The sequence below is a fragment of the Psittacula echo genome (genome assembly GCF_963264785.1).
Source record: "Psittacula echo genome assembly, chromosome: 5".
Classification (NCBI taxonomy): Eukaryota; Metazoa; Chordata; class Aves; order Psittaciformes; family Psittacidae; genus Psittacula; species Psittacula echo.
In genome coordinates, this window is record NC_137739.1 from 78,224,743 (window position 1) to 78,280,820 (window position 56,078).

General features: G+C 46.9%; 1 protein-coding gene across 3 annotated transcripts; it reads right to left on the minus strand.

The window, feature by feature from the left end:
• Nucleotides 1–4,913: 4,913 nt before the first annotated feature.
• FERMT2 (FERM domain containing kindlin 2) lies at nt 4,914–55,745 on the minus strand (the record flags this gene model as incomplete). 3 transcript variants are annotated; one of them, XM_080619819.1, is made up of 17 exons in its annotated part: nt 4,914–5,648; nt 6,085–6,254; nt 7,462–7,603; nt 7,819–7,943; nt 8,458–8,478; nt 10,649–10,870; nt 11,238–11,344; nt 12,574–12,698; nt 15,298–15,347; nt 17,468–17,602; nt 19,208–19,315; nt 19,642–19,744; nt 19,892–20,117; nt 20,578–20,610; nt 24,253–24,387; nt 36,659–36,892; nt 55,589–55,745. In XM_080619819.1, 17 exons carry the CDS (start codon nt 55,743–55,745, stop codon nt 5,630–5,632), a joined length of 2,112 nt encoding a protein of 703 aa, XP_080475945.1. In that variant the 3' UTR covers nt 4,914–5,629. The 3 variants fall into 3 exon arrangements, with proteins under 3 accessions (XP_080475945.1, XP_080475946.1, XP_080475947.1); XM_080619820.1 differs by lacking the exon at nt 8,458–8,478; XM_080619821.1 differs by lacking the exon at nt 8,458–8,478 and having other exon boundaries at nt 4,914–6,254.
• Between the last annotated feature and the right edge of the window lie 333 nt (nt 55,746–56,078).

Consider the following 56,078-nt stretch of genomic DNA (forward strand, 5'->3'; position numbering starts at 1 on the left):
CCACGGGGCTTCACTTTCTCTGGACACTGCTGCAATTCCCTTGTGGCCCCTTATGCTTGTCCCCAAGCCAAGCCAGTGCCTCCCTCTGGGACATTTTCCTGGGCAAGGGACAAAGGGGAGCAACTCCCAGCCGGGATTGCTGGCGAGTCAAATTTCTAACCCCAATCCTCTCCCATTTCCTTTACACCCCCTTTCCCAGGCAGGAAATCAAAGCCCAGCTTGCTCATTAGAGGCTGACCAGCTGCTGACCAAAAGCCAAAAACAAAAATCCCCAACCCCCAGAGCAAATGCTTTATTTGATCAAAATGCTGCTTTCTCAGAGCAGGGGGAGTGGGAGTCCTGCAGCCAGAGGCTTCCCACCAGCCAGAGAGCTGCGGCCTCACCGGGAGCTCATAGCACAGGGGAGCTCCGTTTTCAGGGCTTTGTCTTACTATGGATCAAAGGGAAAACTCTGAATTGTCTCAGTATCTGACAGGTTCTTGCATATTTGAGTCACTGTGAAATATGGGGTTGGCGTCTGGGCTCTAGGAAATATTTTGATGCTCCTGTGTCAAGGTAAAAAAAGACCCCCCTGAAGTGCAAACGCTGCAGCCTCTGACACGGATCAGATGGAATGCTGATCAAACCGACGTGAGCTGGTTCCCTGGCAGCTTTTCAGGGTGATTTTGGCATTTTGAGGTTTTAAATTCTTCTTAATCTGGTGTTTCCCATCCTCTCCTTCCCCAGTGCATTCTCACCCATTGGCATGGCTGTTTTCAGTGAGGAAGGTCTGGGTTTCCATCCCAGGGGCATTCAGGCCTGGGGCCTTGATAACACCCTGGGAAAAGTCCCCCTTTGCATTCTGCAGTTATGAAAACCAGACGGGAGGGCTTAAGAGAAACCAAAGAAGCAGTTTCTGGGGGGAGACTCGAGCCTGAAATATGTCGAACAGCTGGAGGGATGCAGGGGATTTCAAAAGGAAGGCTGGGATGCCAATCGAAATGGGAACAGGCGTGAGGCTGGGCTGCCTGGTCTGCATTGCACTGGTGCTGACGGGAAAAGAAGCATGCGGGGAGGAACTTTTAAAATCTATAACATCCAGCAGATATTTATAGATCTTTTATCTCTTTAGTGCCTTGGTGCCACAAATAAAAGCATACAGTGCTTTTATGATACTTAAAGCAAACAAACAAAACCCCCACTGGTTTCCAGAAAGGTTTTGAGCCATGTGAGCATGGTCACTGATCAGTCTGAATTTAATTAGACTGATAAAACTGCTCCTGCCATCTGAGTTGGTGCTGTTGCTGAGGGCTTTGCCTCTTCACCATCCTTTCCTGCATCAAGATGAGGGTTAATACACCCGGGAAGGGAGGGTTTCTTGGCAGCTGGACTGAAACAGGCATCTTACATCTGCATGTGGTTTTGTCTCTGGGTTGGATCCTGGCTGGCAGTGGCGACGCCTGGTCTGGGGTTTCCTGCATCCCTGGTCAATGCCAGGTAAATCCCTTGTGGCCCTGAGTGCCCCCAGGGGTGCCCAGAGCCCCTCTCATGCAGCACACAAGGCAGGTCAGGATGAAAGGTGCTGCTCATCTCAACCCTTCTGATGCTCAACAAAGTGGGGGGCTTGGAGGGGCTGGACGAGGCAGGGGAAGGCAGTTGAATTCATTTGCGATGCGAGCACCAGGAATTTGAGAGCCCCTTCCCAACCCAAAGGCTGGAAAGTCCCCAGTGTGCTTCCTGCAGGGCTAAGATGCTGAAATGACTCATGCAGTTTGGATGATTAATAAATAATTGATTAATTTGATGACCTTTCTTTAGCCCTTGCCTACCGGAGGAAGCCCCACTGTCCAAGGTGGACATCCCTTGATGGGAGAACGGGGCTGGAGCTTTTGGAAATAAATCCCATGCTCCCACATGTCCCGGTTGTAGGCAATAACCCGGCTACTTTCGTAGTGGTTGGGGGTCATTTTGTATTATTGCCCCCCCAAACCAGCAGCTTCCCCAAATATCCTTTGATTCACAGCAGCAGGATGTGCCCCTGAACCCAGGCCATGCGGCTCTCGCCCCCTCCCTTGCTGCAGGTGACAGCCTTGTTTTAGAGATACTTCATTTTTGCTTTGTTTTTAAATTTTCCACGGGTCTGTGAATCTCTCGCAGTACAAACCTCTGCTGTTCCTGCTCTAAAGCCGCTATGTGACTTGTCCATCTGCGTGGTATTGAATTACTTGGGGCTTAAAAAGCTGTATGAATCCCAGACGACACCATGGCCAGTACCTTGCTCAGACAGGCGTGCGAAGCCCCATGGTGCACTAAGTGAAGTGGTCTTTCACCCTGGCAGCCGGTTTGCATCAGAACCTTGCAGTGAAGTGATTTATTCTTTCCGTTTCCCCCCATCAAGGTCCTCAAGGAGGGTCATCAAGGGAGGAGCATCCATCCCACAGCCCTGCCTGCTGATACAGGGCTGGAGTAATCCCATATTTAGGCACCTCCGATGCTTGTTTGGGTTAAAATGAGGTTTAAGCAGTGCTGTGGGCTCTGAACATCTATCCCCATAATGTGCTTATCGAGATAGTTTGAGATAATTGTTTTTCCCCAGGGCAGCCACCAGATTGTGGATGTTAGATGGTTACTGCTCTTCTTCACCCCAAGGGGCTGTGGACACCCACAGGCTGGTTTCTCTTTGGTTTTGTTTTTAATTTGGTTTGCTTTGTTTACCTAAAAGGGTCACCCATAGCCAGATTTTATTGCATCAGCAGAATAAACCTCTGCATCCCCCTTCAGTGCTGGTGCTGCAGGAGCTGGGATTTGCATTGCCAAGACCTCCTCATCCTCCGTTGTTTGCTTTAATGCCCAAACACCCTCAAACCCACACAGCCTCTGACACCTCTCCCCAGCACATCACTGGAAACCCTCTGCACCCACCATGTCCTGGATTCCCTTTGACTCAGCATCATCCCAGCAGTGATGTCCGATGAGACGGGAGGAGCAGCAGAGCAAACAGCTCCGTTTCTCCTTGTCCTGCTGCCGGCTGGCTGTCGCTGCCGCCTGTCCCTGGGGTAGACCATCCATCCTTTCCCATAGGCTCCACTCTCACCGCCTCCCTCCCCAAGCCATCTTGCAGTGTGCTCTTGTGCTCCCTCCTCACTCCTGTGTCCAGCCTCAGTGTGTAGCAGTTCCCGTTGAGCTGCATTTTATCTCTCCAGATAAACCAGTCTTTTTTATATCCCCCTGCACTCTCCTCTCTAACAGCTTGTTTCCATTTGTATCTTTTAATCCTAGCAGAAAGGAAAGACATCCTGGAAACCCTGGCAGCCTCCTTTGGATCACCTCGAAGTTCCTGGTGACCCTCTCACTGCTTCCCAGCCTCCTGCAAGCGGCTGTGCTGCTCCCTGCTTCCTACCCAGCTTCTCCCGGCTCCAATCCTTGGGGTTGAAAGCAGCCTCTGCCTTCCCATGCCCCTTCCCCGACCTCCTCTACTTTTCTGCTTAGCGTTTCCTGTCTTATCACCTCCCCCAGCTGCAAAATCGGGCCCCAATTCAGTGTAGTGGAGCCTTGTGGATGTGGCCGGGGATGGATGGACTGGGGGCAGGATGCACCTTCTCCTCCTACCTTTCCTTTCCCTGTTACACCTCCCCACCCCACGTAACCTCAGGCTGTGGAAAAGGAGGTAAATATTTTTCAGCAAGCCATCCCCGTCACACGCTCATCTCCGGTGCTGTTCCAGGCCAGGCACGTTCTTACTGCTGTGCCTCACCCGCATCCAGCCAAAATCCCAGCGCCGTCTGCCAGAAGCGTGCACGCCGCTGCTCCGTTCGCGTGCTTCCTGGGGCTGCCCGGGCTTGTTCGGCAGTGGGGAGCTGCCAGCACCCAAAAGAACAGGCGTGAGGCGGGGTTGGGAGCATCCCCGGCACATCCCAAGCACACCTCTGCCCTGGCAGCGCTCCCATTTGCAGCGTGACTGTGGAACGGGAGGAATCGCCCGGCCCCATCAGGCCGCCCCTTTCCCTTGCTTTTGTGGAGCAAGGGTGCAGCCTGTCCAAGAGCACATAGTGCAAAAACCAGGATCACTGCACGAATGCATCAGTGATGTGGAAACGCACAATTTCCTCTGAGCACCCACCTGCAAGGGAGCAAATTCAGCTTGTGCCTGGGGAAGGTGCTGCGGGTGTTGCTGTTGCTTGCTCTTCTCTGTCCCGCTCAGACATGCAGGTGAGCAGCCATCCTCACCTGCCCCCTTTCCCATCCCTCCTCACCTCCTTCCAGCCCTGCTATGGCTCTGCCATGTTGGGATGGGAGAACCTGAAGCTGGGAGCTGAACCAGATATGGCCAAGCAGTGTTCCTGGCCCCTCCCTCAGGGTGTTTTTGGGCACGGAGCTCTCTTGGTGGTGAATCCTTCACTGACTTCTCTGCCTGGGCAGCACCCTATTCCTGCACAACAGCACTGTATTTGCTGGGCAGCTAGCTGGTCAAGAGCCCTCACTGGTGCATTGTGGCTGCAGGATCTCCCACCGTAGTGCTCCCCTGTGCAGCAAACCCAGTTTCATTTCACTGCCAAATGAAGGGCTGAAATACAGTCAGTTTAAGGCTGACTTGCACATCTATTTTCCTTTTTGCCATTGTAACTGAGCCCAGTGCTCCACCAGCAGTCTTCAAACTAAGTGATGGCAGGATACTGACTCCATGTGTCCTAGCAGCATCCTTCCCTGCATCCCTGGGCTGCTTTGCCACTGCCTGCCTGGGCAGGGAACAGGGCTTTGGCCACACCTGGCCCATCCCTGTGTTTTGCTTTGCTTTTTGGTACCAGGATAAGGTGTTGGGAGGAAGTGTAGGGATGGCAGAGGGTGGTTGGATCACACAGGACATGCTTACAGCCCTGCCGTAGCGCAGTTGAAGCACAAAAACCAGGAGCAGCAGCTGAATATTAAATAAAAGATTTTACTTTTATTTAAAATAAAATGCATTTGTATATAGTCCTGAAACCACAGACTACAGGAACACAACACTGGTTATTCCTCGGCATTAAGTGGGGCAGCAGATCCCTCTCCATTAGTGTTAATATGGTGCTGGCTTAACGAACAGGGAGGTCCTGGCCCCAAGTATGGGTTATTGAGGGTGTTGTGGCACAGCTCTTAAATCCCATTTAACTTAGATAAAAAATTACTGGACTGAAACTGTGGGATTTTGGTTTTTGTTTCCTTTTGTTTCTTGGTTACTCCCCGTACCCCTTACAGACATACTAGAGTTAATGCTGATACTCCAGATCTATGCAATATTCTAGCTGGCTTGTGAGACTAGTTAAAAAAACTGTACAATTTTATAAAATTTGTGTTTTTTACATTAGTTACACAAAACCTATACTTCATAGACCTTTACTTCATATGTAATGAAAAAGTTTGCATATCATAGGCAGAACAGTGACTATGCTGGTGAATACTAAAAGTGTCATAATACAATATGGTGTAAAAATAAAATAAAATTAAAAAAATAAGACAATATAAATGATTATCAAAAGGCAAGTTAACAAATAAAACCAAGCTATAACAGATTAACAGAAGGTCATCTTCGAGTCCACACGCAACTGTCTTCGAAGTCATGTCAGGCACCCGCAGCAGTCCTGGTGCATGTAGTGTGAAAGGAGAGATGGCAGTTCTACTTATGGGTAGGACGACTTCCAAACAGGTCAAATGTACAGAATAAAAAACATGAAGAAAAAGAAAACACTCATGCATTAAACATGATAAATAGACTTCATATAGGTTAAGCCCTGGATGGCTTTACAAGAAGATGGCTTAGAGTTCTTGTAGAAAATTGGCTATTTTAAGTCAGTCAAATCTTATCCTGATCTGCCCATCGGATTCTGTATCTCAAGGCCAGCAGCACGATCTCCCTGGCCCAGATACGGTCTTGTTACAGCAAATTTAACAGAAGTGCTCATTAGTGCACACAGATTAACTGGTCTGGTAATGCAAAAATTGTCATGATAAAAAAAAAGATACATTTCAAGCTTACTTTATTAAGCAGCATATTTCAAAGAACAGCTTTTTAAAGTTAAATATTAATATGGCCATGGGTTTTCCTCTTGGTGTACAGTACATGGGACTCACACCCAACCACTGGTCAGTTTGTAGAACATCTCTTCATCTAAGCTCTCGTTCTGATCTTTCGCTCGTGTCGACAAGAAGATGTAGCCGCCGATGAACTCGTGCACCACTTTGCAATCCACCTCCGTGCAAATGAAGGACACCCGAACGTCGTCTGCAAACTCCACTGTCACCTAGAAAGCAAACCCACAGCATCAGGCTCACCCAAAGGGCTGGCACTGCCACACGCTCTTCCCTCTGTCTCATTCTCCTTTTTCTATTAACCCAGATGCCTTTTCCATTGCCTAAGCAAAATTCAGTGACAAAAATGATGATTTGGACTTGATCCTTATGGCTCCTTTCCAATTTGAGATATTCTATGATTCTAATTTATTTATCGTTTTATTTACTTACTTAAATTCTCGTTAGTTACACCTTTCATTCTCCCGTGACTCTCAGGTAATTACCCAGCATGTCTGCATCTCTCATCGGTATCTTTCCACTTTTTCCTGTGAGTTTTGGTTTTGTAAGTGGAAATTTGGCTGTAGAAATGCTCTATGGGGGCTGGGGGAGCTCATTTCACAGTGACTGAATAGACTGCCTGTTTATTGATGCCCATTACTTTTTTGTCCCCCCATCAGTGACAGCTCTACGGGAGGGAAGGGAATTCCCAGCAGAGTATCAGAGATGAATAACTGGGCTATTCGGGCTTGCAACAGGGTCAAAACAAAGACTCTGAGGCAGAGGAGAAGCTGAATAATTTCTCCAGCAACTCTTATTGACCGCGAACTGCAGGGGAAAAGCCCTCACATATCCCTGGCAAATCTGATGAGATGTTCCACTGAAAAGGAGCAGAAAAAGTTTGCTCATCCAAATTTAACAGTTGGGTAAAAGCCCATCTTGGAGCCTAGTGAAGTCTCTACTGTTGCTTTTCATTACTTACCTGGAAGTTTGAGCTGTACTGCAAATAAAAGGAATTTTAGTGCATATAAAGCCGGTCCATTTATCTTACTGCCTGAGCATCAGTTCTGGTTTGATTTTATTTTGCTGCCTTTGAGTGGGTGTTCAGAGACCAGAGAAAATGGTTACACAGGAAGCATGTAACTGTGTTAAAGACAGGTTCAGGGTTTGCTGTTCTTTTGTTTAAGGGTCATATTCAACTCCACCAGCAGTTAGGACAAGCTTTGCTACATCTCTATGGAGGTAGAAGAGGAGGGAGGAGAAACTGTACCACCTCAGTGCAGCTGGACAGGACATGCTTTAGAAAACAGCACTGTGAAAACCTGACTTTTTAGAAGCTGACTTATGAAGTTGAATTAACATCCCCCCAACTCCGAGAGCAGCGCCCGTCTCACATCACAGGAGCAGGGGAAGCGCCTGAGGTGTAAAACACCAACTCACCATTTTAATCTCCCAGTTCACGTTCCACTGCTTCATGTTGCTGAACCGCCAGGTTTTGACGGCATCGCCTGTGCTCGCGTCCATCCGTATCAGCCGGTTGTAGGCGATGCCGATCAGCTCCTCCTTCTTGCCCCCCTGGAACCTGTGACACAGCGAGGGGTTAATAAATGCATGCCTGCAATACACAGCTATGCGTGTTAAACTCGGCAGCTGAGTTAACGTATAAAATTGGGTTTATGAGTCAATGCAATTACTGCTGTTTAAATTCAGTTCCACTTCAACTTCCACAGCTAAGGATGTGCTGCATATCTAACCTGCTCCATGCTCATGAAACCCCTACTGTTCTGCCCCACCAACCTTGCAATAAAATGTGTGATGCCGAACTCCGGCAGCGACTGCCAGGCTTGAATAAACCGCATCTTCGCCTCGATGAGGCTCATCTGGGCGACGTTCTGATGGGCTTCCAGGATGCGTGCCGTGATCTGCAGGCGGCGAGACACACCAGCTTTAGGCAAGGGGGTCATTAGTGGCATCTCGACTGTCATGCGAATGGGTAACAACTCGGGAGGTGTATGGGTGCCAGTGCGGTTATGAACACACATAATCGATAATTTCTACCCTGAGGTCTTATTTCAGCTATGACTGCTCAAACCCTGCGACCACAGCTGATAACATGGAGCTGCTTTTGCTTCGTATCTCCAGACATATAAAAGCAAATATAGATCTGAGCTGTCTGGAGGCAAAGAGCTGCTCAGGCTCAGTTAGTTTAAGATGCAGGATGTGAGCAAACGGCTGGGCAAATTTCTGGTGTAGGGTTTCCAGTTTCACAGCATGAATCTTTGGGGACCATTATAAAAACCAAACAGGGCCCACGCTTCTCGGGGAGGGTGTAGGTTTTGCTAGTCTTTTCCCTGCTGCTCTCCAAACCAAAGGGGCTCTAGACTGTTTTAAGCTTTATCTTAAATTTATCTTAATTTTATTGTTGCTGTCACTTACCAAGTCTCTTACATAGCCTGGCTGAAGATGGCAAGGCGAAATAAAAAAAAAGGAGGCAGAAAGAAAAAAAAAAAGCAATCAGAAATAATGGCAACAAAGCAAAGAAAAAGTGTAAATTAACTGCAAACCAAAGTTCAAGCAAAAAAAACACATGCACAATTTCTTAGGTGGAAAAGCAGCCAAAGTGAACACAAGGACGGAGAGAGGATAACGCTCGCCGCTCGTGCTGGCCCTGCCTGAACACTGGTGTGGTCCTGGCTGGCCAGCACCGTGTAGAGATGGTTTTGGTCATCCTAAGATGGTTTTGGTCCTGCTGGTGAATGAAGGGGAGAGTGAAGCTGCCAGCTCAGAGGAGAATTAGTGTCCTCACGCTCCTCCTCGTGCCTCTGCACAAACTCAAGCCCACTTTCCATGGGTCATTAACTCAATAGCTCCTTTTATGTGAGATATGCAGAGAAATGATGGGGATACTGCTTGGGGTAGCAGGCGGCTGGAGGAGAGTATCAGCCAGGCTTCCTGGGGATGCATCTGCTCTTGTAAGTCAGCAGCACACTGCTCTGACACTGAACCCCAGGAAGGCACCTGAGAGCTGTGAATACACTTAGTTTGTGTTGGTTTGGGTTTTTCTGTATTTAGGATTTGGTGCTCTCCAAACCCAACCTGCCAACCCTAGGCTCCTGCAAGGGCATGTGGAGATAAACACCACCCCAGCGGGTCTGGGGCTGGTGTGGGACCAAGAGCCTCTATAAATCCTCCAGCAAGGCCCACTGCCAATTCCCATTTCAGCACTATTTGTGGGCTGCACGACCTCTTCCTCCTCCTTCTCCTTTCTCGTGTTTGGGCGCTGAGAGACCCTCGTGGCCGAATTCCATGCATTCCTGCAGCCTCCATCCCTCTGTCCCTCCCAGCTGAGTGCTGCCCACAAACATCCTCTGCTGCTGCAAGCTCTGCCTCCGGCCATAAAGGAAAAGCCTAAATCTGACGTTTAGCCCATGTCTATAAGGGGACCTGGTGTTTGCATTGCAGCTGCCAGCCCAGCGTGGTGCAGGGAGAGGGCTCATGCCCATCCCCATGGTTTGATGGAGGTTATTTTTCTAATGAGGATACCTGCACAGTAAGCAAGTTCTGCAAGCTAGTATTTTTCCAGGTGCCTCCATTTTACTGAGTTCAAGCCTAGAAGGCATTATATCCATTAAAATAGTATATTTATGCAGCCTCTCCTCTATCCAAGTGGATATAAAGGCTTATTCAGAAGAATAATAAGGGCTATATAAAATATAACCCCACTGCCAGGAAATCATCATGCTTTGCCAGTAAAAAGTTACATTTTTCCTGCTTCTCTGACTTGCAGCCTTCTTCTGGGTTTGGAGAAATCGTATCTAGCTACAGCCAGCCTGAAGCACGCAGGCTACGAAGCTACAGCTGAATGATTATGTCACCGAAAGGCCCACAGAGCAATGACTTAATTATTTTTGCTGCTGTTCTGACACATAATGTCTTTCAGAAAGTTATGCATTTATTTCCAGCCCAGAACAGTTCAGCCCTGTCATGCATAGACCGAATGTAGCGTGGAGTTCAAGCACAAGTCACAGCAACTCAAAATGAAGCAATGTTTCAAGGACTGGCATTTGGAAGTAGTGGAAAAGCGAAGACAGAAATATGCAAACTGCATTACAGCCAAGTCTGGATAAAGCACTGCACACAACTGCAACTCTGCTGATCCTGAGGATTTCTGCACGGACTCTGTGCAAGGGAAGGGGTTTTAATCCCAGCACCGGGACTGATTTCATCTCATCGCTGCTACATCTGTGAGGGGAGAGATGGGGGCAGCTGACCCATGCTTTGCTGCACTGTTGCTCAGTAGCAGCAGGGGCAAAAACCATTCCCAAAATGTATTCAAAGTAAATGCAAATGAATTTTCAATGTGTTTAAAATAAACAGTTCCCTGCTGCCAAAGCTGTGTGCGTGCAACATCACATAATGTACGGCAGAATTAAGGTTGTGGGTGTCATCCCCAGGTGCTGGATCGAAACCACGCATTTCAGTCGGCATCTCATTTTAGTAACCACGTGCATCCGATTAAATGACACATCCAAAACACGCAGTGTTAAACATCAGGTACCGCCAAAATGGGTGCAAGGTCAGCTCAGTCCACACCAACACCACGCCGACAGAGCAGGTGAGCACGTACCTGCTTGTTCTTGTACTTTTTCAGGTAGCGAGGAGAAACCAGACACTCGGGATTGATGTCGGTGTTGATCTGTTCTGGGATCAGCTGCGGGTCTGGGTTCAAATGCTGCATTTTCAGGAAGGAGAGGATGTTCTGCACTTCCATACCATAGGAGCTGTCAGCCATTGTCTTGCCCTTGGAGGCCAGGCGGCAGGCAGCCATCCAGCTGGCATACTGTGTCTCCTGCCCCAAGAAACAGAGACCCATGCCCATCAGAGTGGTGGGGGTACCATCTGCCACCCCCAGTTAAACTCCAGGGAGCCTTTATTTCCCTTCCAGCCCAGGAGACTGCAGCACACACAGAAGACAGGCAGAAACCCAGCCAATGTGTAGACTATAACCATGGGACAAAGCTAGCGAAGAGCAGGGACTGATTTTCTACTCCAAATTCACATGTGTATCCATGTGCAACACCGAACACTGAGCTCAGACACATGTGACTGCATTTGCTCTCTTTCTTTTCTATTAGCACCAGCTACACGGCCCATCTGAGCATGAGCTGATGGTGGGCAAAGGGCAAACAAACAGCCAGTCCAAGTGATAAACTTACATTATCGCAGCGAAGCCAGATTTCATTCATTCCCTCCGCCACCGGAATCAGAAGTTTGATGTTAAACTTCTGACCAGAGATGTTCACATCAGGGGTGACTTCACATCCTACAATGAGGGAGCCAGGGTTTAACAGGGGTGTCAAGAACCATGCTTTAAAAAAAGGGGAAAAAAACCCCTAAACACAAAGGAAGAAAAGGAAAACCAAAGCTCTCCAACTAAAGCGTCTCCTATGACACCTCAGCACTGCAAAAGTTGTGCACCACATCTCCCATGTGATGAACACTCTACATAGCAGGGACAGAAAAACTTGTCCAATGTCTCTTTTTCCAAGTGACCAGAAAAAAGGGTGCAAAAACCAAGACCTGATCTAAAAGCAAGGGAGCCAAAGCTAACGCACACTTGCAGAATTCACCTTGTAGATCCTGCCTGGCCTCGTGAATGGACCCGATGGCTGGCAAACAGCCCACATCCCTGAAATTTTTACGGACGGGTGGGATAAGGTGGCAGGATGGGTGGGGACTCTCACCCCAAATCCCCTATACATCATTTCAGACGGGCGCATCGCTGCTATAGTCACTAGCGAGGTGTGAGCATCCCACTTTTGGTGTCTGTAGAGAACAACAAGTGGTTGTACAAACAGTGGGGGGTGATGAACTGACCCAGCCAAGTTAGCCCGGGCGCTGCTTCAACTCTGCCTCCAAGATCTTCTAAAAGTGCCATCACAGCAGATATGTCAAAAGCTCCCAAAAAGGTCCTGCAGGCCGGGCTTCACCTTGACTGCAGCCTGAGGTTGCCTGGCTTCACATGTCCTGCCTCCACAGGGAACAAAATGAGCTCTCTGCAGTTCGGTGGCTGCCGGAGCAGGAATGTTTCACTTGACATAAGAAAAGCCAACAGCCATAGGAATTTAAAAACTCATGTGCAAAGCTTGCAGGGAGTGATTGAGCAAGGCTGCTCACAGCCAGCACCAGGGAGAGGAGGAAGAAAAGTTAAAGGCAGCAGAGGAAGAGAATGGTCTGTTCTCTCCAGCTCAGGGTTATTCTCTGCTTAGGAGTTAGGCCAATTCCTCTGGATAGCCATGACAAAAAGGAGAACAGTAAGTGGTATCTCCATGCTCCTAGGGAGCTAGTGGGCTGGGGTCACAAGTACCATGTACTCACTTTCTGGAATCTAAACATATGCCATGCTATCAAACCCAGCCACCCTCATTCCTTTAAACGTATTTACCCAACCCTAGGATGGCATCCCAAGAAGATAAACCAGTAGTAAAAGAAGATGCAAGAGGACCAGTCTATTAGTACAATAAAATACAACAGCATTTACGCTTCTCTTACCTCTCAGGTTCATCTGGTGTGCTGGAGTCCCATTGGATTCCTCTTTGCTTTTATAGCAGGAGATAGAAGTATCTTTGAAGGTGCACCAATATGGCTTGTAGCCTTTCAACGTCAGCTTCTTGGGCCTGCCAGACAAGTTGAGGGACATTAAATTTAGTTTAAGCTCCTAAACCAAGCTGCTGCACCACGAAACTCATTTCACCCTTGAAAACCTGGTGTCAGCAGTCTGGGACAGTCCCTGTCTGTGAGCTCAGTCACCACTCACCATCCCTTCACTACAACGGTGGGTTAAGAAATTGAGCTACAGCTGCAAGTTTGGATTCTTCAATCCCATGGAGGTCCCACTAATTTGGGGCAAGGTCAGGGGAGCTGGAAAACTGTATTACAAAAACAGACCTGTCTACAAACTGCTGTGAATTATGCCTCTTCACCCACCACATTAAACTGGAACCACTTTGCTCAAGCTCTGAAAGCAAGCGGTACTTCTAACAGATCTGTCACTCTGACAGTACTGAGAGTACAAGGTACATGCATGAGTACACTTGTTGTTTTCTTTTTAAATACTCCACTTTACATCAGAAAAGGTTCAGTTCTTTTTTATGGAAAACACGGATTTTGCTTGACTCCGCAGAAGAACAGGCAAGAAGCCTGCAGCAAAGTGACCACCTGGCATGGTGGTACCCTGAGCCTGCTCATCCCACCATGAGGCCAGGACCTTTCCAGAGCTGCGAGTTTCTCTATTTCTTAACCCCAGTTAATTTCTAAACCTTACTCACAGGCTGTGTTCCCAGCATCTCGCTGCAGTGCACTTCTCACATCTCCATCCCAGGAACAGCTGCTGAACCCTCATCTATAAGCATCAAATGTGTGATGGCCCCAACTGCTTGTCCTTGAGGGCTTGTGATGGCCCACTGCATTTTCATTTCCAAGCAAAACCATGCTGGAGGCTGCTCAGGGTGTGTGAGTCAGAAGGAAATTGGGATGGTGTGGGAGAAACACTGTCTGAATGAGCCTCGCTGCTCCCACACCACTAATGGACATCTGAACTTGAAGCATCTGCTGTCTCCTTCTGCCTTTGCTAGTTTTCCTTCTCCTAAAGCCTTGGCACACAAAGCCCTGCCCTATACAAACTTTACAACTGCAATTTCCTTTGAAAGCTGCCTCCCACTACAGAATTCACCAACCTTGAGCCAAGCCATCCTACACGTGCAGGTTTTTCCATCCTTCGCTCTCATTCTTCGCTAAAGATGCTTTAATACACCCTTTGGCTAGGACGGGCAGTAACACAGATGGCAGGGGAGAAAGAAACATCCCAAAACTGCAGCAACACTAGGCATTTATAGGGACATACATGTAGAAATTCTATGTAAGGCATACTAGGGACATATACTGCAGCTCCTCTCCAGCTGAAGTGTGACGAGAGGCATGTCCAAAGCTGGGCCATCTCCTAATGTCACGTCATTTGTGTTGGGTTTCTGGCACTAAAATACCACCTGGCCAACAGTTTTTGGAGCAAATGGCAATTCTATGCCTCCCTCCCATGGCAGGACAGCCTCAAATCCCAAACCCAGGACCTGGGGCTTGCATCAGGTGAGGAACCAACAGCTTCTTGCTGCTTCATGTCCTGTCTCACCAACTGGCACTGCAATTTGCAATTAGCTCCCCGAGTCGTGCCTCATTTTATTGCAAACAAGCACATCGAAGGAAATGGCAAGGGGTTTTTTGTTTGTTTGTTCAAGGCGGGGGAAAAGCCACTCAGATGCAGGGCAGAGGCTGCAGCCCTGACACTTTGCCCCAGTTAAGACAGTCCATAAGCCCTGATGAACATGGAGACCTTATTAATTCACCTTCAGAGAGGGAGAAAGAGCTTTTCAGAACAGAAGTGCCAAGTTCTGGCTCCAGAACCAATCAATTAATAAATTAAAGGCTTCTTCCAGAACTGTTTTGCTGGCTACAGCTTTTCTTCTATATCCTATAGCTATGCTGTGAAATCTCATCCTTATTTCCAGTTTCCAGAACGTTCACTGTAACACTTGCCGCAGCAGGCAATAAATTGCAAGAGACGCTTGTGGCTGCCAAAATGTTACTCCAAGTCCAGACATTCCCGGTTTCCACGTACCACCGTCAGAGTCAAAGCAAAATATAAACACCTCGAACTAGACCCTGAGTGAGCTGGAAGAGGAGCAGAGCAGAGTCAGCTTAACCTGCTCCTCTTGGCAAGGAGAGGGCAGACAGAACCAGACCTCAGCTCTTTATAATTCATCCAGCCTCTTGCAAACCAGGAGGAGGAGTAAGGTTTCTATGTTCCACTCCTAATTTTAGGATGGCTTGATTATCCCCTGGGCATTGAGTGTGTGACAGAAATATCCCAGCATGCACTCCTGGCTATGGGATGCAGCAAGCTTTCCTTGTGGCAACAGTGGGAAAACACCCCTTGTTTTGTATTTAAGAACTGATCAAGTTCAGTATCGAGTATTTCAATAGTGTGAAATAGTGACTGTGCTACAGGATAAAGTAAAATGTTTTAACAGTAAGAGAGCAGATACTGAGCTGTGGTATTACACAGCAATTGTCTGGTGGCTTTTCACAGGAGAATAACGTAGTGGTGTGCGGCAAGATCTTAAGGGCAGGAGATAAATTTAAAAAAGGATATTAGGCAATAGGACCATTAATTATTCACAGACATTACCAGTTTCACAAGCACCTCTTCCCATCAGCACTTACTTGAAGACTTTAATGTAGTCGGCGAGCTCGGGGATGGAAGTGATGTCACCCTGGAAAGAAAAGATTATCCCATTCACCCTCATGCCAGAGTGGGGCTGGGGTGCTGGGTGTGGGAGAGAAGGGATGCTGTGCAGGGGAGGAAGCCAGGGGCAGCTTCACTGGACAACATCAGGGCTCAGGGGTCATGAAAATGCTCCTGAGAAAGCCTCATCCACTTCACAAGAGAAGCAAGCAGAGAAAAATCCACGGCACAGAAGTGCTGTCTGCAAATCAGAGGACAAGGTTTTGTCTTCCTTTGAGGAACTCCTGCTGCCGCTGGAGCCAATTCCCACCCGCGAGGTCACTGGCGGTCACACCGGCTCATGTTCACATAGGGGTTTTTCTCTTCCCTTATTTATTTCCTTATGCTCCAAGCAAAAGGAAAAGATGCTGCTCTGCATCCCCATGGAGGACTAGGGAAGGGTTTTCTGACAGTCTAGAAAGGTTTTCTCCTCCCAGCTTTTTAAATATTGAATTGGTGTTATTTATATTTAAATATGTTACTTAAATATGTTATTTATGATATGTTTCTGTTATATTTAAATATGGATTATATGCATGAGAAAAATATACAGGGTGGCACTTGCAATTCCCACAAGCTCAAACTAAAGGGTTCTCGAAGGACAGAGAAATCAAAGACTGCTTCAGCAGCTCCCAGTAGCAAGCCAGTTTACTTTCCGTCTGCAGTGAGCAATGCTGTTTATAGATACCACAGGGAAAAAAATGCAGAATCTAAACAAACAATCCAGTAATTGCCCATTATCCGTATTCAATTACTCGAATGCATCTGGAAATGGCTACTGCTAGCAACCCCTACGGAAAGGGATGGAGGGTTTTGATGAATCATTGTCATCTTCCCTCCTCTCTGGCAGGGACTGTTCCTAAGCACTGTGCTTCAAATCTGGTTTTGCAAAGAAATTATAAAGGATCTCTTGGCGATACAATCTTGGCATTATTTCTGTCACACCAAAGGAGCGCTGCTGTCCCTGTGGCGATTGGTTAATACTGTAAACCTCTGCTGTTATTAATGCTTGTAAAGCAGGCTAAGTATGGATGTTAACTTCAAAAAGATCCTTCATGAACACTTAAAGAAATTATATGAAGTGTAAGACTGGAAAATTTCAGGGATTTTAGGGTTTGAAAGGACTTAAAATTAAACTCAGAGATGACATAAATGCGCAAAATGCCTGGAAAAGCTGTCCTGTGCCAAGTCTAACTGGACTCAGTCCTTTCTCTGCAGTTTAGTTCTTGGGCTTTACATTTTTAAAGGTGGAAAACCAGTGTTAAAAGAGTGTATCAGAAAAAAACCCCCGACAAATCCTCTGAAATAGTCATAGCCCACTCCAGGCTCAATTCCAGTCCCATAAAAATAGGGCTTCATAAGCATAAGTTACTTCTGAAAATCACAGCAGCTGTTTTAGGTGCTGTAAAACTTTGCCATGAATTAGAAACAGTGGAAGAGAAACCTCAGCATGAAGAATCCAGTATTTTGGGAAGTCAGTAGTGAGAACAGAAACCAAATTAATTTTAATTCAGTTTTCCATTATTTTACTAAGGAAAGTGATTTAGTGCAAGGGGGAGTCAGTAAGACCCCAGCTCCTCCAAGGTTTCTCCAACACCATTTGGTCTTATGGTCCCAACAGGAAAAAAGCAGTATTGCACTTGACTTTGCAGCAATGCAGAGCTGAGTGCACAGGACAGGCTGAACTCTCCCTGCTAAATTAACTGTGAAAAGTAGAAGGCAGTTTTACAGCTTAAATGAAGCCTTTGGTTCAGTACGTGCATGTGATCAAATGGGTTTTTACGCTGCCTTGGGCTCAGAGCAGAGCTCCAGTTTGGTGCTGGCCCCATGTTGGACGCTGCCCAGGGTCTCCTCCTACCAGAACTACCCCTTGATACTTAACAAAAATACCATTTTAAGGCAAATATTATTGGGGTCTATGTTTTGTGTTGCTTCACTGGGCTGTGGGCAACTTCCTCATGCTGTAAGAGCAGAAGTACAAAAAAACAGAGAGAAGAAACTAAAAAAGGAAGGACCCCTGAAAGAATTCCCAGCTTGGAATGATTGTTCCTGCTTGTGTGAGGTGACAGGACATGCAAGCCATTTGCCACCAGGTCCTGCAACCCTTACCAGGATCGTTGACGTTTTGCCACCTTCCAAAGTAATTTCCAGATCCAAGAGCGCAGCATCCACCTCATCCACATCCTTGTCACTGTTGTTCAGGTGGTTTTCCGAGGACATAATAGACAGCTTATTGATGTGATACTGAAAGGCAAGGCACAGCATTTCATTGGGATGCTCCTGCAATCTGCTGGATGCTATGGGCTCATCACAACACAGCCATCATGCTGTGAAAAATGAAAAATGGAGCTGTACCCTCTGCATAAACAGAGGCCAGCAAGTGCTGAGACTGAGTGCAATTGTGTCAGGAATGACCAGCTTGGCTGTTTTCAGTCCAAGGAGTCGGTACAAACCCTGAAGGATTGCTCCGGACCCTGCAGAGCAGAGCTACTCTTTTCACAGCATCACAGACTAGCTGAGGTTGGAAGGGGCTCTGGAGATCATTTGGTCCTATCCCCACCTACAGCCACTGTCCAGCACCATGTCCAGTTGGCTTTCAAGTATCTCCAAGGATGAACACAGTCTCAGCTCTCCCAATCTTTCCTCATAGGAGAGATGCTCCAGGACCTTTATAATCCTTGTGGCCCTTCACTGGACTCTCTCCAGTATGTCCATATCTCTCTTGCACTAAGGAGCCCAGAACTGGACCCAGAAATCTAAGTTTGGCTTCACCAGTGCTGAGCAGAAGGGAAGGATCACCCCCCTTGACCTGCTATCAGTGCTTTGTCCAACGCAGTCTGGGATACCATTCGTCATCTTTGCCCCAAGGGCACACTGCTGGCTGATACTCAACTTGGTGTCCACCAGCACCCACAGGTCCTTTTCTGCCAAGCTGCTTCCCAGCTGGATAGTCCCCAAAACATACTGGTGCGTGGGGTTGCTCCCCCCAGGGGCAGGACTCTGCACATCCCCTTGTTGAACTTCATGAAGTTCATGTTGACCCATTTCTCCAGCCTGCCAAGGTCCCTCTGGGGAGCAGCCTGACCCTCTGTCCTATCAGCCACACCACCCAGTTTGGGAAGATGCATTGCATCTGTTTTCTCCCCAGAAAAACAAAACATCCACAAAATCTTATAGGAAGGTCCATGCCCAGCCTGCTCTGGACTGTTCAGGGAGGTAATCTCAGTCTTTGTATTTGCTTTCACTCATTTTTTCCCTGGAGGGGCCCTAGGAGCAGACAGCCCTGCTCTTGATGGAGCTATTTCTACATTCTACAGCGACAAGGCGTGCCAGACCACACATAGTAAAGGGCCTGCCATCCGTCTCACAGAAGTCAATAGCAGGTGTAGTATTTATGCCAAATCATGCTGAGTATTTTATAAAACAGATAAATAAATAGTTCTGGGAAACCCACAGATTATCACCAGCTGCTGGGGGCGGCAGCGTGCCAGAATGCACAGTTCAGTAACCTAGTGTACTTACTGGGTTTTTTAAGAAGGGCAGACCTTAAAGTGAAGATAGACAGGAACATGTCTGGTTAAAAGAAGGCCAAATTTCTTTTCATGAGAAGCAAGCAGTAGCAAGTATTTAAATTGCCTAATAAGCTCAAGTAAGGATCAGGAGACAGGAAACGATCTGACTTCTACCAGCATGAGAAGGCCAGGCTCCATCAAAGACAAGGTGGGGCTTAGAGCACCAATTACAGGAGGTTTCACTTATTGTGTTAATCAATATTCATTAATAGAGACATCTGCAAAGCTACAAAAGCAAGTTCAACCAAAACTGCAAGCGTCCCAGGCTGTCTCCTACCTGCAGTGCCGCAAACATCATCATTTCTTCCTCTGTGCATTCAATCTCCTCCAGCAGAATAGCCCATTTGGACTGCTCATACAGCTGGTTGATCCTGATCGCGTCGTACTACGGCACAGCACAAAAACACAGACTGGTTGTAAAACACATTATCATAGCTCAAGACAGACAACTTCATCTTTCATTTCAATGCAATGCTTCAATCTAAGACTGAAAAGCCTCTGCCACCAAGTCGGAGTGGCCTGAAGCATCTCTAGCAATACCTAAGCATTAGCAAACTGGTACTCGGGAGCATGCAAATTGGGCTTGCTGCCTACATAATTAATTCTCAAAGTAGTGGAGGATTTACCAAAACAAAAGCACATTGGGGATACAGGCACCCTCTGCTCAAAACCTTTGCCTGTAGGATGCGAGTAAAATACATAGCTCTGTACCTTTGGATTCAGGTCAAAAAAGCTGTAGTACTTGAACCGGAGCAGCAAAGCCTCATTTTCTTTCACCTCCTGCTCCATAAGAGATCGGGACGAATCCAGCCATCTGTAAATTGTCAACATGAAGTAACACACACACGAACAGCTTTGGTGAAGTCAGAGTGATGCTTGCAAGAGCACAATTTAAAACTGCGTATTGAAAAAAACCAAAAAGAGAGAAGAAAAAGAGCAGAAAACCAAATCCTTAACTCACCCTTGGTTGGTTTTGGCTTTATCTAGCAATGCCTGTGGCTTGTACATTTTTGCTAAGGACTCTGGGGAGGTGACGGGCTGGCTCACGGCCAGGATGCCCGGGTTCCCCTCTGACAAGGCGCTGTCACCAAACCAGGCTGAAGTGGGTGACAGGGGACTGCCGTCGTGAGCGTCGTATGTCGGTGTCATCGTTTTGCTATACAGTCCTGGGCTTGAATATATGTTTCCTACCAGTAAGAGGAATAAAAGCTGGGAGTTAGCTTAGGGCCAAGCCCTGCCTGCTCCCAACCAAGCCAACTCAGACACAAAACTGAAGCCAGTGGATGAAAAACCTTCTCTTTTTTACCATTTTTCTTTTTTTTTTTCCACAATGGGAAAACACTGTGCTGCTTGTTTTCCCATGAAAAGCTGTCCCTCTCTCTCAGCTCTTCTCCAAGAGAAAAACTGATGGAAAACTCATTCCAGCCCAAATCCATGGGAAAAGGCGCAGGTCTCCCACGCTGGGAACTCCTGCCCCCTGCAGTTCTATGGCACCTGGGACACAAAGGGCCCCCAACTTACCGGTATTACCTGTTGCTTAAAGATTTTGGAAGTCAAAAGTTTTAGAGGAGCAGGAAAATAAACTAAGGGAGCAGCCAAAGAGACCAGAGGCAGAGCGCAAAAGTCCTCCACTGAGGTGGAGCTCACCTTTGACGGGGCCGATGTAAAGAATATCAGTGCCTATGGAGAGGGAAAGAAAGGAGGGAAGTGAGAAGGCGAGAGAAAGTCACTGGGAGAGTAGGGAAGGACAGAAGGCGAAAATAGCCATTTTCAGAAGAGGGCAGAAAGCACAGGTGAGGTTTAACCATCCAAATGGAGTGTCTGCAGCAGCACTGGTGGACTCGGCAGGCAAAGCAACCCAAGTGACTCCACATTATTCTATTCCTGATACAAGAAACAGCTGGGCACGGAAATGCAGCATTTCATGGACGGAAAAGCTTGCTGAGATGGCCAAACAAATTTGGTATTAATATGCTGAGCAAGTGGTGAGATTTGGCGCCAAACTGATCCCAAAGCACACATTACTCCCGGCTTTTAAAGCTTTACAGCTCGTACAGACTCAAAGCAGACAAAATACCCCCCCCTTTAAAATTACACACTTGATGAGAAGAAAGTGGACCAGCTTGGTATCTCATACCCCAAAATAGCGGAGAGCTAAATAGTCCCTATTCATCTCACTGATTTTTATGTTAAGAATATAAAACCCAGATTTTCAATATTAGGGAGGTTCAACAACCGTATCCTAATGTCAGTAATTCCACTGCGTACCTACATTGGGCAATGAGCTCAGCGTCATTTGCTTGCTGGGTGTAAATCTGAGCTTCAGTACCTAGAAGGACCAATAATAAACTGGCTTTTTGGGAAAGTGGTGCGTCCTTTTTAAATCACAAGTCCATCCAGGTGTGCAATTCGATCCACCCAAATTCTGCCTCTATGAGCACTATTAAGGGTGTTTAAGGTGGTGTGTGGCATGGCTGAGATGCCACAAGAAAGGTTTTCTGTGCCACCTCCTACTGCTGCCCTGAACCACCACCTTGGGCCATCCTCCAGCTCCTCACTCCAAACAGTCCCTTCTTCCTAAGTGCACAAGGAATGACAGAAAGTTGAGCTAGACATGTGGAAAAGTCTAAGACCAAAACAATAGAAAAACCTTTCCAAACTCTCATTTTTTGTGATGGGTATCTCAAGGAACAAAAAAGGAGAGGTTAAATCAGCAGCATCACACCAATAACAGCCAAAATCTTTGAAAGGAAACTTAACATAGAAATATGATTCTGAATTGTCTGACAGGATGTAAAATGTAAGTGAAAGCTGTCCATTGCATCAAACAAGAAAATGACCAGGAAGCTTTTAATGCTCCTGCTAGTTTTGCTGGCATCCCAGCCTGGATTAATGATGTGGGGGACCAGTAAGCACCGTGGGTATTTGCCATCAAGACAGACCCAGCAAACCAGGCATGAGCAAAAAAGCAGGAGCAACGGTCAAACGATGGAGGTATCTACCTTCAAGCTTCACACTTGTAAGGAGAAGGCCAGAGTGACTTGCCAGGTACTAATACCAGATACTTATACTTTGGGAGTTGGACTCAGTGATCCTTACGGTCCCTTCCAAGTTGAAATATTCTGTGATTCTACGATTATAAAAGCAGCAGAAACTTGCTCTCCCACGGACACCAGAGCGGAGTAGTCAAACAAGAAACAGCAATAAACCACCACCACCTCCCATAAATCGCATCCTGAAAGATGCTCTTGCCTTCTCTCCATCTGCCCTCGCAGTGTGCCTGCCTCAGCCTTCCTGTGGCTCAAGCAGACAGGGCTGAGCACAAACTGGACCAACAAAAGAAAAGCCCACTTCTTGCCCCAGATTGGGCAGATTTGCTCATGGACATCTTCCCACATTCCTCCAATCAAGTGTCTGCTCCAGAGCAGCAAAACTTCCCCTCGGATGTTCTCCTCATCACCTTCTCCAAACATCTGAAATATCTCAAAATAAGCTTCTCTTAAAAAATGTGCCCAAGGCAGACAATGTCATGGGAAGTTCCAGTTCAAATAGCTCTAAGTTTGGCTAACTCGTGAACAAGTGAATACAGTCTTCTAATGGAAAGTGTTGGGCAACATTTACTGTGGGTTTATTGACAGCTTTGCTTGCAGTGATTTAAATGGTTTCATTGCCAGAAAGGAGGTGCTCAGTGACAAAACATGCCTGTTTACACCTACAGGCACTGAAACATCAGATCTTGAAATAAAACTCATTTTACAGAAGCATTCAGCACACAAATTAATGTTGGAACAATGCTAGAAACAATTTATTCAGATTAAACCCATGCCTTTTAACTAATGGCAACTCAACATGGCAGGTAGCTGCAGTAATTAACCCTACAGCAAAAATAATTTCATTCACAAGGAAAGCAAAACCATCAAGACAGTTCAAAGTGACTTGCTGAGAGACCAATAAAGAATTAAAATAAAACCCCATCTTTTATGTGCATTTCCCCCCAAAACAGGCCAAGTATTTCCTATTAATCTAATGGAGATGCTCTCTGCCAACACTGACTTTTGGAATAGCTAATTATGGACTTTAAAGATGCAAATGCCAGATGAAAATGAAAATTGGCTGGAGCCTTGCCTGGTGCAGGGAAAACTCCCTGAGCCAGCAGTGGGAGAGGGCTAGCCCCGCAGTATTTTTAAGTATCTGGGAGAAGAAAGAACAAGACCAGAGCAAAAGAAGGATTATTTTTCCCTCGCCACAAACCTGTGCTGATGGCTTGCTCTGGAGCCTGTGGCTCAGCAGCTCCAGGGCACCATCACTTTCATTTGTGCCTTTCTGCTTGCAAGCCCAGAGCCACCAGTGGCACTGACCACACTGCGTGACCTTCACTTTTACTTCAGTTAATTTAAGATAAATTAATACAAGTTTATTGAATTCCAAGATATTTATTTTCTTTTTTTGATTTTTTAATTACTGCTGCCCTGTTTCCCCCTCATCACTGCATTTAAAACCAAGATCTTTGGCAGCCAGGCACATCTCTCCTGCCTGGCACCACACATCACTGTGGCTTTCTCTGCAAGTCCATTTGGGCTGAACTGCTTCCACTTGACCAACTTGATGGTTTTCGCTCCTGCCATTTGCCTTCAGACACCAGACCTCCAGCAGCTGCGGGGCAGAGCTGAAAAAACCCTTTGCTTGCAAACCTCCCTGCATCAGTTTGCTGAATGTGGCAAGAGATGTTACTCCATCAGCGACATTACTGTGTTAGCGATTCTCTTACCAACGCTGCTCTGGTTCTGTAAGCCAGACTGGCAAAATACCCCCCTAGCAATAAAAGTTGGGTGGGTTTTTTTAGCGTTACGATCTATAACTACACCCCTAACACAGAGGAACACCAATTAACAAAATACTAGGTTTGCTGGGCTATAAATCAGGAGTAGAACAGTGGTACTGCCTAAAACACACCTGGAATTTGACATTAGGAACGATTTTCCATTTAACTCCTTTCTTAATAGGGTAAGAAAACCTTTTAGTAACACAATCTGAGTGCTAAAGTGGTCACACTTGGTTTCTGTTTTATTTTATAAAGTCTGGCATTGTTCTGCTCCCCTATATGCGTGACAGCTTCAGGCATGCATCTGTGCGACTGTGACCGAGTGCTGCAGCCCTGGATCACTTGTGGAATTTATCTGGGGTCTGTTTCTTGCACAGACCTTACAGAATCAGGCCAGACTGATACTGCTATGTCATCTCCCTCCCCCATTTTATCATCTTTTTGACTCTTGCTGACCCCTTCTCTGCAAGCCCATCCTCACAAAGCAAGCCCCAGCTCACCAGACCCCGGCGTGATCAGCGGACCCTCCAGCTCAAAGGCGTCATCTTCACACTGATCATCCAGCTTCTTCTTTTTTTTCTTTGATGGATCTCTGGGTTTCCTCAAAAGGGAGAGCTCTTCCGGATGTCTGATGTCTGGGAAGGAAATGGACCACTTTTACAAAGAGAAGGTGGGAAAAAAAGGCAGGGGGAGGGGAAAGAGTTATCTTTCCTTTAGGAACAACATCCAGTAATGTGCAGTATCTCTCTCAGCCGATTTTCCTGCATTGAAATGGTTAAAAATCAAGTTGAGAACATTTTTCCTGCAAGCCTGTTGGAAACAAGCACTGTCCTTGGCTAGAAAGGTAACACAGCATTTGGGTAAAATGCAGAATTTCCCAGGCACAGCCACTCAAATGGAAATACAAGCGCTGCTAGACCCAGTGACAGAGCACAGCACCATTCACAGCCATCAGCATAACCCTAAATACAAACACAAATATAAACACAAACATAATTCAGCATGTATATCCCTATTTAGGCACCCAGGTAACAGGCCAGGTACCCTCACTTCCGTAAGAGCAATACAAGATTTAAGCCATTTGTTTACTTATCAGACTGGAAATTTTAGAGCCTATATTTAAGACACCCACTTTTTAAAGAGATCTTGGCCAAAGCTTTTCTTTTTCACAGCAAATCTCTCCCATTTCCCTGTCCAGAACCAGCCTGAATAATTTTAAAACCATGTAATTGAGGAGTGTCACAGTGTGTTTGTGTTTTAAGCCATGGGACTATATGGGGGTAATGAAAGTGAGGATTTTAGGGCCATTTCCCACTGTGGCAGCGCTTTGCGTTCGCTTCTGTCTGCTGCAGTCACTTCCAAGCAGGAAGGAGTTTTCTGGGAAAGCAGAGCCCACTGCTCATCATACCACTGAAACCACTGAGGGACTGGATGGGAGCCAGGAGCCTCTCACCAGCGCTGCAAAGACCAAGAGGGGAGAAAAACCCTCCTCCACTTTACTCTAAACTGTCCTCAGTCGATATGTGGCAACTGACCTGGAAAAGCATTCACCTGGGCATGAAGCCATCCTGCTGCAACGATGAAAGGCTGCAAAAAGGTTGGAGAGCTCTAAAATACACTTGGATTGGAGAAAAGGAGATAATGGATCATGCTTGAGCCTGGAAAGTAGTTTCAGAGCTCTCCTCTGCAGCTGGATGTCCATGGTCAAGCGCGTGTTGTTTCTAGCTCTTGTTTATTGCATGTATCACCTGAAAATGCCCAAATGCACAGAGATGTGCAAAGCTTTGCCTTTGGGATGCCCTAGCAAAAGCAGCCCCTGGTCCCATCCCCACTGCATATTGAAGCCTGAAGCTGTAGCTGCAAGGGAGGCCAGGAGACAGAGGGAAGGAAGCTGGTTGCGCTGCAGCCAGGCTCTATTTTCCCACCAAGAGGAACACTGAACAAGACAATAAGTCATTATACTAACAAGGAGAAGTTACAGGGTTCCTATCTCACCACTGCGCTGGCAGCAGTGGGAGTTTGCTGCACACTCTCTGGTGCGGGATTCTAATTAAAACTGGAATTTGTCCCAGCATGTGACTCGAGCAGGACACATCCCCACAGCAGATGCGTCTGCCTGCACCAGCATCCTCCCTTACTGCAAATAAGCTTGGAAACATCAGGCTGGAAGCAAGCTCGCCCCATCCAGGGACACTCTGTGAGCTCATTAACCAGAACAGACACCGCAACAGCCTCCCTGCGATGCTATTTGAAATAATAACCTGTTATTTCAGGTCTGCTTTTCCGATTCCTCCCCCCCTGACCCTATTTTAAATAACAGCTTGTGCGGCATCACAAACCCTGCCATGCCTGTCACATCTGGGGATTTGATTTTAGGTGACCTCCAAGGATGGAACCCACTAGCCCCAGCATTCCTGAATCCAGGTCGGGCACTTCTGGATTTAATCACTTCTGATATGGTGGGTGTCCCATCCCAAACCGTGACCTAGCGCAGCTTTAATTTAAGCTTTATCTTTATTTATATTTATTTATAAGATATTTTTATATTTATTTTTATATGTAAGACTTAATTTCAGCTTTAACACTGATTTATTATTACTACATACACATTATCATGCTAAACTCTGTCCCTGCAACCACTAACCAACCATTAGTTTCAGTGCGCAATTTCTTGACCATTTCTAGCAATAAATACCTAGAGTATGAATCCAGACAGCTATTTGCATTCCCATTTATCCCAGCCAGCTTACCTCATGGAGAAAAGATCTGCTGGGACAACCAGAGTCATGCGCAAGGGACAACACGCAGCACAGCCTAAAATGAGGAGTTCCCCTGGTATTTTGCTAGCAAGGTTTAAACTCTGATGTTTATTTATGGTGCATTAGCAACTGATGCAGCTTCTCAGCTGAAACCATTCAGAGAGGCCAAGAGAAGGGCTCTGGGCCAAGCTTGGCTCCTGAAAGCAAACTGTTGGAGACGGCCCAAAGCTTGACCATCTGATATCAAAGCAATTTTTTATAGTCTCTCAGTTGTTCATGACGCTATCATTGGATTACAAAGGATACAGGCAAGTTTTCGGCAGCTGCTTCAAAACAGCGCACAGCCATAGGGTATGGCAAAGGGAGAGGCACTCTTGCAATGCTGGAGCATCCTTGCTCCCCATTTCCCCTTGATAAGCTGTAGATTTCTCCCAAGCAGCAGTGTGCTGGATGTACCATCATCTCTGAGACTTTACAAACCCACTGAAGCCAACTGAGAGTTGCAGGGGAAATTCAAAACAAAGCCTGCTGTGCTAAAAAGCAGCGAGCAGAACAGCAGCAAGCGCGCGATGTTTGTATTTCCCACCCCAGAATTAGAAGTGAGAAGCATCTTTTCACATTTCAATCTTTCAGTAAAATGCTGGCGAAAAACATGTTTGCTGCTGCTTATGATTAATGAGTGTACAAAGGGTCTTAAAGCATGTTTTGAATAGAGCCATGCTTGGCAAACATGGTGTTTAGTTACTGTAGCTAAAGCAGAGCCTATCCCAGGGTGGAAGGGCTTGCAGATAGTAGGGCTCCAGTTAACTGGAAACTGGGACAGGGAACTGCTCCCAAGCCCAAGGCCATTTCCTGACCATAAAAGAAGAGTAAGATCCTTAAAGCATCCAATGACACACAAAAAACATGAAGTCCTTTATATAGGTTTGTGTTTTTTACTAAGTCCCAGAGCACCTGGATGAGCCCATCTGGAGCTGTTCACCAGGGGTAAAATATCTCCCTAGGGTTTGACTTCAGCCCAAATCCCCACTTGAAATCCTCCGTTAACTATTTCATCCACATTTTCAGCTGAAGCCAGGCTGCTCCCACCAACGGTCGCTTAGAAGGAAAAGGGTCAGTGAAAAGCGGGTGGATCAGGAGAAGTGACCTTCTGAACAAGGCTAATGTGTTGACTCTTCAATTGATGCGTTGGTCAGGGCTGTGTTTGCTTAAAAGAGATTCCTTGTCTGTACACGAGACAGATGGCACTGGCAACATCTACTGGAATTTATAGTAAATGATTCTTTAAGCATTTCATTTCCATTTATTGTGTAAGTGTGTGAAAACCCATCTACCCAGCCTCTTACCAAGAATCCCCAGTGATGCTGGTGGCAGCCGCTAGCAGAGACCATCTGCAACAATATGCGGCGCGCTCTGTATGGAGGGGAGAGCACCGACCAAAAACTGGTCCCAAACCATCTTTCAGCTGTATTCAAGCAAGAAGTGTTTGTATTTTGACATCTCCAGCCCATGCTGAACCAGCTGCAGCTGTGCCTGAGCCATAACTGCTGCAGCTCCATGTCCATGTCCTAGCAGAAGGGTTTTGTCGATTTAGGGGATTTGTTGCCTGGAGATGTGGTACATGCCCCATCCCTGGAAACATTCAAGGTCAGGTTGGATGGGACTTCGAGCAACCTGATCTAGTTAAAGATGTCTCTGCTCACTGCAGCAGTGGTTGGACTAGGTGACCTTTAAACATCCCTTCCAACCCAAACCCTTCTGTGACTGATTCTATCAAGTGAGGGCAATGCCCTTTGGCAAGAGGAGCACACATACCTGCATTTCATGGGAAGCATTTAAAAAATGTGACTGGCAAGGCAGCTTTCAACCTCCAAAAGAAAATTTTTCAGCTATTGGATGAAGCCACTTTACTCCCTGACAGCATCTTCTGTCCCATTTGCCAGCATGGAGCCTACTTGTGCCTGTGCTGCCTCCCACTGAAAGCAAATCCTTGGCCTTTTTTCCTTGTGTAATCACAGCTCACCCAGACCAGCTGTGCCCATTTACCTCCCACCCAGAGACAAATAGCAGGGCTGGGATGAAATCCACCTTCTTCACAGGACATCAAACCGCCTGCACCCAGAAAACCGGCTCGAAAAACCCAATCTGCCTTACAGGGTGTAAAATTCACAATTTATGCTCCTTTGCACTAAATCCACCAAGTTAATCTTGCAGCTGCTGCATCTTTAATAATTTTAAATGCATGCATCTGTCATGACAGACACCAAGGTGTACTGTCATGGGAAAGCAGTTGTGGTAAGAGACTGGACTAAAATCCACACGTCTCAGCATGGAAGAAGGGATGATTTTGCTGCTTTGTCCCTATCCAAGATGTGGGGTCCCCAGATGCTGCCATGCAGCACACCAAGGAATCTGGGGACACACAGTGGTTTCAGGGCTCTGAGGGATGAGCTCTCCCACAAGAAATCAGATCTGCATCTGATCAGGTTTTCTTGCATCACCTACATGCACAACACGGTGTCACCGACTGTCTGAGTATGTATCGACTCCCCCAGACGTATGAAGACAGGCTGAGAAAGTTGGGGCTGTTCAGCCTGGAGAAGAGAAGGCTGCGTGGAGACCTCATAGCAGCCTTCCTGTATCTGAAGGGGGCCTACAAGGATGCTGGGGAGGGACTCTTCATCAGGGACTGTAGTGACAGGACAAGGGGTAACGGGTTCAAACTTAAACAGGGGAAGTTTAGATTGGATATAAGGAAGAAGTTCTTTACTGTAAGGGTGGTGAGGCACTGGAATGGGTTGCTGAGGGAGGTTGTGAATGCTCCATCCCTGGCGGTGTTCAAGGCCAGGTTGGATGATGCCTTGGGTGACATGGTTTAGTGTGGGGTGTCCCTGCCCATGGCAGGGGGGTTGGAACTAGATGATCTTAAGGTCCTTTCCAACCCTAACTATTCTATGATTCTATGTTTTTTTCCACGTGATTTCTGGTTCCCTTAAAAGGCCAGAAGGCTGGTTTGCCTCATTAGCTCTTGAATCATACAAACTCCATAATTTTACTTGTAGCACAGACACGATTTAGGGGAAATCCTCTCTTTAATGCTGATCCAGCTACTCTCCATCAAGAAATGTGTTTTGAAGTGGGATATCTCTGCACTGGATCACCACGGACTTGAAGCAATGACTCATACAAATTACAGCATTTGCGCATTGCCATGACGATTCTTATAAAAATGAGACCTCAAACCCCATTTCAGACTTAAAAAGTTAAAAAAAAAAGGTACTTTTGTTTGGAATGAGTGAATTCTGTGGATCGTGTTTCATGGTTTAAGTTCACAGAATTAAGTTTCTGACTTGTTTTCAACATAAATACACTCAAGATAAAGTTCTGCAAAACAGAGCAGAAGCAAAAAAAAAAAGCCAAAAAACTTTATATAACTTCTGAAGTGCCTGGAGAGAAGACTGTGGTTGTACTGGACACTGGGCAGTACCGGAGTAGTGGTGGAGCAGGTCCTCACCCCTTAGCACAGTTTACTAAGTTTGTACACCTGCCTACATTCAGAACATTTTGTTATGGGTTCTTCAGCTGCCTAGGTGCTTAAACACTTATTTGGGTAAAAGCCAAGTTCTCCACTTGCTGCCTGGGGCGATGCAGCTATGTCAGGACATCCCACAAAGCCTCCTGAGATGCCCATCAAGTGCCATGGGCGCAGACCAAGCTGGGGCTGACCCTGGCAGGGGCTTTCCCAAATTCAGTGTGGAAAAACCCAAGTGCCTGTTGACGCATTGACTTGCCACCATAGCAACAATCTGCAAAACCACCTGAGAAACAAGGTCAGCGGGGTGTGCAGCGGTGGACTGCTGCTTGTAAGCACCATCTGCGCAAGTGGTACCCAGAGCCGAAATCAGGCAGCATCAGCCAGAAGGGATGCAGGAGGAGGAAGAGGAGGCAGGCAGTGATGATGGAGCCAAGCGCTATTGCAAGGCTAATAAAAAAGGCCACTGGAGAGACAGAGTCAACAAATGTTGAATGTCTGGATGGTTTTTTCCACAAGTGGGATGAGATCCCCAGACTCCAGTTATCCGGATGCCTCTTAGAGCACAGACAGCACTTCCAGCCTTGCCCCTCAAGTGTCTGAACTTCAGCTAAAGTCAATTAAATTAAGCAGCACAAAACAAGAGAAAAACTCCACTTACACCCCCTGCATCAGACCATAAACAGCAATCAGAATAATCTTAAGGAAGGCGGTGGCACTGGATTTCTCAGCATCTCCTAATGTCTTCAGGATGAAAGTCTATTTAAAGGGTCTCTGTCAACAGCAGAGTAAGGATGAAAAAATTCACTGACTCACGCAGTGACACACAACCTGATGCTACTCAACAGGCAGAACACAGACCGACTTGGGGAGGGGGGAGAAATGGGAATATCTTCTTCCATTTCAGACACTTTGCAATGAAATCTCGTTGTTTCCCTTATATCAGTTTCTGGTGTTCATCTGGATCCTACACAACTGCAGCTGAATACAGGCAAGCAATAAGAGGAAAACAGTGAAATGAAGAAGTTGGCAGCAGTACACTTGGGCCTTGCAATTTAAAAAGCTGAGTACATTGCAATTTGGCCGACACTCTAAATGGTAAGATTTCCTTCCACACCCATCCCCTAGACATATTTAGAAATAGCTGCACTACTGCCAAACCTCTCTGCTCGTGGTAGCAGAACACAGCAAACCCTTCCCTGGATTTTGACTGGGTCTGTCTCCACGCCAGGATGCAAACACCATCTCCAAGCATCTTCGTGATGCTACTGAGCATCTGGAGACTGTATCATGAGATGCTGTTGTCACCCCACAAATACCCCCCGAGATGCTCACATACACCTACCAGGACTCTGCCTCAGCTCCATTATTTTAGGAAAACTGCTACTTTATTTACCAGTGAGGGTGTGAAGGAAGACAAAATGTTCTGAAGAGGTTCACAATGGTTCAGACTCCCAGAAAGGAACCGTGCCTGGGCTGTGGCTCCATGTGCTAATGGGCATGGGCAAAGCCCTGGGAACTCTGAGCATCTCAGACTACCAAAGGGTTTCAGCTTTGGGAAAAAAAAAAAAAAAAAAAAAAAAAAAAGGAAAAAAATAGAAAAAAGAAAAAAGTGGCTTTTAATAGAAGTTTTTTTGGCAACTGAGGGCGTGGAAATACTACAAATACTTCAGAAGTCAGAGGACATTCTGTACTGGAGCGGAGACCGTTTATAAAGAAAAAAAAGGTAGGGTCATATGCAGCATCCGGACTGCTGGACGGTGTCGCCTTGCTCGGGGGCTGGGCTTGCATCATGCCCTCCCAAATGCCACCTCTGTCACCTCGTCTCAGGTTGCATCCAGTGGCTGGAGGTTGAAGCAAGGAAGCTTTTGCCTTCCCATCAGTCACGCAGTCCTGGGCACCGTGTTATTTTGGGTCAGAAGAGGTGACGGGAAGTATCCCATTGCCCTCATGGGACTCTCCGCATCCCATCCCTCATCCCCCACCCCCACAAGCTCCCCAGGATGGGACCACCCTTACCCTATGCAAAACTGGTCCCAATTTCTCAGTGTCCCTTGCCCCTAGGGAGCTGGGGACTGGAGCGAGATGAGATGTGGGCATGGAAACTTCTGCTGCTCAGCACAGGATGCTCTCCAGACTTCATTTTTCAAATCAGGTATTAACTCACAGGAGGCTGTGAGGATTATGAGGCAGGAGCTGGGTGTGATGCCCTTCCAGCCCACGGGGGAAAAAACCAAAATGACCTGAAGGGAATTTCTTCATCTTGCACAGCCTCAGGGTGGGTAAGGGAGGGAGAAGTCATGAATTCTGGAGCGCTTCCTCCCAGAGCTGCCTCCTCCCAGCTCTGGCACCACATCCTCCTCCTGGTGCTTCCAGCTCCAACCAGCATCAACTGGAATGATGCCTGCTCCTCTGCTCAGGCTGGAGGGCAGCACAGGTCCCAAATCTTCACAGCCAGAAGAGGAGGAGAACAATGCAAGCTTTCACGCCATCACAGCATCTCCTCTTGCCCTGCGGCTCTGCAACACACGCTGTTTCCCCATGAGAAGCAACATCACTGGGGCAGGAAACGCCAAGGCATGGGAAAAAACCTTCACACTTGCATCTCACTGTTTGCTTTTCCTCTCCCACGTGCCCACACAGCAGCAGCAGATCCTGCCTGGAGTCCCTCACTGCTCCCAGCACACATGGAAAAAAATACAGGCAGCAGCAGGAGAAAGGGGATGCTCTGAGGAAGCAGCTTAAGGGCATGAGCAGACGCAAGGTATCCGCTGTCCTGAACTCGAAGCCGTTGTGAAAGAGGATTCTTCTGTTCATTGTTAAGTAGAAAGATGGGTTAGCAGGAGTTTGCAATGGAGTCTTCCCAAATTCGGCTTTCCAACGAGGATATTCCTACCCACACCAATGAAATGGAACTTATGTATTTAATACGCTGTCCACTAAGAGGAAGGGGGCATGCGGGACCCCACAGGAAGCTCCCATCTCAACCTCCGTGCCCTGCTGCCGGACAGGCAGGCAGCACGAATCCACCCTGCTTCAGGAAAAAAAAAGAAAGTGAAGTTTTACTTTCTCTTTCTCTGGTCTTTAATTGTAGATCAAAGCTGGCCCTTCAGGCTGGAGCCGCCTGCCAGCAGCTGCTCCTGGGCAGGCTTCCAGGCCACCCTTCGGGTGAGGGCTGCCCATCCCATCCACCGCCCTGCTCCTCTTCTCCTGCCTGCTCCTACCACAGGCAGGGTCAATCCATGCTGTTAACCCTCCCAACCGGTTGCTGTGGGAATTGAGGGGCTGCAATCCAGTGACTGGGAATGAGATTGTGTTTTCTTCCGGCTTCGCATGACCTCCAAGAAAGCGAGGGATGTGTGAGCAGCACCAGCATCTTCCCACACCACCTCTGGGCTGGCCCCCAGGAGCTGCAGCCCGGCCAGCGGTGAGAGCTGCCCTTTGCAGTAACTTCAGTCCGCACAAGAACAGAGCCTCTGCTTTAAAAAGCAACCACACACTGCAGCGCCGTCAGCTCTAGGTACAGTTTAAAAGGAATATAAGAAAAGGCACAACCCTAAAGAATTCATCCAAGTATGCTCTTGCTTGTGTATAGAGGATTTTATAAATGCAACCAGGTAGAGTGCTGGCAACATGAGGACTTACTTAAATTACTCATTAATCATGCCATATGCTAAAATTACTGAAGTGTGTAATTAAATGCTCCGAGGGCACAGACAGCAAACAGTTATAGCCAAAATATAAGCAACTCACAAGCAGTTTGTCAGCTGGACATTGGTCCAGGCCACACTGGACCCTAACTTTAGACATCAATGGATTTGCAGAGACAAGAGCTATGCTGTTAGAGCAAGGACTACTTCTTTCCCCTTCTACTTCAAAATACCTACTCATTTTTCCTCTTAGCATGATTTAATACAGAGTATGAGTGCTCTCTGCAGTCATCCTGCACAGAGATGCTGTGTAGGGCAAGAAAAGATAATGGAGAAAAATGGCACAGAATAAACACTAACTTGTGGAGAAAAAAAGAGGGAAACAGGTTGGGAAAGTGTTACAGCACAGACTGCAAGACCCCAAGAGAGGGCTGAGTTGAGAAAAAGGAAAACATGAGCTCCCCAAGCCAGGATGACTCCACCACCCTACAGCCGCTGTAATTCTTGTCAAGCTGCAGTGGGCACCACGGTGCAGGCAGATATCCCCAGCACCTTCCAGGAATAAAATGCCCTGTGCAGATTCAGCCTGACAACCCTGGGATGATTCTGCATGGTAGAAAGCAGCAGCCCCTCTTGCCTGGCAAGCACATGACCTCCTGGCTGAGATTAGCCCCTGCCTCTGCTGTCAGTGCTCAGCTCCAGGATCCCGCGCTTGAGGACGTGTCTGACCCACAGTACAGCACCAAGGTCACACACACAGGAAGAAAGGACAGGCACTCCATGACTGGGATTTGCATGGAGCAGTTTGGTGTTTGCCCCAAGGAGATCCTGGATCAAATATATACATCTATGTATACATATGATATATACATAGCATATATATGTGTATATATATTATCCAAGACCATGTATATATATGTATATATATGAACCAAAACTCTTTGGGGCAAGCACCAAACCTGGTATATGTCTTGTGTGTCTTCCCAAGGTGAAGCTCTTCCCTGGACCACAGAGGCATTTGGACACCTACTTTATATATATGATATATAATATACATCTGTATATTATATATTAAATATATATACATCTGTATATTATATATTAAATATGTATGTTAAAATATATTAGATATTCTGTTCTATATAATTAGTGGTATTTGGACACATATATAATGATATAGGACACGGGTATGTTACATAGGTCTCCAAATACCTCTGAGTTGCAGGGAAGAGTATTCTATCCTCTCCAATTCCAGCACTGCTGACTCCCTGCATCCCGATACCCTCTTCCCTCTGGCCTTTAAGCCAACGTGGCTGTCTTCCCCACAGCCCTGCTGAACATCTGGCTCCCAGTAAAAACAAAGACTAAGGCTCAATAAGATTTAATTGCTGTATTTGGCCACGTAGTTTCTGTCTGTCCTCAAACTGCTCAGGCTGGCGAAAGTCACTAAAAGAAGGCTGAAGTTTCCAGGAAAAATCCCTCTTTCCCCCAAATGGGGAACATTTTCTTCAGTACGTCAGATGCCATGGAAGGAAAGTCAGAATCACCCTCGGCAGATGTCATCCCCCGGTCTGCTGTAGAAAGCTCCTACCACAGCAGGGCTCAGTGGCTTTTTCCCCTTCTACATCTTTAAATATTAGCATTATTCTGCAGTTTGTTCATAAATAAACTGAGAGCCTGGGTGTTGAATAAATAGCTGCTTCAGGCCCATGTAAGGTTCTGACTGCTTGGCAGCATCAGTGAAAGATCTTGTTATGTGATTAACTGTATCAGAACTTCCTGAAGTGAGTCACGGCTAGGAAGATGCATCAGCACCAGGCAGACGCCTGTGACTTCTCTGTCTGGCATTAAAATGGCAATGGGAGACACAGGGGAAGCAAAATCTACTGGGAAATAATGCTGGCTAAGCCTTTTCTATTTTAAGGCGAAATTGCCCAATATTTATATTACCTCCCCCCCCAATAGAACAAAACAGGAAAGAAACAGCAAAGATTTGTAATCAGCTATATATACTGACCTAACCACAGATGTGCCCGAGGCCACGCCATAACACCGCACATACGGCTGAGCTCTTCCCGCCTCAAAAAACAACTGGGTCAGCCAAAAGTAACCCTAGCTGCTTTTTGAGAGCAGAAATAGATTTACTACAGCTGAGGTCAGGTTGCAGGCTCCTTGCGGAGAGGAGCAAGCACGAAGGACACCAGTACAGAACCTACACCGAGAACTTATTTGAGTTCCTTGGAGTGCAGTTGCTATCTCCTGGGTTTTTCTGGGGGAGAGAAAGAAGCATCATCTTTTGGGATGAGAAATTCTGGGATGTGAAGGTGGGTACAAAGTGATGTGCAAGAGCTGCAGCTGAGGACAAGCCTTGTGCACCTGGTAGGAAATAATCCACCCTTTCTTCTGGGGCTTCTCAACAAGGGAAAGGAGCATGAAGAAGAGCTGGGGAGGAGCAAGGGGGACTCGGTGCCTTTCTTCCACCAGGCAGTTTTACAGTGAAGCATCATCACTTAAACTAATATGATTTTCCACTGGAAGAGAACCCACGGAGCTGGCAGGTTTCCTATTTCAGGGTTTGTTTTTCATCTAGCACATAAATTTGCAGGAAAAAAAATTATGACCCAACACCAGCAGCTTTACAGAAAGCAGGGCTGCTACCACCTCACCTAAGAGAAAACCAAGAACAGCCTCACTACAAAACAGAAATCAGCACAGAAAATCTATTTCTTCTTATGTTTCCAGCACAATTGGTCTCATTATTTAAGTATTTCCACTTGAAAGGTTAGATCTGCAAGGGGAAAAGAGTGGATACTGGAGCTGCTTGATGCCCAAGTGATTGTTGGCTGTTTAAAGCAACAAATTACCAGTGAATTAGTAAATTTATGAGCACATGCACCAAAGGACAAGCAGGAGCCAAACCAAATGTCAACCTCCCCACCAGTGGCTCTCGGCATTTGCTACTTACTGAACGTTTTGCAGATATCAGAAACTGCCTTGAAGACCCTGTCCGAGAAGTTGACTTTCACCTTGACATACTTCATGTTGGGCAGCTGCAGGCGAAGCAGCTTGTGCTGAGGTGTGAACTGGAGCTTGGCATCAGCCTGTATCCCGTATTTGTCCAACGTCCAGTGCGTTTTAAGGAGCCAAGTTTTCTTCTTTTCCCACCACAGCGCGTGATCCGACCAGTCTTTCTTGACATCTAGAACAAAGAAGCCATTTCACCAGTTAAAACCGGGACCAGAATTAGCCTTCAAAAGACAAAAGCAAAAGTTTAAATGCATTTAACTGTGAAGTGACTATTGATCCAAAAGTGCTGACAGCCCTTTTCAGATACAAATAATTGCTTCTACTCAATAGCATCTAGAAGCCAGCTCAGAAATAAAAGTAGGAAAGAACTCAAGAGGAATAAGGATACAACACAATGTGTCCACAGATCACTCAGCCCAACAGCAATGAGGCTGGAGGATGAATCTGAGGGGCCATGAACGACCCGACGCCTTCCTCATCCCCATCATGTAGAACACATGCGCTACCTGAACGTGAGTCCAACCCCCTCGGCACACATGAAAAGCAGAACTAGAAGGAGGCTTGAAAGAAGAATTAAACAGAAGCACTGAGTCTTCTCCAGCTCTTTCAGTTTCTACAAACAAAACTGGAAAATTCCCAGATGAAACTAACAGTTACTTCTCAAAGGAATAAGAGTGCAAAATCCAACAGCCATGTCTCCTTCCAGCAGGGACATAACCATGGGGTCTTTGAAGATCATGTCCAAGTTGGGTTGCATTTGGGGAATCAAAGCACTGTGGTAACTCCAAGAAACAGCAACTGTGTTTTATCTTCTCTAACATCTGGAATATTTAACACCTGCACTGTTCTCACCAAAGCCCCTGCCACTCCTGCAGAGCATTTCCCAGTCCGACCACCACCAACCATGGTGGGGCAATGTCCCCCACCACACAGAGGAAAGGGAAGGAGAGGTGCGGGGAATGATCCAGATGCTGCTGCTGCATTTTGCAAAGCTCTGCTTAGCCTAAATCCTCCATCTCCAAAGATACTGACAAGGGGCAGTTTCAAAGGGTTTCCACAGGATGTCATCTGGGCAAGCACACGAGAACCTCAAGAGGTTGCAGGACAAGTTACAGGGGCAGTGGAAGGTGTCCCTGCCCATGGCAGTGGGGTTGGATCTAGATGATCTTGAAGGTCCCTTCCAACCCAAACCATTCTATGATTCTATGATACTGTGAATGACAGAATTATCAGTAAGTTTTGAGCTTAGGGACTTTGTATGAGGATTATTTTAATTTTCATAATAAAAAAGAAGCTTGAATGCAAAGCAATTCCAATAAAAGGGTTAAAGCACTGGTTATACAGTAATTCAGTTTTTAGCTCCAGATTCTCCTGTGATCCTGGATTCCCAATATGAAACGTCACTTTTACCCAAATTAAAACTGCCAGATAACATTAATTGTAACTTTCTCCATCCTCTGGCAGCGATGCTCATGCATCTCAGGGCACCAGCTCAAAAGCCAGGGGCAAAGCCAGCAGAGTTCAGGGACAAAGCCCCAGCAGAAATGCCACCCAACAGGCTGAAGGTACCAAGGAACACACTCCAGGACCAACATCGTGAACATTATTCCCCATGAGCCACATCTGAAATTAGAATTGAGATAGGAACAGTGTAACAAGCTAACTTTTTTCTGTCCCGATCTGGAAACAGGATCTGGAGCTCAGTGTTACTGAGAAAACCCAGCAGAAGCTGGTCTAACAGCATAATCATGCAGCCAGAAAGTAAAAATGTTCAGCTAGACTTTTCAACAGCTTTATACTATCAAATTAAACAAAACCAAATATAGAAAAGCATGCAAACTTGCACAAGCCTTGGCTATGCTTAAAAAAATCTGAGAAATCATTACAATGGACTCTGTAATGAAGTCCAACTTCTGCCCTACTAACAACTGAACGAATTGGCACTGAAATGCACAAACTGGCACTCTGGGGGGAGGAAAAATAAAGGCTTTTTGAATCACTAACATTTATGCCTAACAGAAGGGGGTTTGAGTGCACATTGCAGATTAACTTTTCAGGCTACGGCACAAATACACACAGCATTGTCTTTTGGTCTGAGAGCAATTAACACTTCGAATTAACAGTGAGATGTTGGCTATAGCCAGAAAGGTAAAGGTCTGTGGCTGCCCCATGGGGTAGTTATATATATATGTATGTATATAAAAACCTATATATATTTTATATTTTTATATATAATATATATTCATATATAACATATATGATTATATATTATATTAGACATTTTTTATATATAAATAGATATATATTTATAAGAGAGCTTAGCAAATGTTTAGAAGCTGACTTGTGAGGTTGAGTTTAACATGTTGACAAGAAACCTTTGGTGCTTTGCAAAGTAGTGGTGTGACCCAGGGCTTGGAATAACCCTTGCACGCCAGAGAATGCCAACCACCTGGTTAAATCTGATCAAAGGTTTATAAATCTTCACCAGGGTCCCAATTCATGAGTTACTGATTTGCTGGGGTTGCAGCTTTACGACAAGGCTTATTATTTTGGCTCAGTCTTTTCCCATTTACTATTGTCAGTCATAGGACTGGTCATTTCTTAGTTACCAGAACACAGGTAAGTCTCTGAGCACTGCAAACTCATTTAAGAGATCACAGGCCTTGAACTCAAAACATTACTATGGGTCCAAAGCCACAATGCAAATCTCAGCAGATGTGTCTGCAGATCCAGAGCTCCTCTGAGCTGCTAAATGCAACTTGCGCATCTCTGATCTGCTATTTCCAGCTGTGAAGTGTACCAGCCTCACAGCAATGCTGCTATACAAAGAAGTAGAAATGTTCAGAGTTGGCAAGTATTCATCAGCATCTCAATCAAAGCAAATAGCAAAAGAAACAGGCTTGTTCAGTGGGGTGGGAAAATCTACCTGTATTAGTCTAAATCAGGCTGATTCCAGCCTATGGCACAGCAAGGGGAAAGGAACACCAGAACCACTGGGATTCAGGCATCCTCAGTGCAACAAAAAAAACATCCTCCCACCGTGGTCATCTTGGGCAAAAGAGAGCACAGAGGGATCCTGAATATGAGCTGCACACATTTGCTATGGTCACAGCAAATCATTGCTACTGATGCTGCCCTTCCAGACAAGAAACCTCTTCCAGGTGAAGGCTGCGGAGATGTGGAGGCTGGAGCCATCAGCATCAGCTGGAGCAGGGCTGGGGACTGGAAGTTCCAGGAGCCCAACGCCAGCAGCAGCACCCACGGGAAAGGGAAGCACAGCGCTTCCTTCCCAGCATCAAAAATAATCACTGCTCCCAGCTTCCTCCACCTCCCAGTGCAGCCTGAACCGAAACCTCAGCTGCTGGAGCCTGAGAGAGCTGGGGGATCTGGCTGTGATTGTGTTTTTGGAGGAAGAACCTGGTTTTGCATTTGCCTCCCAAAACTGTGTCAAGAGCCAGAGATGTGGCACTGGTGATGCTGAGGACACGTTGTACAGCAAAACCCAATGAGCGAGCTTGATGTTCACCTTGAAAAGGTTCAGACAGTCCTGCAAATGCAAGAGGCATTTTAAATCACTCACCCAGATAGCTGCAGAGACCTCTGCAAGGACAGAACATTATGAGAAGAGATGAAAGGCTGCTCAATAAAGATTTTTAAACCTTAAACTTAGCTTTCAATTCATGCCAGTGCCTCGCCGCAGTCACATCACACCAGCTTGTCCAGCATAATTACAACTGCAGGTTTTTATTCCCACAGCTACCACTAAATTCACACCCAGAATTCATGTAGCAGAAAATAAAGCCTTAATTGAGATGTACACAAAGTGTATTTTAATTCTGGGCTTGCCATGGCACTGATACACACAAACACAACTACCATCTAAGCAACAAAGACAAATTTTGGCAAAGTGCAAAGAAGCCCCATTTGCTCTGCCTGATGGCCCATTTATCCCAGGAGCTGGCTGCTTCAAACACTTTCCCTCTGCCCATCCATGGATTTTAAAAGTCCCTTTTCTGCTCCACTTCTGCAGCAGCTCCTGAACCTCCTTTCTCCAGAAGCATTACTGTCACTTGGCAGGCTCTCTGTGCAAGCTTATGACTTACTAGCAATAGTATACAAGTCTCCAGTGTTACATAAACACTGTATTTGCCTTGTTATTTTGGGATATCCCTTACTGCAGATGGGCTCTCCTTCCATGCGCCACTCAGGACAATAGAGCCCTGATACAACTAAACAAACATCTTTTTATTCCACCCCTCCCCAGCACATGGTTAAACCTCACCACATTGATATCTAGAGACCAGGAGAGCTCAGCAGTGGTGGTCTCTATCTCTTTAGGTATCACCCGTGCGGTAGCACAAGATCCCCTTTCACACACACATCCCTGATTAAATTCATAGGACAGCAAAGAGCCTACCAATGCCTCCATCACCTTAACACTGGAGGCAGATTACTAAAAAGCTCCAACATCAACCAGAGTAGGTATGTAGGGAACTTCTGCAATCTAGTTTGCATCATGTTTTTTTGTTTGAGTTTTGGAAACAAAGGCTGGCAGCTGAAGCCGTTTTCCCTGGAATACTGTTCACCTTAGGAGGGTCAGCGGATACAACCAAAGCAAAGCTTTCAGTTCATTTCTTAGGTAATGGCTTTTAGAGGAATGGGTTCAAGTCTTTAACCCTCCCATGGGAGCAATATGAAGGAACCACCCTCCTCCAGTACAAAACACAGCAGAATCAAAGCTCATCCATCTCACTGGTTGTTCTTCCATAGAGGCCGAATTAGCCCAGCAGCTCTCCCAGTCGTGGCTCTTCCAGGGTTGAGTGTGCACCAGGAGTGCTTTAATGAGGATTATCCCTGCTCTGAACTAGTCATGCTTGGGTAGTTGCGGTAGGAAAATGCCTTTCAATTACCCACACAATACCTCATATTGCTCCATATATATAAAGTATATATGCAGGTATAAAATATATTATGCATATAAACACACATATATACACACTGTATATATATATAAACATATGCATACATAATATGTACACACATATGTACATACATGAAATATATATACACATATGTCACATAAACACACACGTTTATACACACACATACACATACAAAAAAGCTACATATATAAGACACAGTGCAAGGACTGAAGCAGCTCACAAGCCGAGCATTGTTTCTTGCATAAACTGATTTTTGTACTTGGTAATCTAGAGAGAAAATAACCAACCAGCCAACCAACTTTAGAGCTTTTCAATGACTTTGGTGCAGGTGGGTTGAAATTCCTCAAGGGTGCTTAAAAGGATGGAAGAAAGAAGTGGGTTGCAATTATTTTCTTCAAATTAATATGCAATACACATTTTATTGAAGAGAATAGAGACGCGGACAACACATTTAAAACCCTGACTGCAGGCAGCAGACAGCTCAAGAGGCAGCTGGGGGAATAAAGTACCTTTAAGCTCAAATACCTGCTGATAATGCATTCATCCAGCACTCGTAAGCCCCAAGGAGCGGCCAGGGCTCTCCAAGCTAGAGGCTGGGTGTTGGCTGGTTACACACCCCTCTTGGGAAGCCAGCAGGGAGGAAAAACTCCTTCAAAGGAAAAGAGACCTCCAGCAATAAATAGCTGGGGAGTGCCTTGTGTGCGCTGAGTGAGCTCCCCGGGAGGGAACGCATCCTCCCCTCCACCTCCTGTCCCCTTGGGATGCATTGCACAGCCACCATGCATGGAAAGCAAGGCCAAAATATCCTAAAATTTGAAAAGGAGAGCAATTTAAGACTACAATTAAAGAAGGAGAAAAAATGTCCCCAGAAAAACCACCAAAAATCACTGCATATAACCTCATGTGTGCCTTTGGTAGGTTTTCCTTTCCCATGTACTACCAGCGGTGTGTGTCAATGAGGTCTGAAGGTGTACGCATCTTCACTTAATAAATCCGAGAATACTGCAAATGCTCCTGAAACATTCAGAAGTACCCCAAAATGGCTAATCTGGTGCATGGAGCAGGACAGAGGTGCTGGGGTAGTACAAGAATAAAGCAGTGTTTTATAGCCAAGAGTGCTGCTGAAGGTCCCACTCCAGTCAGCACCTGCTCTTATGGTCATGAACATGTACTTTTCAGAAACGACTGATCCAACCATTAAATACTGCCGCATTTCCTTCCCCCACCTGCGGAAGCTGGTCCAGGGATCAGCTCTTGCATCTCAGTGGATTGGATCCAGACCCATGCAGTTTGCTGGGAATGGCTAAAAGATCATCACTTGCTTTTGAAGCATCCTCCCAACCAGTGCAGGGATTGGAATTTCATGAGACAGATGTGCTCAGGCTGCTCTGCAACTCTAAAACACCAGTGTGTTGACCAGCTCATCTTGGGCTAACATCGCTGCAATCAAAAGTAAGGCAAAAAAAGTCCCAAACAAACCAGAATTCTTTAAATATATATTTTTATATATTTAAATAGGTCTATAAATACATACTTAGCTGTGTGTTTATGTATTTTATGGATGTATTTATATACACACACAGAGAGATATATCTATATAGCTGAACACACTGGCCCCTATGGGGAGATATGAGATACAGCCTCCTTGCTGCTCGCATTGACCTCTTTAAACTCAAATTCCTTTAAACATGCCAAAGCCACTCCTTCCAGGGCAATTATGGAAAAAAATAAATTAAAGACGGAGCTGTTTTCATTTATCTTGAGTCCAACAAAAATGCTGATGTGTTTTGCTGGGTGATACAGTCACTGTCTTGGGGCAGAACCTATTTTTCAGTGCGGATGTGAGTATGATTTGATTTGGGATATGGTGTGCACTGAAGTAGATGCCTCTCCAACCCCCAGTGGGGATTTAATTGGAGAGCAAAGTTCAGAATGCAACAAAAATCCCTCCAGCCTCTGGCCACAACACTTGAAAAATTATACTTAGAAACATGGAGATAAACATCCTAGAAAATTATTATCAGACTGCTGTAATAAAGCTGTAGCCACAACAATCTGATGCCCTTAGTATTAATGAGACTTAATAAGGGGTTTTAGTCACATGCCTCATATTTGACACGTGCTATGAAAGATACAGCATACAGCAGCCACGCTACAACAACCACCCGCAGAAGGGCTTTTGCCCATAGGTAAATACAAAGTGGTACCTCAAATTCTCCAGCATCTACCACCATGGGCCACTATCACTGCTATTTTATCTTACTTTGTGTTCAGGAGAACAAATGTTCAGGAGACCATCTACACATCCACGGAGGTGTCCACAACAGGGTGGGCCTGCGCTGGAATTTAAGCTCAAGAAGAACATTTCTTGCATGAAAAACAGTCTGATTTATTAAATAAATAAATAAATACGGACAAAACCAGCCTTGTTCCCAACGCTGTGATTCCTGTGAACTAAACCCAGTGCAGGAGACCTCCCTCGCTTCCCGGCGTGCCAGGGTACACACTCATGGTTCACCACCACGAAATCCTGATGTCAAAGCACACTGTGTAGTCGCAGAGAGCCATTCAAGAGCAATGAAAAAAGCATGTGGAGGACACTGAGTACATCAGGACACAGCACTGAACGCAGATGTTAAACGTGTCCTTGCTCAGAAAAATTATGGCGCATCTTCTGCTAATGAGGGAACGTGCTGCTGCACTGCTGGAAAAAGAAGTGTCCTTTCAATTGGTTTATAAGTGACGTTTACAAGGGCAAACCCATGTCTCGACAGAGCAGAGACAGCAGCTGAAGGACCAAAGAGGTGGCAAAACATGTCATGGTCAATCTTTTTGCTGCTCAAAAGCACCACCCTCCCCTGAAAAGCCCACCACAGCAACAAGGCACGGCAGAAGCCCCTGTGAGATTTTACCACTTGGTTTCTAAATCACTGGTTTTGTTTTATAATCATTTTGCGGAGCAAGGACATTTTACAAGCCCAAAACATCAATGAGGGTCTTTGTAAACGCATGAGGCTGGTACATCAAACCCAACTGCCTCCCAGAATGCTGCTCCTGGCTAGGCAGGGCTTTGCTCCCTCACCCTCAAGCTGCTTGACCCACGGGATACTGAGCCTTCAAGCATCTCTGCCAGAGTCAGGTCCACAGGCAGACTTCAGGGAGAAGAGCAAAGCCTTACAAGCCTGAAAGTTACTTTTTTTTCTTAAGTAACCTCTAGGAAGGAAGCTCTTTTCAGTGTTAATAGGATTACTCAACTAGCACTTGGAAATTTAATTCATTAAGATGCCACAGCAGTTATCTACTTCTTGCACTGCTAGTGCTAAAACACATGTAACTCCTCCTCCTCCCGGGGCTGAAATGATTTATTTCATGCTGGCCACAGTAACAAGCACCTTTGACCTGAACATGTGCTACTCTCCTTTGGAAAGAATAGCAAAAGCACCTTTAAATTTGCTTTACACCTCTGATACTATCCCACAAACTCAAAAGGCACATGCAAACTGTAGCACAAGCTGTGAACTGAGCATATGGCATTTGCCCTAGACGTGCGTATACCCTTTTATTATGCTTTTATGCATAAGTTTATTATACATATATAATAAAATACATTTTATTTCTCAGCATCTATTGCAGCAGGAGGTCTATGGGCTTCTCTGAGCCGCTCACCTGCTCCCCAGCCATAACCAGCCCTGTTTAAACCTCTCAGCAGAGAGAGCAGATTTGCAGCAGTGCTGAACCCAGCTGAAACATCAGGAAACTCTCTAGAGAAGCCGAAAGCTGGGGACAGCTCAGCTCCCCAACACCCCTATGCTAACAGTCATCAAGTAGTTCAGGAAAGACTTCGCAAGCACCATGCGGACTTGCTTTAAATCCTTGAACCAGCCCCCCAGAGCCATTTGGCTTGTTCATTTTCCAAGGGTGGATTCTTATTTAATTTTATTTTTTAAAAAACAGGATCTTTCCAACCTGATTTTCCATGTTTTTCCCCACTCATCAAGCACCCCTCCAGAGGAGGCTTGCACTGGCTGCTCCCTGCCTCCAATGGAATCATGAGAAATGGCAGAAAACTCAATTAAGGAGTGTGGTTTCCATGAATCATCCAGCACAAAATAGGAAGCATCGGAAAGAAGGAAGGAAGGAAGGAAGATCATTTCTCCAGGGAGCACTCAACTGCCTTGACTACCAGCCCAGGCGCTCCCTCACCCTCCAGCCATGGATCACACTTCCCTTACCAAAAAGGAAAAGTGCCCCAGGGTGATGTGCAGCCTGCAACCCTGACTCATCCCCAATGAACGTGCAAGGCATAAAGGAGCTGGTCCCTGCCAAGAAGACATCATACCAAATAACGGAGCCAGAGGACATTTGGCAAGATGGATGCATGCGGCAGATAAAGGAGGACAACCTGAATTCCCTGCCTGAAGCTTCAGTCTCACCAGGCAAGTGCCCAAGTGCACTTTAAAGACAGGTACTCTCTGATAAAAGCTCAGGACCTTGGAAAGGGCGGTTTGCAATGGTCAGGATGCCTCGGGCAGCCTCACCCCATCCCAAACCTGTCAGCCAGTGTTGGTCCTGCAGAGCAGGTGGGATCCTGGACTTCAGCAGAGGGACATCAAACCTTCCAGGTTTCACATGAAGTGCATCCCCTCAGGTAGAGCATAAGGAAAAGAAGGTGTCTTATCCCTCCCTGGCAGTGACAGCAGCCAAAAGCACTGCACATGCCACCAGCCTTTCCTTGCATGCATTCTGGGATGAGCCAGTCAGTCCTTTGCAGAGCCATGGGAAGATGGCACGGGAAGGGGAGGAAACCCCGCCATTTTTCTTATTTATTTCTGCACGTTAGCCCAAGCTCACTGAAGCACGCAACACACTTTTAAAAGGGGTTGAAGACCTCGCCCATTACACAACCAAGATCAGGCACAGAAGCAAAGGGCAGGACATGCAGGATGCAGCGAAGACAATTTCTGCTGCAGACAGCTCTCCAGCGGACATCGTGTCGTGCAAAGCTCTGTGTATTATCAGCAAGAAAGGGAAGCTCAGCAAGACAGAGATATAGCTCTTTAAAGGCAATTTCATAAAACACAGACTTTCTAATCGAATTTGGAGTTTCAGCAATTAACCCTTCCAAAAGTACATATGCCTGCAGGGAAGGGGGCGGGGGGGGAAAGGAAACCACCAAACAAACACGTATAATCAGCTGGTAAGAGATTTAAAATGTAGTAATTGGCAAGATGAAATTCTGGTTGCTGTCTAGCTGTTTTGCAAGCTAAACACCAGCTGAGATTATAAAGGGGAAGGTTTATCCAATCACTGCCGTGCCTGTTTTTCTCTGCACGTCCCCTCCCAATGCTGTTTGCAACCTGTTGTCCAAATCCAGCCACATGTTAACAAAAATTTACAGTCTCCAAGATCTCACCTAGTCTGCAAGAGTGTAAATAATGCTGGCACAGGTACATGCCATGCACACAGCTACTGACCAATGCGACATTCGTATCTGAACGGCCACTGAACGTGAGCTGCATCCAGAGCTGCTGCAACCTCGCCATAAAATGGGTGAAAATGAGAAAAGCCAATGAGTATGGCTCTCTGAAAATAAAAAAGAACACAAAAAAGCTTTCCTCTGGTTTGCTGGGCACTTTTCTCCCCCCACCCCATCAGTTCTACCTGGTGGAATCTCCAGCCTAGACAACAAGAGCAATGCGCAAACATCTAATCTGGGCAAGAAAACTAAGTTACTGCAACTCTGGCCACAATTGTTATTTCTCCATCCAGCAGGAATCTGAGGCTCCGAATTGTAACACCTGAAAAGCCCTAAAAGTCACTGAGAACATTCAGAACTGAATCCCACAAGCTGAGAAGTTTTGCATGGTTTTGTTTCTCTGCCTCTTTCTAAGCTAATCCACATTTCAAATCAAGAACAAAGAAATGCATCTTCTTCAAGATACGTTTTAACACTATGGGAGTTTTTCCCCCAAACACACCCAGGGGTTGGACGCTGGGCTGAAAGTGGTATAGCAAGAGCTTCATGAGTACCATAAATCTCCTTCCTTCCCCTTGTCTGTAAGAGAAATCATCACTATAACCCATCGTAAATAGAAGCTCACAGTGGTGGTGTCAAGGGTGATGTTGAAACGACTGAAGTTTGCAGTGCAAATACTCCCTCTTCTCTTTCTCAACTTGGTAAACATTCCCACATCCATGATTTCATGCAGTTATCCACAATCTTTCTCCTCCCAAATCATAGACCAAGGGCTAAACCCCAGATTCCTGGTTTGCTTTTTATAATGTCCCAAAGTGGGATTGCAAGAAGTTGCTCATAAACCCACTGTGGACTGCAAGCTGCAGACTGACAACTATCAAATGCCATTTTTAAAACTAAACTAAAATCAGAGTCAGGCCTGATTTTACCCTGGTAGCCAGAGGAGGACGGTACCTGCCATGAATGCAACCATCACATACATAACAGCATAGAAAGAGTACAAAACCCCCTGCCAGGGAACACCTGGAGGCATTTGGCTTCTATAAATACTAAACTATCCTGCTTTGTGCGTGTGGGAAAGGCTGTGGATGTTGCCTACCTGGACTTCGGTAAAGCCTTTGACACCACTTCCCACCATTTCTCCTTGGAGAAACTGGCTGCTCATGGCTTGGAGGGGTGTGCTGTTCACTGGGTAAAAACTGGATGGCCTGGCACAAAATGTGGTGATGAACGGAGTTAAATCCAGTTGGTGGCTGGTCACAAGTGGTGGAAGTGCCAGGTTAAGAGCTGGACTTGATGATCTTAAAGGTCTTTTCCAACCTAAACAGTTCTATGATTCTATTTTGGGTACAATTTGTTTGGGATTCCATATGGTTGAGACTCATCCAGATGCCTGGGCAAAATGCAAGCTCTGACAGAGGAGGGTGGAGAAAAGGAAAGGATGGCTACAGAGGAAGAAGAAAAATGAAAGAAAAAGGAAAAAAAAAAAAAGGGAAGTGTGTGACCATGATGACTTGTATCATTCTAACTCCCTTGGAGTGACGTGAGCACAGCTCCTCGTGCTGGCTTCCCCGTGCGCTCTACGTCAAATGGAAACCTGAGGGAACTGGAAGAGGAAACTACTGATTTGGGCTGGGTGGGAGCAGCAAACCCAACAATTTCCTGTCTGTGGTACAACAAACCCCGGCTCTGGTATTCACAGGAACGCTGCCGCCACCCCCCCGCCCTGCTCTCTTCCCCCTCTGACTGCGATCTGTGTCATCGGCCAGGCTCTTCTGAACCAAACCAGATGGCTCAAGTGAAACAAATAATAATAATAATAATAGTAATAATAATAATAGTAATAATAATAATAATAGTAGTAGTAAATCAAACCAAAATTTAAAAATTTAAGCTTTTTTTTTCATCTTATAAAGAGTCATCTCCACTCTGGGTAGAAACATCAATTGCCGTGACACAGCTTAGAGCTGCCTGCATATGGATTTTACCTACCTCTGCCCCAAATTCCTCTGGTCATTGGCAGTTCAGCTGAATATTCCACTTAGGCTAACAAAGAGAACATTATTTGAGCCATGATCCTGCAATTTGGTGTGAGGCCACATAGAAGCTTCCTGGACCCAAAAGTTAGACGTAAAGAGCTAGCCCTACACAGATCAATGCAAGTGTCTGTGTTAATAGGCACCTGCATATTTTCACTTAAATGTCACAAAAAATGTGTTATTTGGAGGAAAAGGATGCAGCACAGATCACTAGCAAAGATATTAGTCAAGGGGAAAAATGTAAACACACGGCACGTTTCTGGCTCCCTTGGTCTCCTTGAAGATGCTGCTGAAGCAGAAGTATCTCTGCTGGGAGCATTCCCACCAGGCTGCTCTGGAATCTTCCAGGGTACCACTTCCACCTCAAAATGGCCCCAAATTCTGCCCATTTCTTGAGCACGAAGACTTCCCTGCTCAGCAGCATGCCACATCCACCCCTCAGCTTCTGGGCCCACCATTCCACCTCCCACTGGCTATGCAAGTGTTGCTGTTTAAAAGCCCGAGATGAGGTTTCCCAGAGAAATACGGAGCAGGACGAGTGTAGAGCATCAGAGGAGTCCTGGCTGCCGATACTGCAGCCACCTAAACTGCCCTCAGCAGCAAACACCGCCACCATTTATCACATTATTTGAGACAAGCACTCACCACTCAGCCTCAAAGGGAATACAAACAGCTTCTCGGAAGCCTCCAGGCGTACTAAATGGCACTCAGAATCCTCTCCTGAACACCATGTACTTGAAAAGCAATACTGAGGAGTGACTGAGAGCTGATTTTGAATCAGTCATAGCATGAATCATAGAATGGTTTGGCTTAGAAAGGACCTTAAAGACCATTCAGTTCCAACCCCCCTGCCATGGGCAGGGACACCTTCCACTAGACCAGGTTGCTCCAAGCCACTTCCAACGTGGACTTGAACACTGCCAGGGACGGGGCAGCCACAGCTTCTCAGGGCAATCTGTGCCAGTGCCCTGAGAAGGGCAACTCACCAACCTCACATGGAAGAACTTCCTCCTAAGATCTAATCTAAATCTACCTACCCTCTTTCAGTTAAAGCCATTTCCCCATGTCCTATCCCTACACGCCCTTGTAAAAAGTCCCTCTAAAGATTTCTTGCCCCCTTAGGCACTGGAAGCTGCTCTAAGGTCTCCCTCGAGCCTTTCCTTCTCCAGGGTGACCAATCCCAACTCTCTCAGCCTGTGTTCATAGGAGAGATGCTCCAGCCCTCTAAGCATCTTCGTGGCCCCCTATGGACTTGCTCCAACAGGTCCATGTTCCTCTTGTGTTTGAGGACCCAGAGCTGGATGCAGTACTGCAGGTGAGGTCTCATGAGGAGTGGAGCAGAGGGGAAGAATCACCTCCCCCGACTTTCTGGCCATGCTGCTGGTGATGCAGCCCAGCACACCATTGGCTTTCTGGGATGCAGGCACACACTGCCAGCCTATGTTGGCCATTTTGTCAACCAACACTCCAAGTCCTTCTCCTCAGGGCTGCTCTCAACACATTCTCCACATTCTCTCAATACACTCTCCAGCCTGTCCAGGCTGGATGAGGTGGGACATTTAGATGCCATCCATTCCCTCCAGTGTGTCAACCACACCACACACCTTGGTGTCATCAGCAAACATGCTGAGGGTGCGCTCAATCCCACTGCCCATGCTGCCGACCCCTGAGGAACACCACTTCATCACCTATCTCCACTTGGACACTGAGCCATTGACCACAACTCTTTGAGTGTGACCATCCAGCAAATTCCTTATCCACCAAGGGCATAAGGAATTTCAAAATGAGAGGAATTTCTCATCTCAACCAACATCTGATGGCCCGACAAGTACCTGCAGACCTCACAAATGGAAATGCTTGGCTGTCATCCTGGAAGCAATGGACCAGAGAAATGCCCCAACCATACTCCAGGCAGCAAGCACTGATGCTCAAAATAAGTATTTCTGGAAAGTGTGGCTACAATAAACCCTCTTTCTTTCTCTTCAGCCTCCAACCATTTCTCTTGCCTTCTCTAACAGCAAAACACACGTAGTCACCCAGTGACCACTTACCAAGTCTCCTTGGAAAAGTCCAAGGGAAAAGGTGCAAGTCACCTGCAAGACAGCAGTGCATCCTGCCTTGTGTTTGCAATAGCAATGTGCTGGGGCAAGGATGCTGCATTTCTCTTACATAGCCTTAAGCTGTTTCAAAAGGTTCATCCCAGTTTCAAGTCAAAAAGTTCCCCAGCAAGTCTGATGACAGCTTGGAACACTTATAAGCACTGCAAAACCTCAAACTCAAACCTGAGGAAATCAATGACACTGCACTTTCTTGGTGTTTTATTCATAACCCTTTGAGGGGTCCATTAAGATAAAGAGACTTTACTGGGAGAACACTGGTATTTTCAATTGATCTTTCAAAGAGTACAGATGAAGTCATTGGCAAGATAACATGGGCACAGTCCATTTGATGGTCGAAGAGAGCCCCTTGGGTAAATCCCAGACGCATCCCATATGCAGGCTAAAATCCGCAAAAGAGGGAAGGAGCAAGCTCTATGTGCTACCACGTGCTAAAGTACCTAAACCAAAACACTGCATGTGACAACTCCTGTGCAAGCCCTCAAGTGACATCCTGCCCTCTCCAGAGTGATGGGAAGGAGATAGCAGAGGAGCTGCCAAAACGAAACAATGGAGTTTAAACCAGCTGCCCAAATCCTTATCGAAGATGTGATTCACAAAAACCCCAAGGCCTTAGAAGATGTCATCACTGCCTGCCATTATCAGCCACTCTCTATCAAGGGCGGAAGGCTTGCTTTGACATTTATCCTGGTGCAGCTGATGTGCCCATCCTGGCTTGATAAAACAGGGATGCGACCACCCTGCAGGGCCATCCTACCTTGAGCCATCCGCTCACCTTGGCAAATGCATCAAGCATTAACACTTTTTGGTCCAGAAGGACTGCTGTAATTCCCAAACTAGCTTTTTTTCTTTTCCATCCACTTATCTTTTTCAGGTACAAAACCCTAAGACTGCTCAGTCCTCCCCATGAGCCCCCGCAGCTGGAGCTGGCTGCCATGTATATCCTGCCTGTAAAAGACACCTACAGAGAAATCTGCATTTCCACTACGAAACTTTAATCCACAGACTTTCTGAATCTGCTCAGTGCACATTTAGGTCATCTGTCTTAAGCCAGTCCTCTGCCAGCCACCATTTGCCCCCAACTTGCCTGCTTCTGTCAGCTATTCTTTTATTCCCACTACTGTACAGAGCATCCCCTAAACACAATCCTGCATTTAATGTATGTCCCACAAAGCTCCTCCCAAGTGCATTTCAAAAAAGCAGCGTGTTTTCCTTGCATGTGTTTAAAACAGCCTGAAGTTGACAACAACAATAACCTGCGTTCACTTCCTTCCTTCCTCTGCTCCCAGTAATTTTAAGCCTCTTTTTTTTTGTTTTGTTTGTAAGTCAATAGTGGCAAAATTCCTAAAAACCCCTGGGTGAGTACCAGGAGTTTCCAGTACTCCCAACCCACATGGACCAACTAAATACTACTGTTCTTAAAACCTCAGCAGTTTTTTGCCCATTTTTCAGAGGGCTCTGCCAAGCACAAGGCATGGCTCAATTAACAAAGTGGCTTAATCCAGCAGGGTGATAAATAACAGAGGAGTGAACAGGTCATTGCAATTCACTTGAGTAACCAGAATCCCTATCTGTTGCTTGGGTTTTTTCCAATCCTTGCCTGCATTAGTGACAGATTTTAACTGCCTATTCCCAAATAGTCTGACTGCAGCCGCTCTAAGCAGGCAAGGACTGAGTTGACAAGATTTACTGATACCTGCAGCCTTGCAGATATGGAGGAGAGACTTTCCTGTGTTCTTGCTCTGAGAATGGCACCCCAGCCCTCTCCAGGGCAAAGGGCTATTTACTGCAATTGTTTCCCCTACAAGCATCAGAAAATACTAACATAAATCTAGATTTTTCCCTTTTCCAGGCTCTCCTTGCTGCTGGGAGGAGGCAAGCCATTTTTTCTCCCCCGCTCACTAATGGTGGAAGAACTTCTACCAGCACCCTACAGCCAGAGTGGGACCAATGTCTGCAAATCACAGTGATGCCTTAAACTTCACTGAAACTCTGGGCAGGCCACAGAAATCTCCCTTTCCTGCCCTCCAGCAGCACAAAGCCCAGAGGAGGCTTGTCCAAAAGGATGGAGCTGGCAAACCCCTGCCCAAGGTACAGCCCTGCAATGTGCAAGCAGAGTTGTCCATAGGAGATCCCAGAGCTGGAAAGAAACTTTGTTTTAAAGAAATTTCCTTAAAATTCACAGCAAAAATCTGCTTTGCTAAAGGTGAATAATTTTTTTAACACTTGGAGTTGTTATAAAAGGGAAACCAACACTGTGAGGAACAGAGGAACGATGGGTTAAAAATACAGGGAAAGGGTTCCAACATGGAAAAATTGCAAAATTAATGTATCTGGAGATGAAGCAGTGGCAGAGGCTAGATGAAGGAGGGCATTCAGGAGGCACATGCAGGTGAGACAGAGTCCTGTCCCACCCCTCTCTGCTAAACCCGACCCTGATAAACTGGCAGGAGCTCAAAGAAAAGCCATAAAAGTAATGAGAGGGCTGGAAGAGCTGACATGCAGGAAGATTAAAAGGAACTAAATACGTATAGCTTGGCTCAGCGACAAAAGCCAGGAGGAAAGGGAAGGCAACAGCTGGGGATATCCACAGGTCTTGGCCATCCTGGGAAGGGGGGCATTGGGGCTGAGCCCCCCGGGGAGCACCATCTCCACTCCCCCCACCGGGCCGGCGGCTGCGGCCGCTGCATTCCTTCCCTCTAATACAATCCCTAATTTAACAAGTGGAGAGGATCCGGGCAAACACACCGGGGGGGGTTCGACTGGGGGGTGCATGACGTCAGGGACTAATTTAAGTCCTTGCTGGGCTCCATCGCCATGCATGCGCCCAGCTTACGGCACATGAGTCGGCCCCGGCTCTGCTTTGGCATCTGCTGGTCCTGACACCCAGAGCAGCTCAAAACCAAGGGGAGCATTGCTTATTCATTCATGATCAACGGGCTGATTTTTAACCGTTTCTAGAAAGCCTTTCCATTTTTACCCTAGCCACTGAGTGCTCAAATCCAGCAAATCTTTCTGCTGCTCCAGCACAAAAATAATCAACTTTTTGGAGAGTCAAGAGCTATCTCCAGCACGAGACCTTTTGATGCGAGCGCTTGCTTCCTTTCGAAACAAGCGTATTTATATCCATCCCTTCCTTCCTGCAACTTCAGATAATTAATAAATCAAAACCTAAGCATGGAGGAAAACGGTATTATTGAAGGGATTTGCGCTGAACCCGGACCTGCGTGTGCAGCTGACAGCTCCGCTACTCCCACAGCCGCAGGCACGCGCGGGGACCTCGCAATTAGTATTTTATTCGAGCAATTACAATCGTCAGCCCAGACGGTTCCGTTGAGTAAACACACCCGAGCCAGAGAGAGCTGATAAAAAGACAAGGGGGAGGTTTGGCGGGGCACAGCTCCCCGCGGCCGGGGCGCTCTCTTTCGGCACGGAGCCCCTCCACCACAAAGCCATCCCTGCGGCTGCGGCCGTGCGTTCCCACGAGTCCCAGACAAACGGGCTCTTTGTCCAGGTACGCACCCAAAGCCACTGGACACCGCGGTGTCCCCGGTCCCAAGCCCAAGCTCCCGCGTCGCCCAAGCCACCCCGTTAACCATCCTATGCTCGCAAAGGGCCCTCGCAGGCACTTTCCTCGTCCAAAGCAGAGCCAGATACAACTCCAGAATTAAACTGTTCTGTAAACTTGGAGAGCACCCATAAAAATACCCACCACCACCCCATGAATGAAGAGGTTTCCCGGTTCTGGGTAAAACTGAGTACAAAGGAGACGGCGATGGGGGCTGAGGCCCTGCCCCGGGCAAACTGGCCTCGGGGTGTAAAAGTTGGGCTGGTTTGGGCCCGAGGCAGTTCGAGGGGCAGCCCAAGGCGCTGGCTGGGGACAAGGCGCCTGCCACCAGCGGAGCGGGGGCTCTGCTGTGGATCCCAGGCGAGGTGGGCAGCGAGGGGATGGGGTGCTAGGACCTGGGGTAGGCAGGGTGCTGAGATGGGTGCTGGGACAGTCAGGGTGCTAAGCAGAGTCCTGGGAACTAAAGCACAGCACTGACAGGATGCTGGGTGCTTAAGCAGAGTAGAAGAGCACGACGCTAGCCACTGAGTGCAGAAGCACAGTACTGGGGCAGGGTCCTGGATGCTCAAGCACGGTGCTGGGCAGGGTCCTGGGCGCTCAAGCACGGTGCTGGGTGCTCCACCACAGTACTGGGGCAGGGTGCTGGGTGCTCCAGCACGATGCTGGGTGCTGGGAGGATGCCGGGGCAGAGTGCTGGGCTGGATGTGAGGTACTGCGGAACTCACCGAGCTTCTCGACGAGGCGCAGCATGACGCCGCCGATGTGGATCTCTCCGGTGACCCTCAGGGTGACGTCGCGGCCCAGGTCGGTGACATGGACGCTCAGCTCCCACGTCCCATCGGCGTAGCAGCCGTCCGGCATGCGGATCCCGTCCAGCGCCATGGCCCCGGCCTCCTGCGCCGCCAGCCGCGCCTCACCGCCTGCCCGCCGGCACGGCTCGGCTCGGCTCGGCACAGCAGGGCACAGCCCGCCCGCGCCCCGGGGGGGTGGGATGGGGGCGCGGTGGGGCGGGATCGGGGGGTGCAGCGCTACCCCGCCGCCCCCAGCCGCTGCCTGCGGGGCCGCCGCGGGAGGAGAAGGGGCGGGCGGGCAGAGGGAGGAGGAGAAGGGGGAGGAGGAGGGAGAGGAGGGGGATAATAATTAAAGGAAAAACGCGCCCCGCGCCGCCGGGCCCCTTGGCCTTTTATGGAAGCGAAGGACGGAGTAAGTGGGGCC